The sequence below is a fragment of the Mauremys mutica genome, chromosome 4 (genome assembly GCF_020497125.1).
Source record: "Mauremys mutica isolate MM-2020 ecotype Southern chromosome 4, ASM2049712v1, whole genome shotgun sequence".
Lineage (NCBI taxonomy): Eukaryota > Metazoa > Chordata > Testudines > Geoemydidae > Mauremys > Mauremys mutica.
In genome coordinates, this window is record NC_059075.1 from 157,908,469 (window position 1) to 157,978,098 (window position 69,630).

Here is a 69,630-nt window from a genome sequence, read left to right on the forward strand (position 1 = left end):
CTTTAAGGCACAAGACCTTCAAACTCGCCTGAATCTTGCTCAGCCCAGTAAGCATCAGCTTTGAATCGCTGGGTGACCTTTCAGAACAGCTGCTGCTATTAGCATGTCAGGCAAGTTACCGTGACATTTACCTGTGTTTGGCTGACAGAGCGGCCTGGCTTTGGATCTTCTTTCCTCATCGCCCAAGGTCACTTTCTGTTTGTCCACGCACAGGGCTTGCTTCCAGAGAGCTGCAGGCATCACCTCTTGCTGGGGCAGGCCACTCGGCTGCTCACAGCCTTCGGCTGATGAAGGTGAGTTGAATCCACACATTCAGGTACGTTTGCTGCTGTCCTTGTGAGCAATAAACTGGCTGTACTGTTACGCGTCTGCAGTGCTGTAGTGCCCAGCACATGGGGATTGCTGTTGCCGGTTACAAGCCTGTTCTACCTACGTGGCTGCACAACCGTATCCCACGGTGGCGTAGCTTCGGCCTTTCCAAGCCTAACTTCCTTGCGCTGCAGGAGTCTCCGAGTGAGGGAGAAGAGATCACATATGCAGAGCTGAGTATCCAGCCACGGACGCCGAGGAGAGCGACGAGGGTAAATTCCCGAATGACGGCAGAAGAGATCACATACACCGATCGCCGCATCCAGCCGCCGACACAGAGCAGCGCGACAAGGGCAAGTTCCCCAGCAAGGTCTCCCTCCGACACGGTATACGCTGCGGTTAGCAAGGGCAGAGCAGACAGCTTTCTGTATTGAGCCAAGGGGATATTTCCTTAGGGCAGCTCCAGCCGAGCTCTGTCTTTCTGGCTTTTAGCCAATGGAGGACCGGAGAGCTGTGTGGTCACTGTCATCTTAGTGCCGAATTCCTACGCTGGTGCTTGTCTGTATCTTTGGCATCTGCTCCGTGTACGTTTGATGACAAGCACCTGGGCAGGAAAACTCGGGGTAAGTAAGTTGCAAAATCCCGTTTGTGCCCAGGCAGTCTGACCTCCTGCCTAGACCAGGCCAGAGACTCTCACCCCGTGAGTCCGGCATCGGGGGGAATTACTCTTCCCCACTACACAAGCGGGGGCTGCACCTAAGTGGTTTAGGTGCACAGGTCCATGCGCGTAAGTCACTTACTGCTTTGAAAAGAGAACGTCCAACCGTGCTTTAGACTCCAGGTGGTGAAGGATCCGCCACATCCCGTGGTGACCCTTCCAAACACGAATCACCTGAAAGGGCCAAAATTTTACACAAGGAAAATTGTCCTGCCAAAAAATACAGTTTTGTCTAAACTGAAAATTTTCTTGGGAAAATCTTGATTCTGCTGAAAAAATGTCAATTTTCCAGCAAGAAATGTCAAAATGCAAATTGTCATTTATGAATCAACATTTGAGAACAAAGTGACACTTTTTGTTTTGGCATAAAATCTCATTTATTTTTGGTTTTAAAAAAGCAAAATGAAAAGTTATGTAAAAAAAGTAAACAAAAATTGTTGCTTAGCTTTGAAATATCGCTTTGAGGTGACAATTGATGATTAGTTTCTGTCAAAAGCGCTGATATTTTTCATGTCAACATTTCTGATTTGAAATTCTGGGGGGCTTTTCATTTCACCCAGTGTTTTGACATTTACATTTTCTGTTCCAACCAAGTGTCCCATGGGCTGAAAAAGTTTCCTGAGCTGCTCTAGCAGTTCCCCTGGCCTGTAAAAACCTTCCCTTTGCTCCTAGTTTGAGCTACTTCTGGTTTTCTTCCTGTTCTGATGGAACCTTGTCATTCGTGTGTAATTGTGAATAAACCCGACATTACCCAGCACAAGGCCTGGCTGATGAGTCTATTCACAGCGTGGCTGGTTCGAGAGACCCTGCTTATCAAGTCCATATTTGCTCTGCCTTCCTGCTGGAAGGTACAGTACCTGACTCAGCGCCTCCTGAAACTCATCAGCTTTGTCTGCCCCAGAGAGCCGACAGCTCGTCCCTCCCTGTGTTGGAGCCCAGACGAATCTCTGCTGAAATGAACCACGATTCCCTAGGGGGAGAGGGGTGAGACCCTAGAGCCGAGCCGATCTGATTAGAGTCCTGTAATTCATTATCCCCGTCCCATTGCCACAGCAGCTTAGCACCGTGGCTGAGTTACCGGAGCAGGTAACTGGTTAGCGGCCCCTCTCCGCTCGGTTACCTTCTTTAATGCCAATCTGCTGACAGGTTTGATGGACAGGCCTGGGTTCTTCTGGATCCCGCCACCCACTCAGCAGGGTGAATCTTCCTTAGTTTCCCCTATGAATTTATTAGGCGCCTCCACCCCCCTCGCTCCTTCCTGGCAGGGTCCGCAGGGCAGCTTGGGAGGAAAACTCTAACCCAGGGTAACCCCCACTGACTTGTCAGATTGTTGGAGACTCCCAACAAATAACACAAACAAACACACTAATTACATTAAACAGGAGACAAATAGAACATACCAGGGTAACACTATTCTTAGGGTCACCGGTGCCCGCGCTGCTAATACCTGTCACGTGATGGAGGTAGGAGATGTAAGATCAGTGTCCCGTCGGTACGTGTACTTTGTTGGGGGGCCCTTGATGACCGATGACCACGAGATCTTCTCTGCCGCGGTTTAGCCGTGTGGCTGACGGGGTTCAGCACAGGCCAAAGGACCCACAAGTGGGAGGAGGTGGTGAATCCCTCCACAGGTGTAATAAGCAGCAGGGTATAAAATCCTCAAACCCACACTCCCTGGCTTGAGGATACCGTTCAGGGGGCAGGGGGTCGGGGTCCCCAAAACAAATTCCCCGACTGACTAACTAAAGGATGGTGCCCTCACAAACTCCAGGAACGATCCTCAGGTTCAGAGCTGACTCTGGACCCCTCGGTCACTGCAGAGGGGCTGGTCTCTGCTGGCCGGGATCCTCCTCAGGCAGGAGTCAGGCTGCGTCGGTCCCAGGATTTCCCCTCCCCACAAAGGGGTGCAGGGCTCAAGGTGCAGGTTACACAACTACCCTCACATCCAAACTGCCCCCGCGTCCAGACACACCCCCAGCAGGCAGCAGCCCTGGACTAGCAGCCACAGCAGAGCTGACCACGCGGTGACTGGTCTCTCCTAGGGAGCTGAGAGCAAACCCAGCCTGGCTGGGGAGTTTCCCAGCAAAACTCTACAAACGGGGAGTCACCAGTGGAGAGGGAAAGGCCCAGCTGAGGGATCTTTCTGTCCGGTCCCTAGAGGCCAGTTCTCAGGGGGAACCTGCCTGCAGGCCTGGGACTCCCCAGCTCCCCACACAGCCAGTCCTGCCCTGGCCCTGGCTTCTCCCCTCTCCTGAACTCCCCTGTTGGCTCCCCCCCCCACCAGGGACAGTGCCTCTCCCTGAGCTGCCAGCAGACAGAGCCCCAGGGAATCTCCTTGGGGGTTACTCCGGCTTTCTGCTCTTTGGCTGAAATCTACACACAGACCCCGTTCCTGAGTGGTGATCTGCGTTTAAGGCTTGGTTAGGGTCTATCTGCATGAACGCCATACGCCCGGCTATCGAGCTAGCTCTGCTCAGTAGGGACGTCACCGGGGCGGGCATATGGAACATAAATGAAATATATTTAAAAATCAGCTCACTCTAGCCTGGGGCCCCGAACACTAACACGGAGAGCCAGAAGACAATGTTCCACTGAACATTTTTCCTACTGGAAAATCTGGTTTTGTCAGCATTGAATTTTTTCATGGGAAACGTTAATTTCAACAAACCATTTCGATTTTCCCAAGTGCCATTTCACTAAGAAACTGCCCCTGTAATGTTGGATTGAGAAGGTTTTATTTCACACAGACATTTCAGCTTCAGACGTCCCAGTCACTCGAAACGTCCGTTCCAAACAAAAGGGCCTAGTTTGAATCACCAGTTCACAACCAAACGTTTCATTTCAACATTTCCAAATCGCAATTGTTCAGAGATGTTTGTTTCATGACACTGTCTGAGAGTGTGACTTTTATCCCGATTTGGGGTGAAAACAAATGTTGAAATAGCCACAGGATGGAAATTCCCTTTTCTGACCATCTCTACTGCAAATACTTTACTAATAATCGTGTAGTGATTGTGTGTCACTGCTGGGCCCGGTTACGGATCTTTGGGTGCCTTAGCTGGGCACTGACATACCTGAACAGATTTTGATTTCCTTTGTGTATGACTTTAAACTCTGAATTTCCTGAGTTTATATTGCTTGGTTTGGGACAATTACAACAACCCGGCAAGATTTGTTTATACTTCAGTTACTAAGCCAGGCTAGTACAGAGTCTCAGCCTTAGCTCCAGATTAACAGGACTTTTTATCTTGGGAACGATGCAGTACTTTCCTTACTTTGCATGTTTTTCTTGGTGGCTTTTATAAGAACCAGGCATGGCACTGAATTGACCAGCCAGGCATGGCACTGAATTGCTAGTTGAAATCAAATGTATTCGTTTGATGCCCTGTTAAAAATACAGACTTTATTATAGAATTTACAAAAAATAAAATCTGGACAAAGCGCATGTAAAATTCAGAGTCACCGAAGAGCCGTTCACTGCTGTGGCTGCGATATCTCCCCACGACGCAGAAGCAGAAGCAGTGCGACATGGCAGGAGAGTGGCAGGAAGTCGCTGGCCCTGATGTGAATGCGAACGTTGCAGAGGGCACAGAGGAGATCAATGACGTGAGTGCCGCACTGACTGTCGGCAGAGGAGCAAGAACGAAGAGGTGAGGCTTCCCCCCCTCCCTAGCCGAAGGCAGCCGAGCCACAAGGGGCAGCAGGATAGTCACACAGCCTCTCCCTGCCCCCGGTAAAGGATTCTGGAGCAGTGAGAAGCTCGTGACAAGAGGGGTGTGCAAAGGAGAGCTCTTTGCTGCTGGCACGAAGGGGGTGGGGGGGCAGGAGCTGAGCTGGAAGATGCTCTGATTTCCGCACACGATCTGCTGCCACCCAGGCATGTTCCCAGCTGGCCGCCGTGCAGGAGTTTGCTCTGGTTGCTCTCCTCAGTCTGGTCTGTGTAATTGTTTCTCCAGCTTCATTCGGGGGTCCCTGTAACGCAGTGAGAATTCACGCTCAAAAATATGGCAGCGTATCGCTCTCAAGAGCACGCCCCAGGCCGCACTGCTGCCTGTCTGGAGTTACGCGGATCATATCACCTGCCGGAGGTGTGACTGGACTGGAAGCGCAGGGAGATGCCCCGAACTGGAACACTTTGGGTGGCTGCTTCACAACGGCAGCTGCATTATGGGTTTAGTTCCTGCCTCTCACCTCCCCTCCTCCTGTGCAGGCAAAGCACAACAGCAGCCGTGAGAACAATCCCTGCTCCCAGCACCAGTAGCCGGATGGTCCAGTGATGCTCCGGCAGCTCCCTGTGCTCGGAGCTGATCTGGGTCCTGTTCCCCCAAGCAGAGAAACCTGCAGGAGGAAAGGGGAAACCCACGCTCAGCGTTTGGTGGTGTCACCGTCTCTGGGGGGAAGAGCAGCTGACGGCCAGACATCGCTCACGTGACCCGAGGTATAGAAGGTGGTTTTACAGCGAGCTCAGATGCAGAGACAGCACGTCCCCGATCACACACAGCGCTTACCGATACGCAGCATTCTCCATCTCCAAGTGCTACTCAGCTAACTACGCTCGTTCTGGGCCGAGTGACCTCCAAGTCGCAGCCAGCGCCTCCTGCGACCCCCGTCACGGCCCTTCTTGCTAAAGGCTTCAAAGCAGAGCTAGTTGGCAAATGGGGGTGCTGCTTTCCACAGAGCATTTCCATGAGAATAGAAAACAATTCAACTTTGCACTTTTGTCCAGAAATCCAACGTTTTGGACAATATTTGGATATTTTCTGTGGAAAACGCTTTTAAAACAATGTCATTCAGTTGGGAATCCAATTTCCCCTCACAACACAGCTCTGAAGGTTTTTCCAACCAACCCTTGTTTAAAACATGCCCCCTTCCCCTGTGTTTCTGGCTTCTTTGCTGTTTGTTGCTCTGCATGTTTGACCTGGGCTTTCGGTCCCTCCCGTCTCTGAGCGCATCTCGTGACATCGGAAATGTCTATGGCAACAGGACAGACTGTCACAAGCACAGGACAACCACCTCCTAGTGCCATGAGTGACAATCCCACCGAGCTGCGGTTGCTGCTTGCTCTCAGCTGTCTCCTCACTCCGTGGAGCCTGCCCCTCCCCCTACATCTGAGCACCCCACAACTTTCCTGTGTTTATCCGCAGGGCCCCCTGCAAAGCAGGCTGGTGCTATTATCCCCTTGGGCAGCTGGAGACCTCAGGCGCGGGGAGGTGAAGTGACTTGACCCCAGTCACATGGGCAGTCTGTGGCACAGCTGGGGATTGAACTGGAGTCTCCAGTGTGCTTGGCTAGTGCCCTACCCACCTCCCTGGACAACGCCTGCCAATCGAGGCCTGATGTGCGCTAGGATCACAGGCCTGGAAAAGGCAGCTGGGGTCAGGTAGGCGCCGATTCAGCAAAGCACTTAGACGTGCTTAACTTTCGCACCTGCTTGACCTGAGCGGGACGTAGGCACAGGCCTGGGGGCCAGCCTGGGATGAAATGTGTTACTGACGCGCCCCTGGGCACAATCGATTTAACCAATTAACGTCCTGACATGGATGTGACCCTTTGGTGCGATGCCCTTACCCCCATCTGAGAGCACCTGAGATGGGTTTGGCTTAAGTTTGTTCTTTACCGACGTTCGCTGACCCGATTTCCGAGTGTCCACGGAAGGGGCTCCCCGACTTACCTACATGTCAGTAATAAAGTTGGGGTTTGATCTGAAAGAGCAGTTCCTAGTGCACCCAGCTCCTCTGGGCCCCGCCGATGGTCGCTTAAACCCCCACCAGCTGGCTGCATTAGCTCTCATTCCCCTCTTCCCGGCAGATCCTGCTGTGCGCTGCGCCCAGAGGTGCTGACCCCGCCGTACCTGTCACCGTCAGGCGGGTCCCGTTCCCCTCTAGGAGGCAGGGCTGGGCCGAGGGGAAGACGACGAAGAGGCACAGGTACAGGGCCGAGTCGTTGTGCTGCAGGGTGTGGATGTGCAGGGTGCTGGCAGAGACGTTCTCCAGCCACGCCGTCTCCACCCGCCCTCGCAGCTCCGCCACCTCGGAGAGCTTCCCGGTGCCCGTCAGGCCATCCCCTCTGTGCCCCCTGTGCCAGGTGATGAGGACGCTGCTGGGTCTGGGGTGTCCCGGGGGCAGCGCCAGGGTGCAGTTCATCTCTACAGAGTCTCCAGCTTCCTTCACCGCCCGCGGGGGCTGCTGCAGCACGGAGAACTCACCGATCCGCTTCAGGCACCCATCTGCAGGGAGGAGAGAAAGAGAGAATTCACCCCCTCCTGCCCTGCAATGTATGCGACCACAGAGCCGTAACTAGGTATTTTTGTGCCCGAGGCAAGAATATAAAATTGCACCTCCCCCAGGGCCGGCTCTTTGGCAGCGATTCGGTGGCGGGTCCCTCAGTCCCCCTCGGAGGGACGGGCCTGCCGCCGAATTGCCGCTGAAGAATGAATGAAGGGGCGGTGGTGAGGCCTGTGATTTTGGGGAGTCAACTCATGATTTTTGACTGCTTGGGCTGGTAATGCTGCTTCCAAGATGATCTTTGGTTCCAGTCCAGTTCCAATCCAGAGAAGGACTCACAGGTTAAGAGAGGAGGAAGGTGCTGGATATCAGCAGTGGCCACTAGGGATCAGCCTGTGTCCTGAGAATGCTGGGAGTTCAGGTCTGCAGGGCAGGATCAGGGGTGGCAGGTTTGTAGACATTTTGGTGATGCCCAGAACCCGCCTCCTCCCAAACTCCACCCACCCACCCGCTCAAGGCTCTGGGAGGGAGTTTGGGTGGGGGAGGGAGGAGGTCTGGGGTGCAGGCCCTGGACTGGGGCAGGGGATTGGGGTGCAGGGTGCAGGCTCTGGGAGGGAGTTTGGAGATAGGAGGGGGTGCGGAGGGAGGGGGTGCAGGGGTGAGGGCTGTGGCTGCAGATGAGGGGTTTGGGTTTGGAGTGTGGGAGGGGAGTAGGGCGAGAGTAGGGGTGAGGGCTCTGGGGCTGGGATGAGGTGTTTGGGGTGCTGGAGGGGCTCAGGGCTCGGGCAGAGGGTTGAGGATGCGGTGGGGGGTGAAAGCTCTGGCTGGGGGTGTGAGCTCTGGGGTGGGGAGGGCTGGGGATGAGTTTGGGGTGCAGGCAGGCTGCTCCAGGACAGGGGCCAGAGAGGAGGACTCCCCCCAGCCCTTTCCCTGCCAGCAGCAGCAAGCTCTGGGAGAGGAGCCCCCCTTCCTGCCCCCCCCAGCAGCACACTCACCCCCACCACTGTCACTGCATGTGCTCCTTGGGCCCCCTCTCAGGTCCAGGAATCTCCCTCCCCTCCCCCGTGGTGGGTGCCGGGGGGTGCTGCATGCACCTCCTCCCCTGCTGCTGCCCCTGACTGTAGCCTCACTGGGGGTGGGGGATGGGGCTGCCTCCTTGCCCAGCCTGGGGCAGGAGCGGTGACTGCGGGGGGTGGGGAGGCGGGGCCCCGCTGTGCTGCTGGAGGGTCCCATTGGAAAAGGGAAGGGTCTGAGGGGGAAGGGCAGCAGAGCCAGTCTGCCCTGGCAGTGAGATGGGGGCACTAGGACCCTCCGGCAGCAGTTGCTGCAGGGAGGCAGCATGGAGGGGGGAGAAGCAAGTTGGGGCCGGGGGGGGGGGACACTCGGGGGAGGCACGGGGGGGGCGGCAGGGGGGGCAGCGGCGGGGGGGGGGTGTCACCCCTGGGTTATAGATATCTCTGTGCCTGCCAGCGGCTTTTCTTTTTCTTTCCTTTTTCTCCGCCACTTTCTGCGCCCTCGGCTTTGTGTGCCCGAGGCAAGTGCCTCCCTCGCCTCGCCCTTGTGACGGCGCTGCCCGAGCATCCTCACCGCACGGATCCATTGGGACGCAGCAGTTCAAGCCGGAAGCCACTGGATGGTCTAATGGGACACTGCTCCCTCCCATCCTAAAATCCTGTATTTCTCACCACTGCGGCAGCTTCCAGCTGGGAAAGGACCTCAGCTCTCGTCTCTACAGCTGAGCCCAGGGTTCTGAGAGGCCTGACAGCCATGACGTCCCCTGGGTTGCATTGCATCAGCCCAGTAGCTAGCTGAAGAATAGAGCCTGTCTTGTAGGATAATCTTGCCTGCAGCACACAGTGAACCTGTGGAACTCCTTGCCTGAGGAGGTTGTGAAGGCTGGGACTATAACAATGTTTAAAAGGGGACTGGATAAATTCATGGTGGCTAAGTCCATAAATGGCTATTAGCCAGGATGGGTAAGAATGGTGTCCCTAGCCTCTGTTCGTCAGAGGATGGAGATGGATGGCAGGAGAGAGATCACTTGATCATTGCCTGTTAGGTTCACTCCCTCTGGGACACCTGGCATTGGCCACTGTCGGTAGACAGGATACTGGGCTAGATGGACCTTTGGTCTGACCCGGTGCGGCCGTTCTTATGTTCTTATTTATTAGCAATCATCGTAGCAGGACAGTTCTTGGCCCCTGTGATGCCCTTGCTCTGCTGGAGAAGTGTGTGACACTACTCCCCATATTCGTCATGATATGGCTTTAATATAATTATGATGCATCTTGTGCAAAATACGCCACGTGAGGTGTGAGTGGGAAAGTGATGGTTGGCTGACTGTGATTATCCTATTTGTGTGCGTGTATCATTTTTGAATCTGGAGTTATGAGTATTGACTATGGATCTGTACTTCAAATGTGCTTGCTCCTGGGTCACACCTGCAAGGCAGTTTCCATCCCGTCTAGCCAGCACGGTGTGAAGGGGCCACCCAAGCTGAATGGCCCATCAGCAAAGACAGTGGGCCATGGGAGAAGCTTATCCTCACCTGCTAAGTTTTCCTGTGGACACTTCAGCCAAAATATGGGTAATGGCTGCCATGACTCATCGAAGCAGGCAAGGGCATGTGACTAGATCATGTGACATTGGACTCCATTTTGGTGCTTGTATTTGGTGCTGGTGGCTTTGTTTGGGACAAGGAAGTTCTTTCCCTCCACACGGAAGAAGCTATAAAAAGGGGAAGTGACATCATCACTGGGCCTCACCTGAGAACACCTGAGGAACACAGACTGAACCGGGGAAGGGGGTCCCAGGCAGGACAGAATTCCCGCCTGTGTATGTGAAAGCCGTATCCTGCTTGTGCTAGCTCACTGGGTGAGACACTGCTTGATTCAAATCCTGTCTAGTTTATAAGGCTTAGATTGCATGTTGTTTTATTTCGTAGGTAATCTGCTTTGATCTGTACGCTCACTACTTATAACCGCTCCAGATCTCTCTGGCTGTAGTTAATAAAGCTGCTTGATATCTTTTACCTAAACCAGTGTGTTTTGCTAGAAGTGGAAAGGGGAATCTGGGGGGAATCTGCTTGGGGAATCTGCTCAGGAACAAAAACTGGTGCATGGTCCTCTCCACTTGGAGTGGGGGCGGACTGAGTAACAAACCTAGACTGGTCAGGCTTTCGACCAGGGCAAGGCGGGACAGCTCTGGGGCCGTAGGCTGTGGAGCTGGGGGAAGCTGGCTGGAATCTCTCTAGTGTTTTAGTTCATGAGTGGCTGAGGAGAAACCTTCATGTAACTGCAGCTGGGTGTGTCCCTACCTGTGGAAAGGTTTGTGTGAGTGCAGGACCAGGGGCCGTCTGCAGCTTGTCACAGCCGTACAGTGTGAGAGGGCCCAGACCGGTGTGCCAGAGGCACCCCAGTTCCAGGGTGCACCCCAGGGAAGTCCATCTCAAAGTGCACTTTAAACAGTATTTACATTGCAGTAAAGGGCAGAATCATGAGAAATACAAACCAAGCAAGGGAATATTCTTAAGCGTTTGGCGCCAGCGCCGTGGCCAGTCTCATAGTAGTGAAATAAACAGAGTCTGCACTGGCTGGATCAGCGGGACTCGGAACTTCCAGTGTACAGAACATACATGCATCTAGCATAAAGACCCAGCCTCCCCCGCCCCACCACGAATGTCCAATCCAAGGTCCAGTGGCTAGAAGACAAGATGCAATGACTGGAAGTTGACACTAGGCGAACTCAGAGCGGAAATACGACGTGCATTTTTAACAGTGATGGTAATTAACCACTGGCACTATATTCTCCAGCACTGGCAATTTTTAAATCAAGACTGGACGTCTCCCTAAGAGATCTGCTCTAGGAGTGACTGGCCTGGGTTATGCAGAGGGGTCAGACTAGGTGATCACACTGTTCCCGTCTGGCCGTGGAGTCTATGAATTCTCCATAGCAAAGGAAGTGCCACATTTAATAAGAGATGTTGGAGCAGGCTGCATGCACGCTGTGCCCTGACCTGCAAGAAGGCTTTTTCCGAAAGTCACCCGCTGTCACTCCAGCACTGCCACAATCTAACGCCTCAGTCAGGGGCCGTTGTTTTGTTCTGGGCTTGTGCAGCGCCTGGCACAGCGGGGTCTTGACCCAGGCACTGCGGCAATACAGAGAATGTGTAATAAGAGCATAGCCTGGCTCTCGGCGCTTTTACCAGCCTGTTGTCTAGACCCTCGTGGTAGGTTTCCTAAAACTTGCTGGTGTAGGCGTGGTCCCAAGGCATCGCTTAGACAGCTGTTTGCACAGATGTCAAGGCCAGCAGGGCCCTTGTGCCCGTCCAGCCCCATGGACTCTCACCCCACAATTCCTGCATCCAGAACAGAGCGACCAGAGAGTGGAGCTTTCAGAGCGAGATGCCCCATTGAGATTTACAGCCTCCAAGGGATGGAGAACCAGGGCGCTCCACTGGGATTGTGGCTATTTAACACCAAAGAGCCTTTTCCAAAGGTTTCTTTTCTTATTTCTAGTGCTGGGGGAGCCTTTCCAAAGACCGTAGGGCATGCAGGCAGACGAGTCCCACTGAAAGCGTACGTGGTACAAAGAGTGGGCGTATCCACAGCTCAGGGTAGGAAGGCAACCCTGACTTAACGCTGAGCTGGAAATTCTTGCTAGGGCAACGAGACCTACTAAAACCTGCCTTGTTATTAACAAGAATCTGAACAAAGAGCCAGAAAAATGCCGTGAAGAAACAAACGTGACACTAGGAAGCTGTTCTGGAAATGTCAGACGTTCTCCAATGTGCTGATACGTCGCTACTACCCCCTCTCCGTTTGTCCACGGGGCCGGAATGAGTTCAGAGCTATGTACGGTTTTACCATTGCACTATAAATGCTCAGACGCAGAGAATAGCGAGTGCTCTAGCTGATCCCTAAGCACTGTGGCAGGACCGATTTCAGCCATGGTTTATCCACAGCCTGCAGTCTCTTTACGGATGAGACTTTATTGTCTTCCCCAACTGCTGCTCCTGTCACTCAAAACTCTTCTCACAGAAAGTTTCTCTTAAGATTTTAGAGGAGGTTTCCCAGCTGCTGCTGCATGGTCTGTCCTTACTGACCAAGGAGAGTGATTGCTCCCTGAGTCCTCCTTGTAACACACCAAACCTAATGGAAACTCGTTCCTCCGTCTTTTCAACGGGGGAAAACGAACTGAGCCTGGCTCACAACACGATGGACAGAAGAAACATCTAAGGAGCACAAGTTTGGAGTGGGTGGGAGACGAGAAATCAGCAGCATCTTCCAGGGGGACACAAAGTGTGGCGCTGTCATTCCCTAGTTCATTCTCAGGTCTGTTTATTGGCTACACCAATGGAGAGACAGTAAAACACGCACAAGCCCTCTACGCTGTCACCCATAGGTAAGAAAAGGCACATCAGGGAGCAACCTGCCTGCGCAAAGAGATGAAGTGGATAGTCTGAGTTTTTTAAAGTTAACTTATAAACTTTAAATTAATGCTTCTTGTTCAGTGATTAAATACTTTCCATCTTTCCATCTCTGTGCGGGAAAAAATGATCAGTTTATATGGTTCTTTTCACAGCCACTGAAAGCAGCAGCGAACAAATCCTGTGTCTTGTATTGGCGCCCTTACTGCAGTGCCTGGCATAAATATACACATTAGGGATAAAAATGCTGACCAAGTCCTGGCGTACGAATAAACGGCTCTTACTTACCGCTCTCCTGGGAGCTGACTGACACTGCGAGCAGGAGGATGGAGAAACACCGCAGGGGTTGCATCTCAGCACGCCTGGCTGCGGGAGTGTGCTGTGAGATCTCTCTCAGGATGTGCTGGTTGTAGGAGGATGGGGCTGTCTGTTTTGATCGAAGGGAGGAGCCATAGAAACCAGCCCAGCCCAGCCCTGGGCTCCGCACATTAGGTCCATCTAACCTGCAGCTTCACCGTGGTGAGGCCGATGCTGGAATGCTGCGTCCAGTTCTGGGGTCCTGCTGAACAACTGGAGAGAGTGCAGAGAAGAACCACACGCGTTATGTGAGGGCTGGAGAAAATGCCTGCGGGCAGAGACTGAAAGAGCTCCAGCTGTTTACTTTATCAAAGAGCCTAGGAGGTGACTTGATTGCAATGTGTAAGCGCTGCCAAGGGGAGAAAATACCAGGTACTAAAGGGCTCTTCGCTCTAGCAGAGAGAGCCAGAACACGAGCCAATGCTGGAGCAGGGCAGACAAACTCACAGGAGAAAACCGGTGCCAATGGTGATTAACCACTGAACAAACTTCCCAGGGCAGCGCTGGACTCGCCATCTCTTGGATGACTCTGTGAAAGATGCTTCCATCGAACACACGTTATTTGGCTCCGTACAAGGGGAACAGGGTGGGATTCTCCAGGCCTGTGTTAGACACAACAGAGAGTTTGAATAAACCCCCTGACAGAGCGCAGCAGCTTCTCCATGTGCTCAAAAGCCAGATTTAAGGAGCTCACCGCTGACATCAGAGACAAACCACTGAGCAAAGGGGCTTTCCCAGACAGAGAAGTTTGAGTGCACTAACGCCGGCTCCCAGGCCCGCCCGCTCAGAAGTGAAGGGCTGAGTTTGTTACTGAACTGCCGGCTCAGCACCAGCAGCTGAACTTCATTCGAAAAAATGTAGCACTTGGATTATCCCCCTGGACACGATGAGTCTGAACAATGAACTAAAATGATGCTGTCACGGACTCACAGGTCGTGCCCACTCTTGGCCTGTGCAGTCCCTGGGGGAACCCCCTTCAGTGCGACAGCCCTTCTCAGGGGTCCCCTCTCCCGGGGTCAGGCCCCTCCACCTCCTGGAGCTGCACCTCTCTGAGCCTGAGCACGTCTGTCTCTGCCGTGGGCCCCCTCTGGCTGGAGCCGGCTGGTCAGGTCACCGGGGTCCTCTCCCCGCAGCCCATTGTCCCCCACTGGCCAGAACCGGCTGCGACTCCTGAGCTGGGTCCTTGGGTTGCCAGTCGCTGGGGTCTCCATTGCATAAACTTAGGTTTAAACAGAGACTGGGAATGGTTGGGTCATTACACTAATTGAATCTATTTCCCTATGTTAAGTTCTCCGCACACCTTCTATGGGTCATCTCAATCATCACTTCAAAAGTTTTTTTTCTCCTGCTGATGATAGCTCATCTCAATTGATTAGACTCTTCCTGTTGGTCTGGCTACTTCCACCTTTTCATGTCCTCTGTATGTATAAATATCTCCTGTCTGTGTGTTCCATTCTATGCATCCGATGAAGTGGGCTGTAGCTCACGAAAGCTTATCCTGAAATAAATTTGTTAGTCTCTAAGGTGCCACAAGTACTCCTGTTCTTTAGTCAAATTAGTGCTGGTTGGAAAACAGCTGTCGGTACAGAGGCAGCACCCCTCTGATCTCAGCATGCTGGGCCGGGGTCAGCTGATCAGAGAGGGGAATCGCCTCCAGGGGGGAACCAGCCTTTGTCCCTGGGAACAGATCCACTAGAGGGTCATCCCCCGGCTCCTCCCAGTGCCCACACACGGCCAACACCATATTCCCCCGGTCATAGTATGGCTTCATCATATTCACATGGTACACCCGGCGGTGATGAGCCCGGTTCGACAGCTCCACCACATAGTTTACCTCATTTAGTTGCTGGACAACCTTGAAGGGCCCTTCCCAGGCGGCCTGGAGTTTGTTTTTCCTCACGGGGATGAGAACCATCACTTGGTCCCCGGTGGCGAAGGCGCGGGCCCGTGCCGTGCGGTCGTACCAGACCTTCTGCTTCCTCTGGGCTCGGGCCAGATTCTCTCTGGCCAGGCCCATGAGCTCGGTAAGTCTTTCCCGGAAGGTCAGGACATACTCCACCACCGACTCTCCATCGGGAGCGGCCTTCCCCTCCCATTCGTCTCTCAGCAGGTCCAGGGGCCCCCTTACCCACCTCCCATATAACAGTTCGAAAGGCGAAAACCCAGTAGACTCCTGGGGTACCTCCCTGTACACAAACAGCAGGTGAGGTAAGTACTTGTCCCAGTCCTGTGGGTGCTGGTGCATAAATGTTTTTAGCATCATCTTTAGCGTCCCGTTGAACCTCTCCACCAGCCCGTTGGTCTGGGGGTGGTACGCTGAGGCCCAGCTGGGTCGGACCCCACATTTCTCCCACAGGGACTGGAGCAGGGTCGACATGAAGTTGGACCCTTGGTCTGTCAAGACTTCCATGGGAAACCCCACTGTGACGTTATTGATATAATCTGGGACCATATAGAACACGGTTGCAACCAAAGTCCTGTAGTGGCACCAAATCTTGTATAAAAGGGGTCATATAAGGTGCCTAAGACCAGGTTATGGGTTGCTGGTTATGATTATGCTGTCTGTATGTGTTATCATTTTTGTAGTTGAAGTTATGAGTATTGGCTCTTTACTGTCTGTATTTCAAATTTGTGCTGTGCTTTGGGGAGACACCCCAGACAAGTTGGTGTTAGCTCTGCCTAGCCTGCTTGGTGGCCCATTAAGGACCATCAGCTACACAACTGACCCATTGAGAGAAGGCAGATACGCCTTGTGACTCAGCAAAGTGCAGGGACTTGCCCATGTGACTCCAGACTCCATGTTGCTGTAATTTTCCACACTAAGAACAAAGAGGTTCTTACACCTAGAAGAGCCTATAAAAGGCTGATGCCTCATCTCCATCCTGTCTTCAATCCTGCTTCTTACCTCTGGAGGGACTTTGCTACAAACTGAAGCTCTACACAAAGGACTGAATGACCCATCCCAGCGGGGGATGTTCCAGAGACTTGATTTGAACCTGCAGTTTATGCCATCACTGCTGCAAGCCTGAACTAAGAACTTTGTCATTACTGTAGGTAATTGATTCCATTTAACAAATTCTAGCTCTCATCTGTATCTTTTTCCTTTTGTGAATAAACCTTTAGATTTTAGATTCTAAAGGATTGGCAACAGCGTGATTTGTGGGTAAGATCTGATGTGTATATTGACCTGGGTCTGGGGCATGATTCTTTGGGAATGAGAGAACCTTTTTTCTTTTATTGTGGTGTTGGTTTTCATAACCATTCATCCCCATGATGAGTGGCACTGGTTGTGATACTGGGAAATGGGAGTGTCTAAGGGAATTGCTTGTGTGACTTGTGGTTAGCCAGTGGGGTGAGACCAAAGTCCTCTCTATCTGGCTGGTTTGGTGTCTTAGTAATAAAGGACCCCAGCCTTGGGCTGTAACTACCCTGCTTCAAGAAATTTGTTCTGAAGTGGCACCTCAGTTGGGTCCCACCAAGACCAGCATCATTACACCCACCCGGCTGAAAATGGTCAGCAGCGCATCTGCCACGGTGTCTGCTTTGATAGAGGACAAGGCCACTGCCTCGGGGTAGCGAGTGGCGAAATCTACCACCACCAGGATGTATTTCTTCCCTGACCGGGTCACCTTGCTGAGAGGTCCCGCTATGTCCATGGCCACCTTCTGGAAGGTTCTTCTATGATGGGCAAAGGCCTCAGAGCTGCTTTCCCCTTGTCCCGGGCCTTCCCCACCCGCTGGCAGGGGTCACAGGATTGGCAGTACTGTCGGACATGGGTAAAGACCCCAGGCCAGTAAAAGTTCTGTGGCAGCCTCTGCCTGGTGCACTGGATTTGTTACCCGAAATTGGGCCAGCTAGTGAGCTTAGGGAGGACTAATGACCCACTAGAGTTTGGCAGAAAGCAGCAGGTTTATTATATTGATAGCTAAGCTCAAAAGTGGTGGTGGGAGGGGGTGTCACACTCGCATACTCACACTCCCAGGACAAGCACGGCCCTGGAGATGTCAGGATCCTTTCAGGTAAGTGTCCCACAGCGCCGCGATGGAGGGTGCGATGAAGGTATGTCTTCCCGAGGCGCGATGGAATGCAGTGCGGCGAACCACTGGCCAGGCGGTCCGGGCAAAGGGCCTTCACGGGAGGTACAAGCTTGTGAGTGCACTGCCGAGCACAGGGCCCCTTCCCCTTTTAAGGTTCTGCACCTCATGGCCTGCGACTAGAGATGACTTGGCTGCGTCTGGCTGGTCACACTCCACCTTGGGCAGTGTCCATGCTCTGGGTGTGTGAGTGCTGCCTAATTAGAGTTCCAGACCATGGGCGCCAACTTATATGGGCTCTTGGAGCTAAAGCCCCAGGAATATTCTTAATCAGGGGCTCTGCTCCACCAATATTTGGAGCTAGATTTTTCCCCCTCCCCGGAGCTTCCCTGCCTGAATGTAAAGAGAGCGCACAGCGCGTCTCTCTCTCCTTTGCTGCTGCTGCCGCAGCCTAAGGGCTGCAGCATTAGCATAAGAGGAATGTGCTAACTACTGCTGAAGCACTCAGGAGGGGGAGGGGAGTGGCGGGGGCCTCCCCTCTCCTGCCCCTACCTGGAGGAGACACAAACGGGCCAGGAGACAGACATCACTCACCTTAGCAGCTGCTGGGGCTTCCGTGAGTGTTTGACCCTATGATTTTTTTATTATGTTTGAGTGATTGACCCTATGATTCCCCCCCTGCCCCAGCCCCAGTCCCAGCCCCCCAGTGAGGCACAGCAGGCTGCACAGGGGAGGCAGGAAGCCACATGTGAAGGCAATGCCCCCTCCCCCAGCACCCACCAACCCACCCGCCACAGGAGGGATGGGAGAGGGAGGCTTCCTAGACCTGAGCAGCTGGGGCTTGGGTGAATTTTATGACACCCTGCTCCCCCGCCCCATAGCCAGCCACCACCCTGCCAACCCCACTTCTGCCCCATGCTGGGCAAGGGGCAGCCCCATCCCCCATCCACAGTGAAGTTATGGTGAGGGGCAGCAACATGGAAGGCCACCTGTGCCCCCCCCCCAGTGCCCATCATAGGGGAGGGGAGTGGGCTTTCTGGACCTGAGAGGGGTTCTAGGAGCATGTGCAGAGTGTGTGTGCTGTGGGGGGCAGGAGGGGACCCTCCCCTGGAGCTTGCTCCTGCCAGTGGTGGTGATGGGGAGTCCTCTCTGGCCCTAGCCCTGGGGCAGCCTGTCTGCACCCCAAGTTCCTCATCCTCAGCCCTGCCTCACCCCAAAGCCTGCACCCCCAGCACCGAGCACGCTCCTGCACTGTGAACCCCTCATCCCCAACCCCACCCCAGAACCCTCACCTGAGGGGAAAAACATGCAACTTAAATTTGGTGGTCAGTTTGGAGTATCATTGTATTTAGCACAATATTTGATTATTTTACACCCTTCAAAGTATGTAACTGGTCGTATACAGGTGTTTTCTCTGAATACTGTCTGTGTGCCTCAGTTTCCCCAATGCATTTCTTAAGGCTCTAGATGGTGGGATAAGGGGGTGTGATTGTTGTAAAGCCCTAGAGGGCCAGTGTGATGCCATCTGCACAGAGAATGGCCGACACCCTGTCTCCAGGCAACTGATGGCCTGGGCCACTCTCCTGCAAAGTGCCAACTGAAGGTGTTGGAGAACAAAGAGATCAGGTGGCCTCCTAATGCTTGGAAAAGAGACAAAGGCCAGAGGAGGGAGTGTCAGTGCCTGTGCAGACTTCCGGGAAGCGCATGGTGTGGAAGGGGATGCTGGGATGCTTTGGAACAACTCCATACAAAGCCAGTCAGGACTCTGGGGGAGCCTCCTCTCTGAGCAGACTGTCTCCAGGGCAAGAAGCTTGCACCTTCCTGGGTCTGACCTCGGAGCATTCAGCCCTTCCACACTGTGCACTTTCCGCAGCGAGTCTGCCCAGGCAGGTCCTGGGGCAACCAGAGGTCCCTGCACCCCAACTCCGCAGTCAGATGTGACTCTCAGCCAGACAGTAAAACAGAAGGTTTATTAGATGACAGGGATACAGTCTAAAACAGAGCTTGTAAGTACAGAAAACAGGACCCCTCAGTCAGGTCCATCTTGGGGGGTGGGGAGCCCAGACCCAAGTTCTGGGCCTCTCCCCATTTCCCCAGCCAGCTCCAAACTGACACTCCCTCATCTGGCCTTTGTGTCTCTTCCGGACAAGGAGGCCACCTGATCTCTTTGTCCCCAACACCGTCAGTTGGCACTTTGCAGGGGAAACTGAGGCACCCACAGAGTATTCAGAGAAAATATTAAGAACATTCCCACTTGGTCACAACAGGTGCAACAAAATTTAATACCGTATATTGAAGCAGGCAAGTGCTGCTTCTGACTTTCCACTTTTAATTGACCCTTGTAATCTTGTGGTGCTGACGCATTGTAGCTTCATTTTATATCAGCTTACAGGGTGAGAACGCGGGGGGCGGGGGGCACCATTTTGGGCCCCACCAAAAATTATACGAACCTGCCGCCTATGTCCCAGACATCTTGTCTATCTAGGAGCTCTTCTGATCTTCCAGCTGTTCAGCCAGCCCCTTCATCCCACCAGCATTCTGGGGGAGAGGGCGGGGGGGGGGGAAGCCACTTCACAGGCATTCAGAGAGGGAGAGGAGACAAGCGGGGGAAGGGGGGGGGCGGAGTGTAACAGACCTTTTGAGCATACAGATTATACAGACCATACAGATCACTGCTGCTCCTACAACAGGCTCCCGGGTGCCCTGAGGGGGGAATGTCATGGGCCCGGCACAGCAGCTGGCGGCGATACTTCCGGGGAACCACCAGCTGCCTCCTGATCCCCCCGACTCCATCTTCCCTGGGGGAGCCCATTCTCGGTACAGGAGCCCCTTCTCCCACAGGAACCTTTTCCGGCCACCTCGTCCCATGGTCTGTCCCCCCCCCGAGGCTGGCCAGGTCCCCTATCCTCCGCAGGGAGGGGTCTTCCCGCACCGCGGCCTGGTACTCAGCCGCTGGGGCAGGGATGGAGACCTGCTCTCTCCCGCTGGCTGGGTCTGAAGCCACAGCCCCCTTGAGCCTTGTCCCTGGGCACGGGCCTCCCCCGCCCCCAGGGTAGGGTTCTGTGCCTCCGGTGAGGTACCCTCCCTGATGGCAGGGTGTAGTGCCCCTCGCTGGCTCTGGCTACGGGTCCCAAGTAGGGTGTTCTGGGAGTTGCTTGGCCAGTTCTCCATGTCCCCTCCATTAACACCTCAGTGGGTAAATGGTGGTGCACCCTCACATCCTTGGGGCCCTCCTTGGCCCCCCACTTCAGGTGTACCCTCGCCACAGGCACCTTGAATGGGGTCCCGCCCACGCCCATCAGGGTCAGGTGGGTGTTGGGCATCACCTGATCTGGAGCTACCACCTCGGGCCGGGCCAGTGTTACCTCTGCACCCATGTCCCAGTACCCAGTGACCTTCCTCCCATCCACCTCCAGCATTCATCACCACCTGTGGGAAATGGGCATGTTTCTGTGAGTGCATACATGAAAAAGTGATCAGCAGGCAAAGGGTGTATACAAAATACCTATAGTCTAAAGGTTACAAGGTAGTTTCACTTTCACATTTTATCAGTAATTAACTATAAGGGCATAAGGAAATAAAGTGTTTAAATACAAAGCAGTTCTCCGTGTGTGGAACTAGATCTGCTGCTCTATCCCCCCAGGACCCCGCAGTCTGTAGGTAAGTCACTCGTTTCACCTTTTGGACCATGGAAGAGATGTGGAGATGGAAATTCAAGATGAGTAGGGGGCCCAAATGAAAATGGGAGACCGTCTGGGGCTGGCCCGAGCCCTCTCCTCACCCCCAGCATGGGGCTGGCCCGAACCACTCACCAAAGCCCCCACCCTGCCTGTGGGGCTGCCCAAACCCCCTTCCCTGTGCAGGGCTGGCCTGAGCCACTCCCCCGAGCCCTGCCTGCTCCCCGCGTGAGGCTGTCGCTGCTCACTTGGGCTCTGCCTGAGCCCTGCTTCCCCCCGTGTGGGGCTGGCATCGCTGCTCGTCCCCCTCACGTTCCTCCACTCCGCACCCCACTTTTCTGACAAGAGTGGGCATTTGTCCCATTTGCTCTTCCCAACTGATCGCATCGGCCGGAGCAAACGGGACAAATGCTCAGAACGGCCAGAACAGGGCTTAGAAAAGGGACTGTCCCTGCCAAAGCGGGACGTACGGTCACCCTAAAGGTGAGAACAGTTTCAGGGTTACTTTGAGCTACTTTGCTGGCTGAGTCTCAGAGATGGTTCGTTTGTTTCTCTCTGTTCAGTAACTTCTGGTGTTTTACTGACATAAACCCGCTCTCCTCTGTTCCGAAACCCCGTGTACAAGCAGTACGGTGGGTGGTTGAGTATTCAGGGTTCAGAAATGCCAGTGTTAATGTTACCTGCTCTGCCTTACGTCTGTCCCCTTGTGTATGTGCACTGCCACAATACAGGGCCTGGCTCCTCTGACTTGCCCTGCTGTAGCCGTATTTCCTCTCCAGTCCTTCCTGATCCAGGACTGAAAGTGTCTGGACCTGAGAGTTAAGCATGTGACCCTAATGGGGAGCACGGGGCTCCCCACAGCGGGATACAAGGTCCGTGGAACTGAGCAGGCTGCAAACAGTATTATAGAAAAGGGAGCTGAGCCAGTGGTTCTCAGCCAGGGGGACGTGTACCCTGGGGTACGCAGAGGTCTTCCAGGGGGCACAGCAACTCATCTAGATATTTACCTAGTTTTACTACAAGAGACATAAAAAGCACTAGTGAAGTCGGTACAAACTCAAATTTCATACAGACAATGATTTGTTTAGATGACTCTGTGTACGATACAATATTTCTATTCCAATGGATTTATTTTAGAATGATATGGTAAAAATGAGAACGTCAGCAACTGTTTGGTAACCGTGTCTGTGACACTTTTGTATTTTCATGTCCGATTTTGTAAGCAAGTAATTAAGTGAAGTGAAACTTGGGGTACACGACCAAACAGCCTCCTGAAAGGGGGACAGTCGTCTGGAAAGGCTGAGAGCCACTGAGCTGAGCAACCTGAACAGTAACAGGTGTGGTTACAAATATCAACTGTGAATTGTATTTAAGGGTTGTTTGTCCCCTTCTTCCAGGTCAGGAGTGAAGATGTTAAATAAGAAGAGATCCTGAACCCTGCAGCTCCGGCTAGACAGTCCCCCTCCGTGTTTAGTCATTGATCCTTATCCTGTTTTGAAGGCTGGTGAGTTTTCTAGGCAATATTTGCCACAGCTGCTGACTAGCTGTTCTCGTAAGTAATGACCTCTCCTCTGCACCAGTGGGTGAACATACACCGTAACTGCAGGACATAAAACGTCTTATCTAAACCAGGCGAGTAATTATCCTTTGCACTTTGCTCTGTACTTACCAGACAGCTACAGCTTCATGTGGTTTTAAAATGATTTAATAACAGTAAAATAGAAGTTGGATTGTAATGATATACTGTATCCGTGCTCCATAAAAAATAATGCGAATAAAATCTATTATATTACAAACTGTGGATGTAGCTTACTGCTGTATGGTGTTGAGACCTCTGGAGACAGATAATGCAGCCCAAGCTAGCAAGCGTGGCCGCTCTTTCTCTGATAGGGAGATAGTCCCATCTGCTTTAGACTTTGGCCCTGGCACCTAAAATAGGCTAATTTCCCCGTAACTAGAAGAAGAACAAAACGGGTTTCTTTAAGCTCATTGGCCGCTGAGTGTGCGGAAATTGGTGCTGCATCCAGAGACAAGACAGCCCAAGGCAGCCCAGAGGCAGCGGGACAGAAGTGCACCAGCAGGCGGGAATGGTGGTGCTGGGAGATGAGCCGGAGGCTGAAGAGGGGAGGTGGGTGGGAAGCAAAGGGGAATTGATGGGGGAAGCAGCATCTCACTGGCGTGGAGCAATTGGGGGCCAGGTGCTTGTCTGGGGGAGAAGGGGAATGGAAGGACCTGGGCATGAAGTATTGTAGATAACACTTAGCCCTGCCTCAGTGCAGGGGGCTGGACCATACGTCCAGTCGAGGTCCCTTCTGGGCCTACGTTGCTACAACCCTATGGATTTCCTCCTCTTCAGTTGCCCAGTGTAACTGGCTGAGGGCAGCAGACCAGTTCTTGTCCCCAGTGCTGTAAGGGTTAACGTGTCTATAAGCCGACTCGCTCTCTTTTAGGAATACAGCAAGGGCTCCCGGCACCCTGTGCCCTCCTCCAGCGATGCTACGAGTGCTCTGGTTTCCTGTGCTCCTGGGGTGTGTCACTGCAGGATCGGGTGAGTCGCAAACCAGGAGCCCAGGGGGCCGTGCTATGTGACAGAGCGATACTGGCAGGGACATAAAACCAAACCCACGCCTGTGTGTGGAGTCGATAACACCACATTCTCCTTCTCCCAGAGCCGAGTGACAAATCAAACATCCACTCCAGAGCGGGGCAGGACGTCACGCTCAGCTGCAGGTTCAAGCTGTCCTCAGACTTTGTGCTGAACAGACTCCGCATCCACTGGCACGTCTTCCGAGACGAGGAGGGCTCTGTGGTGCACAGCTACTACGATGGGGCCGACAGGCTGCAGGACCAGGAGGTGGAGTTCAAGGGTCGGACGAAGCTCTTTCTCCAAGAGCTCAGCAAGGGGGTGGCCTCCCTGAACCTCACCCAGGTGCGGCCGTCGGACAGCGGGGAATACAGGTGCATCATCGTGAACAGCCAGGATGTGGTCATTGGGAGCATCATCCTCCATGTGTCAGGTAAACGGACCGTGCGCTGCCCAGCGAGTGCAGCAAAACTAGAGGTGGGTTAGCTAGGTCTGCAGGGAGCTCCGGGCTCCATTTGTGAGAGGAGCGTGACTCTGCAGAAAGAGCTACCGTCGCCCGTTCTCCAAGGCAGCGAGACTCCTGAGAACAAGCACGGCACCACTGACTGCTCCTCAGCAGCTGGTGGGGTGAGCTGCTCCGCTGTGCTGTCTGGGTGCAATGCAAGCAGCAGGCCAGGCTTGGAGGTTTGAGGAGGCCCTGTGCTCTCTTGGCTGCGCAAGGGTCCGTGCCCACAAAGGCTAACCAGAGACCTTGCTTTTCAGCGCCATACGGACCCCCCCAGATCACACTCCTTTCCTGGGAGGAGGGCGAGATGACCCTGCAGTGCAAGTCCCGGGGGGGCTATCCTGAGGCTGAAATAACATGGCACGATGGGAACGGAAACCAGCTGAACCAGTCGGAGCCGACAGAACTTCGTCGGAGCAGTGAGGGCGTGTTCGAGGTGCAGAGCCGCCTGGCAGTGACCGGCCCTGAGGACAGCGCCTTCTGCTGCTCTCTGATCCACGCCCCCTTTAATCAGAACCTGAGGGTCTGTGAGAGAGTTACAGGTAACAGTGACAAGCCTCGGCCAGCGCTGGGTGCACCCTCCCTGATACACGGGGTAGACAGAGCACCGCAGACATGCAGCCACCTCTGGGGTGGAAGGCGGTAGCTGTTCTGCAGCACACAGCAAGGCAGGGAAGGGGTTCATTTGGGCACAGGATCAAACTTTGGCTTGTCTGAAAGTTGCCAGACAATTTAACCTCGGCCCACAGCAAACGGCACCTTGGGGGTTGCAGGCTGCGTCTGGAAGGAAAAACCAGGATGCAGTGAGCTCCTGGGACTCCGTTTTCCTCTGTGATGGGCTGAGCTGATGCTGCCAGGAATCAAGGCTGGTTTGCTGTGAGAAGAGGCATTTTTACACTTTGACACCGTACGGAGCCATTCCCTTTCCCATGGGTGTCAGGGAATCCAGGCTAATTCTGGTGAGTGACAGAGTCCTCTCTGCCCCGGTAGTCTCCCCACCTGTCGCTGTCTGAGGCCACGTCTGTGCTACGGGGACCGGAGGCATCGCCAGGGCTCTGGAGCTGTGTCAGAATAACCCTGTTGAGCAGATGCAGCCTGTGCTGATGGCAGGGAGTTTTCTGTCGCTGGAGGAGCTCCACCTCCCCGGGCGACGGTAGCCAGGTTGAGGGATGCATTCTTCCATCAGCCTCGCGGCATCTACACTGGGGCCTAGGCCGGCATAACGGCAGCGCTCAGGTCTGTGCATTTTCACACCCCTGAGTGCCGAAGCTGCATTGACTAAATCTGAAGTGTAGGCCAGGCCTGAATGACTATCCAGTGGCAGGAGATCCAGCCCTCAAAGTCTTTCCAGTACCATTGTGAAATGATCCCATATGCCCAGTATTTGATCACAGCCCTCCACAGCTTACCTTTAACCTCTCCAAATGCAGCCTTGATGAGGGAGAACGAGACTGAGGCGGAGAGCTCTGGCCGCAGCATCGCTTGGATTTTTGCCATCGCAGGCGCGGTAGTAACGGTTGTGGTAGGTGTTGGAGTCTATATGTACCGGAGGAGAAGACGGAGCGCTCAGAAAGGTAACAGCATTGGAGAACTAATCCATGCTACGTGTTTCTTCTTCTTCCCAGGGGATCCATTTGTCTGGATAATGAACCATTGAGTAGGCAGCCCAGTGATGAGCAGCTGGGGCACCCAAATGCTGCCTTCCACGTAAACTTAGGAGCAACATCACCCACCCAGGAGATATTTGTGAGGGTTGGAATTAATAAAGTGTCTACAAAGTGGGGAGGGCGAGAGGATTCAGACTAATGGATCTGCTATTAGACAAATTTACCAATAAGGACAAAGTCTGAGCCATCCATCAGTCTGGAAAGGGAACACTAGGAATTAGCGAGCAGGGAAGCCACCTGCTCTTTTCCAGAAGTTACTCAGGCCTTGGCTACACTTACAAATTTGCAGCGCTGCAGCAGGGTGTGAAAACACACCCTCTCCAGCGCTGCAAATTGCGGCGCTGCAAAGCGCCAGTGTGGTCAAAGCCCCAGCGCTGGGAGCGCGGCTCCCAGCGCTGTCCGTTATTCCCCACAGGGAGGTGGAGTACGGACAGCGCTGGGAGAGCTCTCCCCCAGTGCTGGGGCTTTGACTACACTTAGCGCTTCAAAGTGCTGCCGCGGCAGCGCTACCATGGCAGCGCTTTGAAGTGCTAAGTGTAGCCACAGTCTCAGAGGCTTCCCACTGCAGCCAGATGAACCCACTGGGGAACAAATCCCTTAATGAGTCCATCCAAGAGGAGGTGCAGGCAGGTTTCGATACCTCATACTTCTAGGATAGTCAGTCAGATAATTTCCCTGAAACAGTCACTTCATGGTCTGCTATCAGATGCTACCTGTAGGAAATATTGTAACCGACAGTCTGCAGTTAGAACAGGCAAACACAAGTGATGAGCTATGAAGCATTCTTTGTATGAAGGATGTAACACAGTCTGACTGTACCATGCAGTAATGGGTTACCATGTTCTGGCTCAGGGTTATGCTTTTAATTTCAGATACTCCTGTAAGCTACAGTGCAGAAAACAAAGTTCACCTACAGACAGACTGCAATGGTAAATACCCCACAGCTGAATTCTCTGACTCCTTCTTCACATGAAGGATGCAATAGTGCATGTAACACGCTGTGCGGCAATGGGTCACCACACTCTGGCTCAGATTTGTGTTCTTGGTTTCAGCTGCACGTGAACAGCACGGTGAAGAGAAGGATGCCCTTCTGGAGTGTGAGCATGGAGGTAAATATTTGACACTGAATTCTGAGACTCGTTCTTTACACGAAAGATGCAACAGAGCAGGTAACGCGTGGTACGGTAACAGGTCACCACACTCTGGCTCAGGGTTATGTTCTTGGTTTCAGCTCCACGGGAACACTACAGTGAAGAGGACGAGGTTTCTCTGGAGCATGAGGCTGAAGGTAAGCGCCCCAGAGCTGGATTCTACACAGGTCTGTGACTGGGACAAGCCTCAAGCTGCCCAGTGAGCTGCCTGCTGTCCCTGTTTGAACCTTTATCTGATCGTATCCTGTGAGCGGAAACGTTCAGTACCCACGTGTGCAATGAACGATAGAGGGGAGACTGGGCAATCTCTCTCAACAACAGGACAGAGGAAAAGGGTACCAGAGTACCTTCCTCTGAAATGACGAGGAGTCTTGTGGCACCTTACAGACTAACAAATTTATTTGGGCATAAGCTTTCGTGGGCTAAACCCACTTCATCAGATGCATGGAGTAGAAAATACAGTAGGCAGGCATAAATACACAGCACAAGAAAAGATGGGAGTTGCCTTACCAAGTAGGGGGTCAATGATTCAGTCAGGACACAGGCAGATGAACACCATTGTGTACCCCTTCAAATTCAACCAACTGTGCTTTTGTTAAGCCAGGGGTATCCCATTCCCAACAGTTGACAAGAAGGTGTGAATGTTAACAGAGTAAAAATTACTTTTTGTAGTGCTAATGAGGCCAATTGCATCAGGGTGGATGGCCCATACTCAACAGTTGATGGGAGATTACTTCTTGTAGTGACCCAGCCACTCCCAGTCTTTATTCAGGCCTAATTTGATGGTGTCTAGTTTGCAAATTAATTCCAGTTCTGCATTTTCTGATTGGAGTCTGTTTTTGAAGTTTTTTGTTGAAGAATGGCCACTTTTAAGCCTGTACATTGGTAAATTAGGCTCATTCTCAGGCTCAGGTTGGCCTCCCCCGTGTTAACACTAGTCACAAAGGTGATTTTTTTTCACTCCTCAATAAAGCTTTTTAACTTGAAATTATTTACACTGACATGTATCCACCATCCTGCTCCCCGTTGTTTTCTCTGGGCTTGACAACCCCCCCCCCAACACACACGTTCGTTTGAAATGAGGGGAATAAAGCATTAAGTGTTATCTGTTCATATCTGATCCGTTCAGATAAAGAGGTTGCTTCTCTGTCCAGTCACATACCGGTGCTGAGCTACACAACCCTTGTGGAAGATGTGTGTGTAGGAGGGTGTCAGATGCCCTCTTGTGGCATGTCCTCACATTCATCCCAAACCACGGTGTTACGGTTTGGTTTATGCAACCCCCAGCCAGGGGCGGCTCTAGACATTTTGCCACCCCAAGCACGGAGAGTCCGCTGGTCCTGCAGCTTTGGCGGACCTCCTGCAGGCACGCCTGTGGGAGGTCCACCAAAGCCGCGGGACCAGCGGACCCTCCACAGGCAAGCTGCTGAAGGGAGCCTGCCTGCCGCCCTCGCGGCTACTGGCAGAGCGCCCCCCGCAGCTTGCCGCCCCAAACACGTGCTTGGTGCGCTGGGGCCTGGAGCTGCCCCTGCCCCCAGCACCACATGGGCACTGGTGCCAAGGTCTAAAGCAAGGCCGTCCTTAGGCATATGCAGCATACACGGTTGCGTAGGGCACCCCCAAATTTGGGGCATCCCTGGGTCTTACTGTTCACCCAACCCGCCTCCTCCTATCCCTGTTCTGATCCTTCCCGCAGGCTCCCACTGCTGGCTGCTGCAGCCTGGTGAGTCTTCCTCTAGAGGGGATCTAATACTTAAAAGTGAAAAAGTCTCCAGCCTGCCAGACCTATTAGCTCAACACTGAAACTGTTCAAGAGCCAGTCAAGGGGTAATGAAGCCATTTAACAGCATCTGCCAACCCCCAGGTATATAAAATCATAGCATATCAGGGCTGGATGCACAATCTGAGTATTCACATTTAGCCTTAAATGCTGGGATCTTCAGACATATAGTTTCTAAAATAAATCCTCCAAAGGACCACCCGTATCTAAAATACACGTTTTAGTTTTAATGACTGTCGTACAAAAAACTTGCTTCCAAAGTCTCCCTGTCCTTTTGATCCATCTTTTTTTCTCCCTCCTCCCCTGGAAGAGAGCCCTTAAAGGGACAACACCCCTTTCCTTCCAGATAGCTGGACAAAGAACTTCCCTTTCTTTACTTCTATTTGATGAACTAGTTTTAAGAGAACCCACTAGCAAAATCGGTACCTTAGTAAGATATAAAATCCTTTGTGATGCCTAAAATCTTTGGAAACATATTTTTTAAAGTTGGTGAAACTTCATAGACGTGTATTGTTATGGAGATCACACAGTAAATTAGTGTCCCTTTCTCTGAAAGCAATGAAGGTTGTTATGAACACACTAAACCTCTGTGACTGATTAATTTAAAATGTCTCTGTTTCAGTGAGTTAAATATGTAGCAATTTGGACTGGTTACTTTACGAAGGCTTAAGAGTATATTTACAATATAAAATCAGCTTAGAAATACGGATGATGAAAATGTAAACCAGAGAAGAGCTGCATCATGTATTTCATAATATTGAATGCTGTATTCAGCAGGATTGCCGACTCGCCCTTACTACAAAGTTTTGCAAATAAATCTCCGCCAAACTTCAGGGCATATAAAAAAACCTGTGACTGACATTTTTTACTCCCAAGTTTAGTGCTTTTAATTAGGTACCTTCTGCATGTCCAGTTTTCACCTTCTGGCATGCAATGGAAAACATGTTCCATTTTCTTTAGAAAGAAATTGCAGAATGTTTTTTTCAAATGTCATTTGCTTCATCTGGGTTCAGGGATTTGGCTGAAAGGGGGTGATCAGGGAGGGAGAGGGAAGAGGGGGGGAGACAGTGGGGGGGCTGGGCAGAGTGTGGGCGGGGCCTGGGGCAGAGCAGGGGTGGAGTATGGGAAAGGCCACAGGTGAGCTGGGGAGCTGGCCTCCCCAAGTGGCAACTTCACCCACTGCCCATGACAGCAGGTATGAGCGGGTCGGCTCCTGCACACCCACCACGCGCTGCAGTGTCCTTAGGCAGGGCTGTATTCACAGAGCCGAATGTGCTGGCGCTGTGCATTCTGCGTGAGGGAGAGGGTACGGGGGTCTCTGCGGGGAAATGTGACTCTCTGCCGCTGTGAGATAGGCTGGGTGGCTCGGTATCCTTGCTGCCTTGTCCCTCTCCCCCACCAGGCTGTGAGCCTGGGCTGCCATCGGGCATATGGGCACCAGTTTAATAATATTGCGTAGGACCCCAATAAATCCTAAGGACAGCCCTGGTCCAAAGACAGGGTCAGTGAGCTCAGGGGTCCTCGCTTGGTGCTGGTGGTGTGGCAGCAAGGCACGGTGCCAGCTGGGGGGTTGGGGCCAGAAGAGCAGCTGGGGGTGGTGATATTGGCAGGTGATGCAGGAAATGCAGCAGCAGGAGGTGGTGCTGGTTTAGGGAGGGAGACAAACCAAGGTCTCCGTCCACCCCGAGCTGGTGCTGATGGCACCAGCTCTTTGCCCAGCACTAGATGGGATGTGAGGCTTAGCCGGTGAGGTGAGCCTGGAGCCAGCGCTGACAGGCCTGCTGAGTCCGGGGTGTGAAAGCTTTGCACACTGCAGAGTGAGCGGGGGAAGGAGCCTCCCCTGAGCAGAGGATGCAGTGGCTCTGCACGTCCAGCTCTGGGTGGCTGGCTGGTCACAATGCACAGCTCTGTGGGGTTCCTGGCCCAGCCTGGCTCTGGTGCCAGGGCAAACCCAGAAGGCTCAGAAATCGATAATGTGTGTGTGGCTGAGTCCTAGGTGCATCCTAACGTATAACCATTAACAACTGTAACACTACCAGCATGCAAAGATTTTTGGGGATAACATGGACAGAGTAGTGGGTCTCTTCAGTTCTGGGGTGATGGAGCTGAAACTGATTTGGTTGGGGGATGCACTCGCTTAGACAGCCTTGGGCCCTGAGTGTCTGACTGGCCCCCCTCAATGGACATGGCTTTGAAGAGGACCCCACAGCGAAGAAGAGCTATCAAATCTTATTGTCTGAACTCCTCCCAGTTCCGTTACCCTTCCTGTAGCCAGGCCAGGTCACCCTTTTGCTCTGCCTGGCGTGAGGCAGGTTACACAGTGGAGCACTCAAAATTAGGGAATACCAAACTGTCAGTTGCCTGAGCAACCTGCATTCTGCTCTGGGCTTCCACTCTGTGCATGATGGAATGAGGCAGGGGGCCTGTGGAAAACAGTCTGTGGTCCTGTAATTAAAGGCTGTATCACAATACATACACGGGGCTGGGTGAAAGTTACATGGGCTCGACTTTGCAACCCAAGTAGCATTTTTAATGAGGTTTGTAAATTAATTGTGCAGACTGTATGTGCCGTACGGGCTACATGACATTGTTATATTTGGATCAAGTTGTATAAAATAATGAATGCTACAAAGGTCAGTCAGGGGCTCCTACTTGCCCTTTGTAATAATACAAGGGGATTGCCTCATAGGGCAGAATGAGGTGTCTGAAAGATCAGGTGGAGGTTGGAGAAGTATTTTACAGAGAGGCAGAAATGGAACAAGGCCAAGGGGAGGACATGAAAGTTTTGGATTAAACGAGAACTGGGGACAGGAGGGGGATCATTCTCAGGAATGAAGTTGCTGTAAAGGGAAGAAATGAATTTCCATAGAGGAGATTAGCAGATTCCTTTGATTCAGTGGGAGCTAGAAATGAGAGGAGGAGGAGGAAACATGGACGTTACATTGTCACACTGAGAGCCAGGATCATCAGTAGCTTTGGCAGAAGCCGGAACAGAGCTGAGTGTACTGAGAGAAATACCCGGATGGAGAGAGGGGCACACAAACATCACCAAACGTGTCTGTTTGTTTTTTGCAGGAAAAGGGAAATTGCTCCAGGACTTCCTAGTGCACCTGGGACTGGAGAGACACCAAAGCACAAAGCTCGAGCTGAACGACATCCTGGCAATTAACCCGGAGACATTAAAAGAGAGCAACCCTCGGACGTTAGGGGAGATCCCGTGGCATTTCCTCAGGAAGGTCATGGCTCTGAACGGGCTGGCCAGACGCACAAGGCTGGTACCCTCTGCCCCAGGTGAGCATGGGATCAGCAAGCATGAGGAGGAACCCTTTGCCATTATTCCTCCTAGAAGCCCAGCCCCCAGCATGTGTGTGAACCCCCTGGATGTGCTCTGCGCCGTTCTGTGCTGCTCAGACACGTTCCTGCGGCAGGAGATCCTGCTGAAGATGTCCATGTGCCAATTCGCCCTCCCGCTGCTGCTGCCTGCCCTGGACACCCCCACGTGCACGCTCCTGCTGTGGGCCATGCGGGACATCGTGAGGAACTGGAGGCCGCTCTCCCTGCGAGAGAGCCGGGGGTTCAGGGAGGAGAACCTGGTGCTCACGTCAGTGCCAACCTTTTCCTTCGTGAGGCTGGGGAGATGCAGCTTGTCCAAGTCCAAAATCCTTAACAAGGTCCTCAGCCCCCCCCAGCAGCAGCACGATTTCTTCATCCATCGGGACATGGAGTCTGGGAACGTCCCTCGGGACATCGCAGAGGGGTTGGTAGAGATCTCCTGGTATTTCCCCGGGGGGAGGGAGAGTTCGGATCCTTTCCAGGAGCCCATTGCGGTTATTAACCTGCGAGGAGACATTGAGTCCCACCGGCTGCAGTTCAGCTTCCTGGCAGAGGTCTCCTCAGCTGTGTTCATATTCGCTGAACACATCAGTGAGAGAAAATACGAACTCCTATCATCACTGCAGGACTCAAGGACAAAATTCTACCTCATACTCAACCCCAGAAGTACTATAACCAGTAAAACACAGGGATTCCTCAATGAACTGGCCCCGCTGCTCAAGCTGACCCAGTCCCACGTGCTTGTGAAGGATAACACTGCGAACGATTCAGACTTTGTGACAAGGCTGCAGGACACCTTAGCACACCTGATGAAGCAGCCCCTGAGAGCAGTGAGTGTAGAGGACATGGCTGTGACAGCGCGTGAACTAGGAATCCAGGTAGACGAGAACTGCGAGGAATGTGCGGAAGCGAGAAAGAGAGCAGACGAAATCACTGGGGAAATAGGGGACGTTGTCGAGTACAAGGGCAGAGCACTGACGCTCCAAGGGGTCCCATGTAAATGCCTGGCTGAAGTCGAAAGAGAACTCTGTCAATTGAAGCAGCAAGGGAAAACCCCCACAGAGATCTATAAATCTCAGATGAGGCAGCAATTGCTGGCGTTACGGACCCAGCAGCATGGGTGTGATCTCACGGGCGGGATGGGGACATTTAAGGCATCACTAGAACAGCTGTCTCCAGTGGAAACACACTACTTCCTGAAATGGATGAAATTCAGACTGGATCACATTGCTAGGGCGAATCTTTCCAAACTGCGGGCTGAATATAAGGAGACATACAGGACACCAGGCCATAGCCCCGAGCAGCTAGCAAAGCTAGATGAATTAATTGCAGCCAGTTCCTTAGGGGTGGAGCATTTCATGCGGGAGTTGGGGCAGTTTTATGAGGCTGAACTGTCAGTGTGTAAGGACAGCGAAATAGCCCAAAGCCAACGGCGATTTGCCCATCTCCCAGGCATAGCCGCTGACCTGATGCTGAGCGGATTTGCTCTAGAGATCATCAACGGAGACGCATCCCATGTCCCGCTGCAGTGGGTGACAGGTGTTCTCACCGAGCTACATGCCAAGCTGGGGGGAAGGTCCAGATTGCTGGTTCTGTCAGTGCTGGGCGTGCAGAGCACCGGCAAATCCACCCTGCTGAACTCCATGTTCGGCCTGCAGCTGGCAGTGAGCAGTGGCCGATGTACGCGAGGAGCCTTCATGATGCTCATTAAAGTTGCAGAGAAGTTTCAGCAGGAGCTTGGCTGCGACTTTATCCTGGTGATAGATGCAGAAGGCTTGAGAGCCCCTCAGCTGGCCAAACTGGAGGACAGCTATGAACATGACAATGAGTTGGCCACACTGGTGATTGGGTTAAGCGACATAACGATCGTTAACATGGCCATGGAGAACACCAGCGAAATGAAGGACATTCTGCAAATCGTGGTCCACGCCTTTCTCAGGATGAAGGAAATCGGGCACAAACCCAACTGCCAGTTTGTGCATCAGAACGTGAGTGACGTGTCTGCCCACGAACAAAACATGAGGGACAGGAATCATTTCCTGGAACATCTCAATGAAATGACCAAAGCTGCAGCGAGGATGGAAAAATTAAACAGGGATCTGACTTTTTCTGATATTATGAAGTATGATCCGGAAACACACAACTGGTACATCCCTGGGCTGTGGCAGGGAGTCCCGCCCATGGCTCCAGTGAGCCTGGGGTACAGTGAGAGTGTTTCTGAGCTGAAGAAATACTTGCTTGACTTTATGAGAAGCTGGACACCTAACAGAAACCCCAGGGACATCCCCCAGTTCACCAAGTGGGTGAAGAATCTGTGGAACGCTGTGAAACACGAGAACTTCATCTTCAGCTTCAGAAACAGCCTGGTAGCCGAGGCCTATAACCAGCTGTGTCTGAGGTATTTGGAGTGGGAGTGGAAGCTCCGCAAGGAGATGCATCTCTGGGTATGTGACAAAGAAACTGCAATTCAGAACCAGCCACCCCATGAACTACCTGATGCTGGGAACTTAAAACAGGAGGCACAGGAAAAAGTGCAGAAAGGGGAGGAGAAGATTGTGAAGTGTTTACAGAGATACTTTGAAAGTGGCGCTAGAAACCAACACCTGATAGAAAAGTACAGAGAAGATTTTATCAGAAGCACAAAGAGCCTGACGACAGAACTTGAACATTACTCAGCCAGCAAGTGTGAAGATGCGATTCTTATTACAAAAATCAGGCATAAGATAGACAATATCCAGGCTGAGTACATGAGAATGACGGAAAAGAAAGTCATCAGCCTTCTGGAAGATTGCAAGAGGAGAAAACTCAAACTGGACAAGAAGGAACTGGAAGTAGAATTTGAAACGATGTGGAAGGAAGCAGTGTCTGAGTTAAAGCTCATTAGTTTAAGGAAACGCCAAGTTTCCCAAGATCTAGAGTTCCAGCTGAGAAAGGACCTAGAGAATCGAGGGAGCACAGTCAGGCAGAAACTTCAGGAGGCAGGAAATTTGTGCAGTTACAGGATTAAATCTTTCAGATTTAACAATGAGTATTTGGATTTAACGTGTTTCAGGGACATGAGAGAATCGTTCACACAGGAATACCGGCACAAAGCAGAGGAACTTGCTCATTCTTTAATGGACAAGTGCCAGCGTTATATCGAAGAGAAGGTGAGTTCCAAAGTGGACTATGATGAGACCTACGGCAGAGAACTGCTGCAGATGATCAACGAGCGGCTTCAGCAGGAGGATGTGCCAAACCTTCACACTAACGCTTGCTTTGAAGTTGATCTGAAACTTCATATTTTGGGGGAGGCGGCCTGCGCATTCCAGGAGATGCATGAAAACTTTATCAAAGAAAATGATCCCCAGGAACGGCTGGAGAAACTGAAACCTCAGTATTTGTCCACGTTTATAAACCATTACCTGGAAAAGGATCCCTGCCAGCAGAGAGCCAGGGATTTCTGTGAGCTCTGTCTCAAACCTGCCCTGGCAGAACATGTTAACAAAAGACTGGGAATCAGGATAGTAGATGACCTTTCCAAAAGTGAGAAGTCTAACAGTTACCGCAGCCGGGCCTCCTTCCAGTTCTCTGTGCTGCAGAAGCTGCTGGACAAGATGGACTTTGACAACTACAAGAAATACATTAATGACTATGAAAGTTTTGTCCAAGCAGTGATATGGAGAGACATTTCAGATCACTATGGAAACAGAGAAAGTATTGACGCTCTCGAAGCAGAGATCCTTTCTGCCATCATCAAGAAAGTCAGAGGAGCTCTAGAGATGGCAACCGATGGGGGAACTAGCACAGTCTCTGACTTTGTAGCAAAGGTTTGCAGCCTGTTACAGAAAGACCTCGTCCTCCCCAGAGACAGTTTGGAAACGATCCTCTTCCAATTTACAGCCAGTGCTGATACCAGCCAGTTTTCTGCTGACATTCAGGACTCTCTCTCTGAGCTGGAGCAGAACCTGGCATCACAATTTAAAGCTGTGAACATAGAGGAGAAACTCTCCAAGCTCCAGGTGAAGCCCCAGGATGATCTGTTCAAGAGAGTGTTTGGCTGTGGGAAGCAGTGTCCATTCTGCGGAGTCCCCTGTGAAGCAGAAAGCCCAGCTCATACGGAGCACTTTGCACCAGTACATCGGCCCCGGGGACTGAGGCGACGCAGGGATCACATCACAAAAATACTTGACTATTCGTTATGCTCCTCTGATGTGGTCTCTAATGCTTTCTTTAGCAATTCAGATACAAATAGGAAACTGGTTCCCTTCAGAGATTACCGCCAGCATTACCCAGACTGGCTCATTCAACCAGACCCCAGCAGTGAGGCTTCCGATTACTGGAAGTTTGTTTTTACAGAGTTCTGGGACCAGTTTGCCAGACAGTATGATACTAAACCAGCCCATCTCCCTAAAGACTGGGGCAAAATAACCAAGGAGCAGGCCCTGGAGAGCATAAAGGCAGTGTATAACATGCAATAATGCAGTACAGACACTTCTTTCAGAGCCATCCGCCACTCAGCATTATCCGTGGAAATGTGGTGGAGAATATTCAGCCAATCTCATCAGCCTGCCTAACCTATCCCACAGCTCCTTACCTTTAACACCCGGGGAATCCTCCTTCTTGGACCACGGTATGGAAAGGCGGCCTGGGCCATTAACCCTTTGGGTGGGTATTTTGCAATTCAAAGGAATCTTGGAATGGTCGGCAGACAGAGGGATGGTTTAACCCAAAGTCCCCCTCTCTGGGTGCAGTTCCTGTGTAGCATCTTCTTTCTCTAGGGAGTTTCTCCCTGCGTGTTCCACACCAATGACCCCTCATGGTGAGCCTAAGTCCCCTTCAGAAAACAGTTCCTTGGGCCTTGTCTTCACTGAGAAAACAGGTGTGTTTTCAACTCATGTTAAACTACCTCATGTTTAAAACAAAGCAGTCAGAGTCTTACCTGTTCTAGCTAAGTTCCTCCCTAAGGCTATTATACACCACAGACTAGGGGTGTGAGTCACCTGCTTGTGTACACATATTTGCACTAGTTCTCATCACACTAATGCACGTATAAATGGCTGTGTAGCTGCAGTAGTACAGGTTTAGCCATGCTAAGTATGTACCCGCCAGTTTCAGGAGGGTTTGTACTCAACAGGGAAATGGTGCCCCTAATTCGTAGTGTAGACATAATCTAGGATTGACTCCTACCAGCTCACATGTTAAAATACGAATTGCCCTGTGTGACAAAGTGAGACTTTCTGTGATATTTTTATGATTTCTATGTGCCCCTCAGTACTTTGGATTGTTTCCCATTGTGACCCAGGGACCCCTGGCTGCCAGAGGAATTTACAGGGATCCCTTGGGTCTGATGTCTACATAATATTGCAGCAAAAGGTAGCGTGTGAGATGTCTACCAACAGCCAGTAACATGCTGTTGTCATAATCATTGCGAGATGTACGTAAGGATATTATTAAAAAAGTTATGTATCTCTACCGAAAACAAGGTTCTTAAGGTATGCACGGTGACAGGTCACCAGAAGGTGAGAAACAAGTTCTGTTCCAGCAGATGGGGAGACACCTTTCTCCCCGGCTGACCATTGTGGGTTGTGTGTTTTACAATGTGAGGCTATTTGCATACAGAGCCACCAGGTAACCAACACTGCAAAGTCGTCAAGAGATCACAAGCTCCACAGGAAGGAACGCACAGCAGTTTATGACAAGAGCAAGGAATAAGCTGGTATAGCAGGAGAATAGAAGGAGACACACGGTGTCCTTCACCTGGGGACAAGCAATCAGTGTGCTTGTCTGATGAACAGAAAGTCACGGCCGTTAAATGCTGGGAGAAAGACTTTGGATGAGCTGACCTCTATGGAGCAGGAGGGTGTCCTGTTAGTTAAGTCTAGACTCCAGGAGACGTATCATGATTTTGTTTTACATGTAACCAATTGTTAACACTACTTCTGCCTACTTGCTGTTATGTGAATCTCTGCTTTGTGTTAAATACACTTAGATACGTTTATAGTGAAATCAAGTCCAAGTGTTGTGTGTTAAGCTGAGCGGCGGTCTGAGGTGTAACTGGTAAACTGAGGTGGCTTGCATCCGAAGAAGTGGGTATTCACCCACGAAAGCTCATGCTGCAAAACGTCTGTTAGTCTATAAGGTGCCACAGGATTCTTTGCTGCTTCTGGTAAACTGAGTGTGCTGTTCCTTCTGTCGCCTGAGGTTGGTGGAGTCGCAGAACCGACCCCTGGCAGGCACAGACAAGTCTCCCTCACGCTAAGAGCAGATGAGACTGAGGTGCCTCCCAACCCTGGGTACCCCTGTAAGCATCACCCCCATTGGTTGCAGGCAGGTTAAATACTCTCTTGGGACAGAGCAGAGGACATGAGATGATGTGTCACGTAACTCTCTGGGGTGGAATGAATGGGTCGTTAAAGGACTGGCTGAAACCGACCCAGATGAATGGTGTCCCCCTAAAGACAATGGAATCCCCAAGGACAGGACAGCTGACACCTGTCCATGGGAATCTCCTGTGGGTGGAACATGTGATCTCAGCGTGGGTCAGGAGGAGGCTGTGGTAAGAGGTGGCTTTTGGGGCAGGCTCAGCTGGCACCTTGGACTGACAAAGGAGAAAGGCAGGCCCAGCCATGGATTCCACGGCAGCGTGCTGGGTGGAGAGCTGGCTTGGCCAGAACGGACAATGCCTTAACCTTCATTTCTCGGTGCTAGCCTAGGGACTTCCTACGCTGGGCTCCAGCTGACTAATAAACCCGATTCTGTTTGAAAAGGCTGCTGGGTGTCCCTGCAAATACCTGCTGAGGCGCATTGGTCCCTGGAGACTGTAAGAGCGTCTCAGCTGGACTCACAGGACAGAGCTGACAGTCTGAAACAGGAGTGCTGGAGCCCAGAGGCTCAGGCTATGTCTATATATAAAACGCTCCTGTTTCAGACTCTCAGGTAGCACTGTCTACACTGGGACTTGGTTTGGCTTAACTATGTTGCTCAGGGGTGTGGATTTTTCATGCCCTGGATTGACGTAGCTGGATCAATCTAACTTTCCAGTGTAGACCAGCCCTCTGTCTCAGAGGTGCTGAGGCTGCCTGGCCACTTACTGAAGAGTGGGACCTCTTTTTGCAGTGATGACATATCCACTGGTTTTCAAAGGTGTGAGCTAACGTGTGCCACATTGCCGTGTCTACACTAGGCTGTTAACATGTGTTATGTAAGGGCTTGTCTACACAAGGAAATGTACCAGTATAATTATACCACTATAACTCCTGGTGTGGGCACTCTAATTTGTGGTTTAGATTGCCTTTTGGCAGTTTAGCTTAATGTTCTTGGGAGTGATTTAAGCTAAACCACAAAAAAGGTGCTCTGAATCCCAGGAGTTATACCCTTATCACTATTGCAGTATAGTTTTGCCACTAAATTTTCTCATGTGGACAAGTTCTTGGACACCTTCCAAATCCTGGCTTGGTCTACCCTTAAAATTTAGATTGACCTAGCTATGTCACTCAGGGTGTGAAAAGTGAGTCCTTAAGTTGACCTAACCCTGGCGTAGATGCGACTGCATTATCAGAAGAATTCTTCCATCGAGCTAGCTCCTGCCTCAGAGACAGGGCCGGCTCCAGGCACCAGCGCGCCAAGCGCGCGCTTGGGGCAGCATCCTGAGTAGGGCGGCAGATGGCCCCGGTGGACCTCCCGCAGGCATGCCTGCGGGAGGTCCACCGGAGCCACTGACCCGCAACCGCCAAAGCGCCGCCCCCCCACAGCAAATCCTAGAGCCGCCCTGCCGCCAGCCGCGGCTGGGAATCAGAGCCCTCTGATTCCCGGCCGCCTGGGATTTAAAAGGCTCTGTGCTGCCTGCCGCGGCGGGCAGCTCAGAGCCTTCTGATTCCCAGCGGCGGCTGGGATTTAAAGGGCTCTGGGTTCCCCGCGGCAGCGGGGAGCCCAGAGCCCTTTAAACGCGCCTGCCGCCCTAAGGGCACACGGACTGCCCCCCCCCCCCAGCCCAGGGCGGCAATTCAGCAGTCTGCTTGGGGCGGCAAAAACTGTAGAGCCGGCCCTGCTCAGAGAGGTTGTCACGGACTCACAGGTTGTGCCCTCTCTTGGCCCTGCACATCCCCTCTGCATGCAAACAAGGAAAACCAGAGAAAACCCCCCACTTCATCACAGATTAACTACACTGATGGGAAAACTCCTACCATCACTGGTAGACTAGACTAGACAAGGCCTTAAACTGAAGTAAGACTCTTCACACCAGGGTTTGCGCCATTCAGTTAAATCAGTTTGTTTAACTACCCCATTTAATTAAAGTGGTGCAAGTCTGTGGGTAGACATGGTCTGCAGCCATATGCTATAGCAGCCATGAGACCCTCATGGGGTTGATAGGTAGCAGCTTTTCCAGCTGACCTGAAAAAGGGGGTGTCTCCCACTGGCCGAGCTGGTACAGTAGGAGCTGTACTAATGTTGTTTGTTTATTTGTATGGTCTGCACAGCACCTAGCACACTTTGGGGCATTAATTCATAATAAACATGGTCCCAGCTGGGAAAAGCCCTTTGCATACTGCCGCGCCAGGGAGTGCACTGGTTTTAGTATGAATTATAATCATTATGATTTATTTGATTTCATGATGTTCAGAGATGTGGATTATTGTGATTATTAAAAAGAAGAGAGAAAATACAATGACTGTTTGCCAGTCTACCTCCTTCACCTCATTCAAATCCATAAAAAAGATGAAAAAAAGTTGTTCTCCCTGGCCACAGGGGGCAGGACGAGAGGCAATGGGTTCAAACTACAGCAGAGCAGATTGAAATGAAATCTCAGGAAAAACTCCCTAACTGTAAGAACAGCAGGACAGTGGAACAGACGCCTCGGGAGGTCATGGAGGCTGTTGTGCTGGAGGGTTTCAAAAGGAGGCTGGATGGTTTTTAGACACAACAAATCCTGCATCTTGGCAGGGGTTAGACTAGATGTCCCTTGTGGTCCCTTCTCACCCCATGGTTCTATGATTCTGTGAAATCCCTCCTCAAATTCACTTTTGCAGCCAGCCAATCCCAGGAGAAGTGAAGAGGGAGGGAGGGAGGGATAATTTAAAACAAATACTGAGGTAATTGACCTGCCAAGCTTTGCTGAGCAACCGCCTCATCTTCTTATTTTCACCCTCCTCCTTCCTCTCCCCTCACTGGGCCTGTCCTGCTGGGCACAGGACGAGGCTCTGTCTGACAGAAGCTATTTACCTGTTTCCTGAGCACCCAGCGTATTTCTGGGCACACAAAAATAACAGCTAAGAGAATATTCGGATAATGTTGTTTTCCAGCTTATACTTTTCCCTTACAGGGATTTTCCTTTACACCCAAAACCAACAGAAGCCCTGGCAGGTAAAAGCATCAATGCCCCTCTGTTGCAGTTAGTGCAGAAAACAACACGGCCATTCACAGGGTACCACAACCCGCGTGAGTCGCACACTCAGACACTGACGGTGACGTGAAACTGCTGCCGTTTGGGGAAGCTGTCTGAGCACTGGCAGGTGCCATGAGCTCCCCAGACATCTCTTGCACTGGGGTAGCACCGCAGAGTTCCCTGGGCCTTTGCTACAGCTGCTCTGTGTATTGTGCTGAGCCTGGCCCACATTTTCAAGAGTGGTCACTGAGCCATTTCTGGTTGCGCAACCCGAGACACGCCGGGGCTGGTTTCCAGGGGTGCGAAGCATCCGCAGCTCCAGTTACAGTCAGCTGCTGCTGGGAGCGGGGCACTTTCAAAAAGCTGACTTTATTCTGGTAGCTACACTGCTCTTTTCAGAGCCTGGCCCTGCTTGTCTCGTCCTGGACACCCCAACATGAAGGCACCTCAATCCTGCATCACGCTTCGTGTGCAGCCATGGCCGCCTGGGCTGAGGTGGGGTATCTTGGCGCCATGTGAGACACCCCAGCCCAGCCTTTCCAGTGTCACCTCAGGCAGCCGTTCTCCGGGGCCAGACGTGTGGCTGCTTGGCCCGGCTGGAAGGGGAGTCGGGGGGAACCCTGGCTCCAGCGAAGCCACCGGCTGCCGTGGGGCCAGGATCCCAGACTGGCTTGGGCCATCCAGCACTTCCCCCAACATGACCCCTGGCCTCACGGCCCCGGGATCAAACCAGGCCAGGCCGGGTGTGGGCCTGGGTCCCTCTGCCCGGCCTAGTGCTGAGTCCTCCGGCCGTATGCCCTGTGGGGCCGGCTAGGTCCCCGGCCGGTTTGTTCTCCTCGTCCCACTGTGACCCATCCCCATTCACTGATACTGATCCCCCCTGCCCATGTTAGCCATTGACCCTATGGTTTGCAAACACCTCCCAGCCCTGTCCCTGCCCCAGAGCCAGAGCCGGCTCCAGACCCCAGCGCACCAAGCAGGCACGTGGGCGGCATTGTCGGGGCAGGGCGGCATTTGGCTCGGGCAGACCTGCCGCAGTCATGCCTGCGGAGGGTCCCCTCTTCCCGCGGCTCCGCTCGAGCTCCCGCAGGCATGACTGCGGCGGGCGCGCTGGTCCCGTGGCTTGGACGGAGCTCCGGCAGGCATGCCTGCGGATGCTCCACCGGAGCCGCGAACCAGCGCACCCGCCGCAGACGCTTCTGCCCTGGCCGCGGGACCGGGGAAGGGTGGCGAAGCGCGCCGCCCTGCTTGGGGCGCTGTAATTTATAGAGCCGCCCCTGCCCAGAGCTCCCCCAGCCCGGGGGCTTCCCTGCTGGCAGGTGCCCAAGGAGCTGTGGGCGGGGAGGGGGTCAGTCACAGCCTGACTTGGCCACGGGGGGCCCAAGGGGGCGGGAGGGCAACAGGGCACACGGCCTGGGGGGTGAGGGCTGGGAGGACTCACCAGTTCGCAATTTTTCTTTTTTAAAATGAAAACAGAGACATTGTAGTTAGTGAAATAAAATAAATTCCTACTAGTTTACTGTCACAGAGTCCCCGGGCGCTGCTCTGGAACTGCTCCCCACCAAGCCAGGCAGGACTCTGGGAGCCTCCTCTCCCTCGGAGCAGCCTGTCTGCAGGGCAAGAAGCTCCCACGGCTTCACCTCCTGGGTCTCTCCTTGGAGCATTCAGCATCCTCTGCCCCTCCGTGCGCTTCCCACAGCGAGTCCACCCCGGCGGGGTCCTGGGGGGGCCACAGGGTCCTGCCCCCCCACTACGCAGTCAGACGTGACTCTCAGCCAACCAGTGACACAGAGGTTTATTCGATGACAGGAACAGGGTCTAAAACAGAGCTTGTAGGTACAGAGAACAGGACCCCTTGGCCGGGTCCATTCTGGGACTGTGTGTGTGTGTGTGTGTGACGTTATTGATATAATCTGGGACCATATAGAACATGATTGCAACCAAGGTCCTGTAGTGGCACCAAATCTTGTATAAAGGGGGTCATATAAGATGTCTAAGACCAGGTTATGGGTTGCTGGTTATTATTATGCTGTCTGTGTGTGTGTATCATATTGTAGTTGAAGTTATGAGTATTGGCTCTTTACTGTCTGTATTTCAAATTTGTGCTGTGCTTCTGGGTGACACCCCAGACAAGTTGGTGTTAGCTCTGCCTAGCCTGCTTGATGGCCCATTAAGGACCATCAGCTACACAACTGACCCATTGAGAGAAGGCAGATACGCCTTGTGACTCAGCAAAGTGCAGGGACTGGCCCATGTGACTCCAGACTCATAAGAACATAAGAACGGCTGTACCGGGTCAGACCAAAGGTCCATCTAGCCCAGTATCTGTCTACCGACAGTGGCCAATGCCAGGTGCCCCAGAGGGAGTGAACCTAACAGGCAATGATCAAGTGATCTCTCTCCTGCCATCCATCTCCATCCTCTGACGAACAGAGGCTAGGGACACCATTCCTTACCCAGCCTGGCTAATAGCCATTAATGGACTTAGCCACCATGAGTTTATCCAGTTCTCTTTTAAACATTGTTATAGTCCTAGCCTTCACAACCTCCTCAGGTAAGGAGTTCCACAAGTTGACTGTGCGCTGCGTGAAGAAGAACTTCCTTTTATTTGTTTTAAACCTGCTGCCTATTAATTTCATTTGGTGACCCCTAGTTCTTGTATTATGGGAATAAGTAAATAACTTTTCCTTATCCACTTTCTCAACATCACTCATGATTTTATATACCTCTATCATGTCCCCCCTTAGTCTCCTCTTTTCCAAGCTGAAGAGTCCTAGCCTCTTTAATCTTTCCTCATACGGGACCCTCTCTAAAACCCTAATCATTTTAGTTGCCCTTTTCTGAACCTTTTCTAGTGCTAGAATATCCTTTTTGAGGTGAGGAGACCACATCTGTACACAGTATTTGAGATGTGGGCATACCATGGATTTATATAAGGGCAATAATATATTCTCTGTCTTATTCTCTGTCCCCTTTTTAATGATTCCTAACATCCTGTTTGCTTTTTTGACCGCCTCTGCACACTGCATGGACATCTTCAGAGAACTATCCACGATGACTCCAAGATCTTTTTCCTGACTCGTTGTAGCTAAATTAGCCCCCATCATGTTGTATGTATAGTTGGGGTTATTTTTTCCAATGTGCAGTACTTTACATTTATCCACATTAAATATCATTTGCCATTTTGTTGCTGAATCACTTAGTTTTGTGAGATCTTTTTGAAGTTCTTCACAATCTTCTTTGGTCTTAACTATCTTGAGCAGTTTAGTATCATCTGCAAACTTTGCCACCTCACTGTTTACCCCTTTCTCCAGATCATTTATGAATAAATTGAATAGGATTGGTCCTAGGACTGACCCTTGGGGAACACCACTAGTTACCCCTCTCCATTCTGAGAATTTACCATTAATTCCTACCCTTTGTTCCCTGTCCTTTAACCAGTTCTCAATCCATGAAAGGACCTTCCCTTTTATCCCATGACAGCTTAATTTACGTAAGAGCCTTTGGTGAGGGACCTTGTCAAAGGCTTTCTGGAAATCTAAGTACACTATGTCCACCGGATCCCCCTTGTCCACATGTTTGTTGACCCCTTCAAAGAACTCTAATAGATTAGTAAGACACGATTTCCCTTTACAGAAACCATGTTGACTATTGCTCAACAGTTTATGTTTTTCTATGTGTCTGACAATTTTATTCTTAACTATTGTTTCAACTAATTTGCCCGGTACCGACATTAGACTTACTGGTCTGTAATTGCCGGGATCACCTCTAGAGCCCTTTTTAAATATTGGCGTTACATTAGCTAACTTCCAGTCATTGGGTACCGAAGCCGATTTAAAGGACTGGTTACAAACCTTAGTTAATAGTTCCGCGACTTCACATTTGAGTTCTTTCAGAACTCTTCGGTGAATGCCATCTGGTCCCGGTGACTTGTTAATGTTGAGTTTATCAATTAATTCCAAAACCTCCTCTAGTGACACTTCAATCTGTGACAGTTCCTCAGATTTGTCACCTACAAAAGCCAGCTCAGGTTTGGGAATCTCCCTAACATCCTCAGCCGTGAAGACTGAAGCAAAGAATCCATTTAGTTTCTCCGCAATGACTTTATCGTCTTTAAGCGCTCCTTTTGTATCTCGAGCATCCAGGGGCCCCACTGGTTGTTTAGCAGCTTCCTGCTTCTGATGTACTTAAAAAACATTTTGTTATTACCTTTGGAGTTTTTGGCTAGCCGTTCTTCAAACTCCTCTTTGGCTTTTCTTATTACACTCTTGCACTTAAGTTGGCAATGTTTGTGCTCCTTTCTATTTGCCTCACTAGGATTTGGCTTCCACTTTTCAAAGGAAGTCTTTTTATCTCTCACTGCTTCTTTTACATGGTTGTTAAGCCACGGTGGCTCTTTTTTAGTTCTTTTACTGTTTTTCTTAATTTGGGGTATACATTGAAGTTGGGCCTCTATTATGGTGTCTTTAAAAAGGGCCCATGCAACTTGCAGGGATTTCATATTAGTCACTGTACCTTTTAACTTTTGTTTAACTAACCCCCTCATTTTTGTATAGTTCCCCCTTTTGAAATTAAAGGCCACAGTGTTGGACTGTTGAGATGTTCTTCCCATCACAGGGATGTTGAATGCTATTGTATTATGGTCACTATTTCCAAGCGGTCCTGCTATAGTTACCTCTTGGACCAGCTCCTGCGCTCCACTCAGGATTAAATCTAGAGTTGCCTCTCCCCTTGTGGGTTCCCGTACTAGCTGCTCCATGAAGCAGTCATTTACAGTATCGAGAAATTTTATCTCTGCATTTCGTCCTGAAGTGAAATGTTCCCAGTCAATATGGGGATAATTGAAATCCCCCACTATTATTGGGTTCTTAATTTTGATAGCCTCTCTAATTTCCCTTAGCATTTCATCATCACTATTACTGTCCTGGTCAGGTTGTTGATGATAGATTCCTAATGTTATATTTTTACTAGAGCATGAAATTTCTATCCATAGAGACTCTATGGAACATGTGGATTTGCTTAAGATTTTTACTTCATTTGAATCTACACTTTCTTTCACATATAGTGCCACTCCTTCCCCTGCACGACCTGTTCTGTCCTTCCAATATATTTTGTACCCTGGAATGATTGTCCCCCATTGATTGCTCTCAGTCCACCAGGTTTCTGTGTTGCCTGTTATATCAATATCCTCCTTTATCACAAGGCACTCTAGTCCACCCATCTTATTATTTAGACTTCTGGCATTTGTGTACAAGCACTTTAAAAACTTGCCCCTGTTTATTAGCCTGCCCTTTTCTGATGTGCCAGATTCTTTTTTATGTGACTGTTTATCATCTGATCCGGCCCTTACATTATCCTCTTCCGTCCTCTGCTTCTGACTATAACCTGGAGATTCTCTATCATCAGACTCTCCCCTAAGAGAAGTCTGTGTCTGATCCACACGCTCCTCTGCAGCAGTCGGCTTTCCCCCATCTCCTAGTTTAAAAACTGCTCTACAACCTTTTTAATGTTTAGTGCCAGCAGTCTGGTTCCACTTTGGTTTAGGTGGAGCCCATCTCTCCTGTATAGGCTCCTCCCATCCCAGAAGTTTCCCCAGTTCCTAATGAACGTGAACCCCTCCTCTCTACACCATCGTCTCATCCACGCATTGAGACTCAGAAGCTCTGCCTGCCTACCTGGCCCTGCGCGTGGAACTGGGAGCATTTCTGAGAATGCCACCATAGAGGTCCTGGATTTCAGTGTCTTCCCTAGCAGCCTAAATTTGGCTTCCAGGACATCTCTCCTACCCTTCCCTGTCATTGGTACCTACATGTACCACGACCACCGGCTCCTCCCCAGCACTACACATAAGTCTGTCTAGATGCCTCGAGAGATCCGCAACCTTCGCACCAGGCAGGCAAGTCACTATACAGTTCTCCCGGTCATCACAAACCCAGCTATCTACATTTCTAATAATCGAATCTCCCATTACTAACACCTGCCTTTTCCTAGAAACTGGAGTTCCCTCCCCCGGAGAGGCAACCTCAGTGCGAGAGGTAACCCCAGCACCATCTGGAAGGAGGGTCCCAACTACGGGAAGGTTTCCCTCTGCTCCCATTGACTGCTCTGTTTCCCTGGGCCGTTCTTCCTCCTCAACAGCACAGGAGCTGTCTAAGCGGAGGTGGGACAATTCTACAGTGTCCCGGAAAGCCTCATCAACATACCTCTCTGCCTATCTCAGCTCCTCCAGTTCCGCCACCCTGGCCTCCAAAGCCCGTACATGGTCTCTGAGGGTCAGGAGCTCCTTGCACCGACTGCACACATACGCCACCCGCCCACAGGGCAGGTAATCATACATGCAACACTCAGCGCAATAAACTGGATAGCCCCCACTCTGCTGCTGGGCTTCTGCCTGCATTGTCTCCTAGTTAATGGAAGGGTGGTTTACAGAAAGGGGTTTTGAAATGTGGTTTGGTTTATAGGTTTTAGGGGGACTACAGGGACGGGGTTAGGGCTGGCGAGGGACTCCCACTCCCTTGTCACTCCCCTTCCAAACTCCCTTGAGAAACTCCCTGTTAGCAGCCCCTGGTCGCTTGTGCGCGGCTTTATAAAGCCCTGGCCTGAGTGAATGCCCCGCCCACTGATTAAGGCTCAGCCAATTACCAGAGGCTTCGAGCTTTCAAACCTGCCTCCAACTGCCAGCCAGAACACACGGTCCCTCAAACAACCAAACAACCAAACAGACTGACAAACACAAGTTCAGCACACAGCAAGTAACCCCCAAACACAAACAAACACACACTACAGACAGTCACTTACCCCACAGATGCTGTATTAGCTCCTCCTTCACCTGGAGAACTCCCTTGCGAAACTCCCTCCATTTTGCTGTAATTTTCCACAGTGAGGACAAAGAGATTCTTACACCTGGAAAAGCCTATATAAGGCTGATGCCTCATCTCCATCTTGTCTTCAATCCTGCTTCTGACCTCTGGAGGGACTTTGCTACAAACTGAAGCTCTGAACAAAGGAGTGAATGACCCATCCCAGCGGGGGATGTACTCCAGAGACTTGATTTGAACCTGCAGTTTACTCCATCATTGCTACAAGCCTGAACTAAGAACTTTGCCATCACTGTATGTAATTGATTCCATTCAACCAATTCTAGCTTTCGTCTCTATCTTTATCACTTTATGAATAAACCTTTAGATTTTAGATTCTAAAGGACTGGCACCAGCGTGATTTGTGGGTAAGATCTGATGTGTATATTGACCTGGGTCTGGGGCTTGGTCCTTTGGGATCAAGAGAACCTTTTTCTTTTATTGGGGTGTTGGTTTTCATAACCATTCATCCCCAGTGATGAGCTGCCAAAATCTTAACAACCGGTTCCCTATAAAAAGTTCTGATTTAAGGGGGGGGGGTGCGGGGGAGGGGCCAGGGAGAGATCCTCGTGGGGCCAGGGGCCCCTGCAGGTCCTGGGCCAATTGCCCCACTTGCCCCCTCCCCTCCCTTCTGGCCAGCCCTGGAGCTTGCAGCAGGCCCCCCCCCACCTTGCTGGGCCATTCAAAAAGTGGCAGCAGGATGACTCCAGAGGTCAGCTGAGCTGCCCATCTAGTTCCGGCGGCTGGCCACGCTGCAGCTGGGGGGAAGCAGGGGAAGGGCCGGGGGAGCCTCAGCCTCCCCAGCTGGGAATCCTGGGAGCAACAGGATGGTCCGGCCCGAGGACTGGAGTTCTTTGCCCACGTCCTGGCTCTTTAACAACCGGTTCTCCACGGAGGTCTAATTTTAGCAACCGGTTCTTGAGAACCTGTGGGAACCTGCTCCAGCTCACCACTGTTCATCCCCAGGACGGGTGGCACTGGTGGTGATACTGGGAAACTGGAGTGTCTAAGGAAATTGCTTGTGTGACTTGTGGTTAGCCAGAGGGGTGAGACCAAAGTCCTCTTTGTCTGGCTGGTTTGGTGCTTTAGAGGTGGAGAAACCCCAGCCTAGGGCTGTGACGGCCCTGTTTGAGCAATTGGTCCTGAACTGGCACCTCAGTTGGGTCCCGCCAGAACTGCATCATTACAGGGGGGCAGCGAGGCAGACACCCATGTCTGCACTCACTTCCTGTCCCCAGCCAGTTCCAAACTGAACCCCCCTCCTCCTCTGGGATTTGTCTCTTTCCCGGGCCAGGAGGTCACCTGATCTCTTTGTTCACCTTTAGCTATTCCCTTGCAGGGGGGAAGGGCCCCAGCCATTTGTTGCCAGGATGCAGAGTGTCGGCCATTTATGCACACTGGAAACTTAAGAAATGCATTGGGAAAACTGAGGCACCCACACCGTATTCAGAGGAAACATTAAGAACATTCCCACTTCGACAAATCTCTCCCCCCTTCGAGACCGAACTGAGCCAGGTCCAGCCAGTGACCTGGGGAAGTTCGAACCCACCAACGTTCCCAGGACGCCCCAGCATCTCTCCCATTCCTTGGGGTGAGTTACACCAGGACAGTCCAGTCTCGCGCCCTCCCTTAGGTCGGGGGTGCTCGATGGCACTCGCAGGCCGCATGTAGGAAGGTTTATGCAGCCCGAACCCTTTTGCCACCCAATACCCCTGGGGTTCAAACTGGGATTGGGTCTTTTCCCAGCGCTCCAGTTTGGAGGGCTGCAATTCGGGCTCTCTTGGTTAAGAGCCCCCAGCTTGACCTTGGCCACCCTCTGACCAGGTGTCTCTGTCCCCAGCTGCTCGGCATCAGACCCTTGCATGTGACACCGCCACATCGGAGGAGCGTGGTCAGTTTACACAGTAAAGCGCTGCCCAAATAGATCCAGCTGCAGCTTTCCAAGGGCCGGCACCATGGCCAGGCATTTCTTCTCTGAGGCCGCAGAGTTCTGCTCCTGGGGCAGCAGTTCCTTGCTCAGGTACCCGATGGGGTGTCTCCCACCCTCAGCACTGGCTTGCATCAGCACCATGCCGAGCCCTGCGTCTGAGGCATCAGTGAACACTGCAAAGGGCTTGGCAAAGTCTGGGTTTGCCAGATTTACCGGGCCCTGGATTAGAGCCTCCTTCAGAATACAGAGAGCCCTGCTTGGTCCAGACCACCTCGTCTGGCTTCACCCTCTCACATAGCTCAGGGGTGAGGGTAGCTAGGGGGCTAACATGGGGTACCAACCTCCGGTGGCCTCCTGCCATCCTGATAAAGGCCTGGACTTGTTTCTTGGTCTGGGGAATGGGCCAATCTCTGATCATCTCCACCTTGCACTTCTCGGCTTTTACCATCAGTCCTGCCTCCTTGAGGCAGCCCAGCCCCTTCTTCACTTGGGACACCTATTCCTCCCAGGTCTGGCTAAAGAGACACATGTCATCGTACGCCAGGGCCAGGTTCTCCATCCCCCTCAGCTTGTCTAGACTCTCCCCAGGCCTAGGCATGGGGTTGGCATCAGACACTGCGATGGCTTTAAGCTTCTGATGGTCCCCACAGAACCAGATCATCCTGTCTCCCTTGGGGACCAGCCCCACGGGTGAGGCCCATGGGCTGTTGAACAGCTGGATCCCATCTAAAGCCAGCAGGTCCTTGACCTCTCTCCAGGTTCTGGGCTGCTTCCCCAGTGACTCTGAACGGGGAACACCTGATGGGGAGATTGGCTCCCACCTCAGGGGAGAGATTCCCCAAGGGGTCTTCCCCCTTCTCCTCCCAATCCTCCCCTTCCAGGTCCAGGGGTCCCCTCACTCTGCTCCCATCCAGCAGCTCGAGAGGGAAGAACCCTGTGGATTCCTGGGGCACCCCCAGCTGCCTCCTGATCCCCCTCAGTTCCACTTCCCCTTGGGGAGCCCATTCCCGGTACAGGAATCGCTTCTCCCGCAGGACTCTGTCCCTGCAGCCTTCCCCAAGGGGGTTTGCAGCGCTGGGGCCAGCAAGTTCCCTCAGTTTCTCCAAGGAGGGATCCCTCCGCAGCTCGGTCTGGGATTCAGCGGCTGGGACAGGGAGTGGGACCTGCTCCCTCTCGCTGGCTGGGCCTGGGGTCACAGCCCCCCTGAGCCCTGTCCCTGGTAGCTCCCTCCCTGCTGTGGAATCACTTCCCAGCAGCACGTCTGGACCAGGCAAACCTGGTTGGCAGCCGCCCTGCCCTGCCTGGGGGTCCCCCCACTCAGCTGGGGTCCAAGCTCCCCCCATGCTCAGCGCTGCCCTGGCTGTCCCCGTGGGGGCAGGCAGCGAGCTCCCTGCTCTGGTCACAGCATCAGAGCCAGCGTGAGCCCCCTCTCCGGTGTGCAGGGGGTGGGGAGCATCTCTCCCTCCCGCTCAGCCCCAGGGGGCTGGTTACAGGCAGGCAGGTATCCTGAGCCCTGCAGCCCCTCCCCCCTGCCAGCCGGATCATTTGCATTTTCACTGACCATTTCCATCCCAGCCAATTGGTTCCCTGGATTTGAATTCAAACCCTCGGCCATTACCGGAACAGGGCCTGGACATAGGCGGCAGGTTTGTATAATTTTTGGTGGTGCCCAAAATGGTGGTGCCCCCCCCCCCCGCCCTGTAAGCTGATATAAAATGAAGCTACAACGCGTCAGCACCACAAGATTACAAGGGTCAATTAAAAGTGGAAAGTCAGAAGCAGCACTTGCCTGCTTCAATATACAGTATTATATTTTGTTGCATCTGTTGTGATGAAGTGGGAATGTTCTTAATATTTTCTCTGAATACTGTGTGGGTGCCTCAGTTTCCCCTGCAAGATGCCAACTGAAGGTGTTGGGGACAAAGAGATCAGGTGGCCTCCCTGTCCGGAAGAGACACAGAGGCCAGAGGAGGGAGTGTCAGTTTGGAGCTGGCTGGGGAAATGGGGAGAGACCCAGAACTTGGTTCTGGGCTCCCCACCCCCCAAGATGGACCTGACAGAGGGGTTCTGTTTTCTGTACCAACAAGCTCTGTTTAAACTGTGTTCCCATCATGTAATAAACCTTCTGTTTTACTGTCTGGCTGAGAGTCACATCTGACTGTGGAGTTGGGGTGCAGGGACCTCTGGCTACCCCAGGACCTGCCTGGGCAGACTCGCTGCGGAAAGTGCACAGTGTGGAAGGGCTGAATGCTCCGAGGTCAGACCCAGGGAGGTGTAAGCTTCTTGCCTTGGACAGGGGCGGCTCTAGGCACCAGCAAAACAAGCTGGTGCCTAGGGCGGCAAAATCTAGGGGGCGTCCCCTGCGGCCGGAGGGGGCGGCAGGCTGGGCCGGCGAACCTGCCGCAGTCATGCCTGCGGGAGGTCCACCGGAGCCCCGGGACGACTGGAGCTGCCGCAGTCATGCCTGCGGAGGGGGCACTCGGCCCGCGGCTCCAGTGGACCTCCCGCAGGCATGACTGCGGACGGGTCGCTGGTCCCGCGGCTCGGCTGCACCTCCCGCAGGCATGACTGCGGCAGCTCAACCGGAGCCGCCGGACCAGCGAACCGCCCGCAGCTGCGGGAGGTCCAGCTGAGCCATGCGACCAGCGGACCCTCCGCAATCATGCCCGCGGGAGGTCCGCTGCTCCCGCGGCTCGGGGGCGCCTCCCGCACATGACTGCTTGGGGCGGCCAAAAAGGTAGAGCCGCCCCTGGCCTTGGAGACAGTATGCTCAGACAGGAGGCTCCCCCAGAGTCCTGACTGGCTTTGTATGGAGTTGTTCCAAAGCATCCCAGCATCCCCTTCCACACCATGCGCTTCCCAGAAGTCTGCACAGGCACTGACACTCCCTCCTCTGGCCTTTGTCTCTTTTCCAGGAATTAGGAGGCCACCCGATCTCTCTGTTCTCCAACACCTTCAGTTGGCACCTTGCAGGGGAAACTGATTTGGGAGAAATGAAGTAAAAGCTGCCCAAACCGAGCTTGAGCACTCCTGAATCCTGAGGTGTTCAAATCTGGAAGGCAGGTGCTGGGGGTGGGAGAGGGCTGTGGGCTCCATGGGGGAGCATGGCAGCAACTGTCTGGAGCTGCATGGAGCCAGATACGCTGGTCTGAGTGGCACAGTAAGCGGTTTGGGGGTTGGAGAAGAGGTAGGGAGTTCCGGGGGCAGTCAAGGGACAAGGAGCAGGGGGGGGGGTTGAATGGGGCATGTTGTGTATTTGGTTGTCATGGTTTTTGTTGCTATGGCAACTGAGTTAGATTATTATGGGTTAGCTCAGCCAGCTTCAGCCGGCTGAGTGAGTTCTCTGAGTCTGTAAATAAAATGGTGGTTTTGTTAGCTGTCTGCTGTCTGGCCTCAAGTGATTTCTTCCTAAACCGGCTGCCCCCAAGGATATAACAGGGCAGAGGTTCGGAGGGGCAGTCAGGGGACAGGCAGCAATTGGATAGGCATGGGAGTCCAGGAGGTTTATCAGGGGACAGGTAGGAGGGTCCTGGGGGGAAGTTGGGTGGGGTCTCAGGAGGGGGCAGTTGGGGACAAGGAGAAGGGAGGCTTAGATAGGGGCTGAGGTCCCAAGGGGCAGTTAGGGGCAGGGGTCTCAGGAGGGGGTAATCAGGGGACAAGGACCAGTGGTGCTTAAATAGGGGGTGGGGGTTCTGGGGGGCAGTTGGGGCAGGGGTCTCGGGAGGGGGCAATCAGCTGCCAGAGGCTGGGATTCAAAGGGCTCTGGGCTCCCCGCCACAGCGGGCAGCGCAGAGCCCTCTGACTCCCGGCCGCGGCTCGGATTTAAAAGGCTCTGGGCTCCGGGCGGCTGCCGGCAGCCCAGAGCAGGGGAGAAACCTAGCTCCAAATATTGCTGGAGCAGAGCCCCTGACTGTGAATATTCCTGGGGCTAAAGCCCCAGGAGCCCATATAAGTTGGCGCCCATGGGCCTGGATCCTGTCCCAGAGAGACACAGTCACCCCCCAACAGGGCCTCCCAGCCGATATCCTGGAGAACCTCAATGACCAGCCAGCCCGACCCCTCCTGGGGCTGCACAGGGATCCGGGCCATAGGCAGGGCGAGGGGCTTCACCCCGGGGACCTTCACCCAGGTCCCACAGCCCCTCAGCATCTGCGGCTGCACCACCCCAGTTCTCTCTGTCCCAGGGTCTCGCCACCCCAGGCGTGTTTCCCCACTGACCCCGGGCAGCCCCCTATGCCTCCCCGCTCCACCATCGCCAGTCCAGGCTGCTGCTGCTTCTCCTGCAGCTTTTCCTCGGGCTCTTGCTCTCTCTCATGGCCTCTCACTCTCTCGGGCTCTGCTCCAGTCCCATCCGTCTCCGATCCCCTGATGGGGAACCCGATCGTGAAGACCCTCGTCTGGTTGGGGACCAGACTCTCGGGGATGCCTGGCTGCTGCTCCAGCTGCTCCCAGATCCTCCTGTAGCCCCATCTGGGTCAGGAATCTGCTCCTCAGAGCGGTTCTCCTCCTCCAACTGCACGATTAACTGAGCCTTGGTGAACTTCCCCATGCGTAACCCTCTCTGTGCACAGGATCACAATGTCCTTCTCAAGGAGATGGTGACAGGCCATCACTGCACCATTCCCAAGTGGCTCTGGACTCACAGGCCTGTGTGCTCTTGGCTCCCCCGTGGCTTCCAGGAAGAACCCCTGGTGTGCCAGCCCTTCTCATGTCACCACCTCTTTGCCAGGGTCGAGCTGCAGACTCCTCCGCCCCTGGGACTGCTCCTGCAATCCCCCGGGGAACCCTGCTACTGCAAAAATCCTTCTCGCTCCCAGGGTCGAGCGGCCAGCGCCTCCACCCCTGAGACTGCTCCCTGCCGTCCTCAGGGGGACCCCGTTCCTCCAACAGTCCTTCTCGCTGGTCACACACTCCCAGAGGTTAACCACCCCCTGAAACCGTCCCTCTCTGAGTCTTCAGCATGCCTGGTCCTCATTATCCCCCCTTTGTTTTACTGCTCCCCAGTCACTTAGTGCAAGCAGTGCCATTCACGGGGTGCAGTACATCCCACTACTGCCACCAGTTGTCACAGACTCCCCAGGCGATGCTCAGGAACTGCTCCCCACAAAGCCAGGCAGGACTCTGGGGAGCCTCCTCTCCCTCGGAGCAGCCTGTCTGCAGGGCAAGAAGCTCCCACGGCTTCACCTCCTGGGTCTCTCCTTGGAGCATTCAGCCTCCCCTGCCCCTCCGTGCGCTTCCCACAGCGAGTCCGCCCAGGCGGGGTCCTGGGGGGCCACAGGGTCCTGCCCCCCCACTTCGCAGTCAGACGTGACTCTCAGCCAGCCGGGGACACAGAGGTTTATTCGATGACAGGAACAGGGTCTAACACAGAGCTTGTAGGTACAGAGAACTGGATCCCTCAGCCGGGTCCATTCTGGGGCCCAGCAAGCCAGACCCCCACGTCTGCCCTCACTCCTCGTCCCCAGCCAGCTCCAGACTGACCCCCCCAGCCCCTCCTCTCTGGCCTTTGTCTCTTTCCCAGGCCAGGAGGTCACCTGACCTCTTTGTTCTCCCCGACCTTTAGCACCCCCTTGCAGGGAGGGAGGGGCCCCAGCCATTAGTTGCCAGGAGACAGAGTGTCGGCCATTTATGCACTGGAGACTTAAGAACTGCATAGGGGAAACTGAGGCACCCACACAGTATTCAGAGGAAACATTAAGAACATTCCCACTTCGTCACATGTACCCATTTAATTAAAAAAAAATCAAAATTACAAACAATTGGGTTCAACTGTACACTGTAATGGAAAACATTACTCTCTTCTGGTGCACCCAGTTTCTCAGAAATTAAAAGAATTTATATGAACTGAATTTTTTTGGTTTATGTACTTGCGTAATCTTTTAATAATTCAGTGAAACCTAAATTTTTTGCAATGGTACTTTCAATTGAAATTAATGCGAGTCCTGACATACGATTTTGAGACATGGTGGTCCTCAAATAATTTTTTAGTCATTTCAGTTTTGAGAAACTGCGCTCACCAGAAGCCACTGATACTGGTAATGTTAAAAGAAGCAGGGTTTTAAGGTAAATACATGATTCCTTCACTATTACCCATGCACACATCTCACAAAGATTCTCACTATTGACAAATTACCAGCCTTGTGTAGATCCCGTCCACGTTCCTCTTTGTGGGTAAGTGCCCCGCAAGACACATGTGGGGTGCAGTGAGTTTGTCAGGACTGTGGTGACAGCTGTTTGTGAAGATCAGGGGGCTCTTTGCCAAGGGGGGCTGGTGTCACAGTGACCTTGGGGTGGCTGACAGTAGGGGGCAGGGCACTGAGGCTGGTGGGGCAGGCGGTGCCGGGATGGGGCAGGGGCAGGTACTTGTCAGTCTCCAACGCTCGGGCCACACCAGGGCCAGCAGCCTCTTCACCTCAGAGTCTCTCCTGCTTGCTTGGGGGCCGCTCCTCCTCTTGGGCTCCCTGGCCGCCGCCCTGGCCACCTGGGATGATGCGGGCGAGTGTTGCCGCCGCGGAGCAACGCAAGGGGCCGGGCTCAGCTGGGGCCCCACACCTGCCTGCCGAGAGCAGCAGGAACCGGGCGCTGCTTGGGGGGAGCTGGGCAGCCCGAGCCCAGGGCAGCAGCAGCCTCTGCGGCAGCAGGGGCAGGTGGGGAGCGTAGCCTGCCATGGGGCAGGGGAGGCCGCGATGCTGTTGCTGTTTCCCGGCCCTGCTGCGTGGTGCAGAAGGAGGCTTCCTGCTCATTGCTGCAACGCCAGGCCAGGAGTGAACCCAGCCAGTGCCCCCTGCTCCCCTGCCCAGCTCACCCCGGCGGCCTCCACTTCCCCTGCTCAGCCCTGTGCAGGGCAGGTGGCAGAGGTGGGAACGTGTAATATCCCTGTTGCTGACTTAGCCTGTTCATGGTTATTACATGTGCTCAGGGGCGGTTCTAGGGATTTTGCCGCCCCAAGCATGGCAGGCAGGCTGCGTTCAGCGGCTTGCCTGCAGGAGGTCCACTGGTCCCACAGCTTCGGCAGACCTCCCGCAGCCGTGCCTGTGGAAGGTCCAGAAGCCGCAGGACCAGTGGACCCTCTGCAGGCAAGCCGCCGAAGGCAACCTGCCTGCTGCCCTCGCGGCGCCGGCAGAGCACCCCCAGCGACTTGCCGCCCGAAGCACGCGCTTGGTGTGTTGGGGCCTGAGCCGCCCCTGCATGTGCTGACTGATAACTTACCCGTGTATCGTTTTTTTGATGTGTTGGGATTGCCGTGCATGCTGGGGGTGGATGTGAGTGGAACATTTCTGCGGTGGTGAACACACACACGCTCGCGTGCGCATACATACACACAACAGGGCAGCACAAAGGGGAAGATGGATGCTCAGGGGTGGGGCAGAGTCAGGGGCCAGGATCCATGATGATGCTCAGGGACTGACAGGCAAAGGACCAGCACGAGGTGATCTGAGCAGGAGGATCTGTCAGGCGCAGGCTGTAGGGAAAGGGCTCTAGGGCAGGGGGAACCAGACCCCTCTCCCCTCCCCTCCCCATGGCCCCATTTCTCTGGGTGCTCAGCTCCTCTGGCCTTCCCCTCCCCGCTCCCTTCCATCAGCTCCGCTGTACCCCCTCTTAGAGCTGCACAGCTCCCCTCTACCACAGCCCGGCCCAACCTCCTCACCCCTCCTGCTGCCTCTCCATCGTCCTCATGGCCGCTCTCCCACCCCACTCCCTGCAGCTGCCTCGCCCACTTCTCTGTGCAAACATGAGGCTCAAAATTTATTTTTATTTGAAAACTCTGCACTGAGATTCTCTTGTGTTCTCATGACTCCGGGAGCTGAGGCTTTAAAGAAAACCCCTGAGCACTGTGAGAGCTGGGTGCTCCAGCACACAGGGTCTTTCTCTTTAGATGCTAGAAACCGGACTGTCTAATCCCTTTCGCAGGTGTTTATGTACCTCCTGCCATCCCACGATATCTGAGCTCTGTCTGCGCTCCTTGCTGGTCCTTCATAGCTCAGCTGCATGAAAACCAAACAGGCTATAAAACATATCATGGATGTATTTTAGAGCTGGCTGGGATGGATTTTGTCCGTCCTTCCCCCTGGGAAATATGTCAGGTTTCCATCAAAACCCCACCCCACATCCCAAAAAAACAACTTTTGGTTTGTCAACAAACAAAATTAATATTTTCATCAAGAAATCGGAGTGTTTTAATTTGTGATAAAACCTCATTTGTTGACCCAACGCTCCCCTTTCACTGCTGACGTTCCCCTTATTGCGCAGTACGCTCTCTGAATATTGGCTCAGAGCAGAGCGTTCTGACCGCCTTGCAGCCAGGACTCCTGGGTTCTCGCCCAGCTCACCCATTGGCAGGAAGGTAAATCCGTTCCTCTCTGTTGACCACATGAGTTTCTACCCAGCACAGTGCAGGGGATTCCTTTGGCCTTCCCTTCCCTACCCCCCTGGCAGAAGGGGTATTTGTAGCTGCCCACAAAACACAGCGCACCCTCCCAAAACCAGAGACTCCCCGCATGCACTTCTGCCCCGGGGAGAGGGGTAGTCACGCCGCTCAGCGCATGACTGGATGGTGCCCAGATACCATGGCGATGGGCACGGTACACAAACCTGAACAGAGCAGATTCTCCCACGGCCGGTCACTGCAGCGTCAGCCCGGGAGTAGCCCAGGGGCCAGTGGTTTTTGTCTCCCTGACATCTAGCCCTCCCCTGTGTCCTGTCCCTTCCTACCCCCACCCCCCGCGGTGATGGGGAATATGAAGGCCGAGGGGGGATCTCGCTGGGGCAATTGGGCTAGGAAGCACAGAAAGGCCATTGCTGACCCAGGCCTCTCTGCTTAATCTGACAGCCCGGATGGAAAGGCCCCCCCATGGTGGGGCCGGGAACAGGGCACTGCAAGGAGTGGGGCAGGGGAACGGGGCAGGACCAGTGGCAGATGGGGTGACTCTGCAGGGTGCCCTGTGGGAATGCTGCCTGCGATGGACCCAGATGCCCACGGGGTGGGGGCGCCCCTACTGCATGGCAGAGCATCAGTCCCTGGTGTCCCTTGGCCAAGCACTAACGCTGCCCACAGCACTGGGGCCAGACCCAAGCTCCTGGGGGCAGGGGCCTGTCCTGTGTCTGGGCAGCGCCCGGCACCACGGGGCCCTGCTCCACGACTGGGGCTCTCAGGTGCTCTGGGGACACAGAGAGTCAATAACAACCAGGGACCAAGCGCTGAATGCGAATGAAACCAGCATCCGCCCCATCTGCTCGTTCCCTGGCTCTGCCTCCTTCCTCAGTGCACGGGGGGGGGGGGCCCAGTGCCCAACGCACAGGTCCCCATGGGTCACAACCGCGCTGGCGGCTCCTATCCCTGTGCAGAGCAGCCACCTGCAGAGACCTCCCCGCAGGGACGTTGCTCTGCCCTGACCAGGTACAGAATCGGGTTGTGATGGAGTAGGGACTGTGTGAGTGGTTGATAGGTGAGAGCCAGGTATTCAGCTGTAACATGAGCCTGGCCTGGGGGAGGGGAGGTCGTCACATCTGGCTGGGGCTAGACAAAGGGAAGGGTAGAGTGGAGTCAGTTTCGGTTTAGGAGCTGGGTGGTGGGTTTACAGGGGAACCCATGCTGGATTCCAGACACCCTGAACCCCCAGAAGGGCCAGATTGAGGGGTCCTGGCGCTGAACACGAGCTCTGCTGTATCCTGTGTTCCTGTTATCCAATAAACCTTCGGTTTTACTGGCTGGCTGAGAGTCGCTGTGAGTCCCAGGAAGAGGGGTGCAGGGCCGGGCTCCCCCACACTCCGTGACAACTGGTGGTAGCGGTGGGATCGGCGGCACCCCGGGGACGGCGCTTCCTGCAGTAAGTGACTGGGGAGCAGTAAAACGAAGGGGCGATTAACCCCTGGGAGAGTGTGGCCAGAGAGCAGGACTTTGCAGTAACAGGGTCCCCCGGGGGATCACAGCGAGCGATCCCAGGGGCGGAGGAGGCTGCCGCTCGACCCTGGCAGAGAGGTGAGACCTCCCCTCCCCCAGGCCAGGTTCATGTTACAGCTGAATACCTGGCTCTCACCTACCAACCACACAAACAGTCCCTACGCCATCACACGGGTGCAGGCTAGAGGTGGGAATGGGGCGGCACAAAGCTCGTCTGAGCCCAGAGAGAGGCAGGCAGCCAGTGGATCAGAGGGGGGATTCCTCTGTCACGGAGTGTGGGGGGAGTCGGGGCCCTGCACCCCTGGCTCCCTGCCGATTCACCAGGACTCTCAACCAGCCAGGAAAGCAGAAGGTTTATTTGGACGCCAGGAACACAGTCCAGGACAGGGTCTTGCAGGCACAGACAGCAGGACCCCCTTTAGTTAGGTCCATCTGGGGCCCCCAGGGAGGCCACAGCCCCATTGGGAAGCCCAAGCCCCGTCGGGGCTCCCCTCCATTCCCCAGCCAGCTCCAAACTGAAACTCCCTCCAGCCTCTCACTCAGCCTCCCCCCGGCTCCTCCCCCAGCCTTTGTGTCCTTTGTTCAGCTTCCCCGGCAGGGGTGTCACCTGGCCTCCAACCCCTTCCTGGGGTCTCATGTTACCTGCTCAGTGACTCTCCTTCCAGCCAGTCTCCCCTCCCACAATGCAGATCGTCCTCCTAGGCCAACACCCCCCCTCAGCACTCACAGCCCCCAGTAAGAACGGTTCCAGCTCCTCACACCCACAGAGCAGGGTTTGATGTCAGAGTGGCAACCTGGCCTAAGGCTGAGTGACACGCCCCCCACAGCGGTGATTTCCCTACACCCCCCCTGAATTTTCCCAACACCCCCCCCAGTTTTGTGAGCTAGTTACATTCCAATTTAGTGACTGTTTGGAAATCTGAATTTAAACTGAAACATTAATACACACTTTAAAAGCTTATACAGTGTATGATAAAATATGTGTATCTGAAAAAGTATAATAGATTTGAAAAGTATGAACATAGACTAGCTTCCTTGCTTCCTTATACAGCTGTTTTTTATGATGTCAGTGCATTCATTTCGGTGATGTTGGCCAACCTAATAATTTCAAATGATGATTTGTAAGCAAAGTTGTGTATCAGCTCTCAGGGGCAGGGACAGAGGCAAAGAGAGAAGGGACTTACCTTTCTGTCAGTGGCAGAGCTAGGAGAGAACCCAGGAGTCCTGGCTTCCAGCCCCCCTGTTCTAACCCACTAGACCCCACTCCCTCCTGGAGAAGCCTCTGTAGGGCAAGATCAGTAACTGGCCAAAAGATTCTAGGAAACTTGTGTCAGAGAAAAAAAAATTGACCACTGGCCTGTCAATCCCACAGCCCCATCTCACACACCCCACCAGCACTGCAGGCTCCTGCCCACTCCTGCCGGTGATGTGTTCAGTCTGACACTCACTCTCTGAGTGCTGGGTTTGTGCTCACAGGTTTCAGCTGTCAGGGGCAGGCAGGTGCTGCCCACATGCAGCCCAAAATAGTTACTTCTCTTTATTCTCCCTGCCTGGGGGGGACAAATGCTGGCCCTCATGGTTCCCACCAGCCTGCTCTGCAAACTGGGGCAGAGGGCCTGCCTCTGAGCTTGGCTCATTGCGGGATACACATGCTCAACTGCTCTAGAAATGATGAATTTGACCCAGAATTAACAGGTTGGAAGCATTGGCCTGAGGCTCCTCCCACCACACCCTGGGGCTGATCCTGCCAAGAAAGGGTTAAGTGAGCTCTGCTGACTCACTGAGGCTGGTGGCTCATTATCCACTGGCATATAAAAGAGGTGGGAGTGGCTTCCTGGAGGGAGAGGACCTGGTATGTGAGCTGAGCAGCCTGGAGGGAGGAGCCCTAGGTGCAGCCCAGCCTGGGGAAATTTGCGCTGGACTCTGCTGTCCCCTTATAATTAGTTATTATTTGCACTGCAGTAGTACCCAGGGGTCCTAGGCCTGCACCAAGCCACCCCTGTACTAGGTGCTGTCAAACACAACAAAAAGACAGTCCCTGGCCTAAAGAGCTCACAACCTATCGGTAATTTGTTTATTAATAATAATAATAATAAACCCTACTCTGCAAAAGGTAGTAGGAGGGGAAGTTTGGGCTCTACATAGTGCGTGAGTTGTGTTTGCAAAGCATGCTGGGAAAAAGATTTGTTCACACAGTAATAATAGCATCTCTGAGCATTTTACACTGCTGAGCTCTGACAATGCCCCAGTGTGGTGCTGGGGGGCGCTGTGCTGCTGGAGGTACATCTTGACGATCTCCTGGGTCTTGTTCAGAGCTCTGTCTCCCTTTTCTCCATCCTTCCCACCTTGTTAATTTACTATTAAGGCTGCAAAGCTAAGAGCCAGATAGTTCCAATAGGCAGGGTTTTGACCTGGTCCTGGGGATGCACTTAGCTTCCATCTGCACAGCACGTTTTCCCAGTGTTTTTGAAACTCAAGATGATTAACAATCCTCATTAATCATCATTTCTGCTCTAAACCCCTTTGCAGCATTGCTGTGCACTTCTTAGTCATCTGCCTCACCCGGCTCCAAGGTGGCTGCATCTCAGCACCGGGCGAGGGATCCCTGTATAAAGAGTCCCCATGTCCCACCCCAGAGGTGGGAGAAGTAGATGGGGATTAGCACAACACAGTAGAATCCTTGGAGATGATGGAAAGGTGTGATGGACTGTAAACGGGCCGACTCACCGCCGCAGCGCCTCCTGCTGGTTTTCCTGGGGAATTGGCTCTTTTCAGTGCAGAGCGCCCTCTGCAGGCCGGTGATCCCCCTTTTTACTATTGGCGCCGTGTCCCTCTCTGGACCCGGTGCCCCTTTTACTATAATTGGGTCTCCCCCTCCCAGGGGAACCCCCACCCTACTATCCCCACTTTGCCTCAGTAGTGGCCACTGACAGTCATGGTCTAGCCCCACACCCTGGGGCAGACTGCAGTATCAGCCCATTCATCACAGGCAATAGGGGTTTGGACCTGCTGCTTCGTCCTACCCCTGGGCTGCCCTCTGCAACTCCCAGTACCTTTGGCCCTTTGCTAGGCCGCAGCCTGGGGGTTTCCAGGCTGGAGCTTCCCTAGCCCCTCAGCCTGTCCCCCAGCCCTAGGGTGACCAGATGTCCCGATTTTATAGGGACAGTCCCGATTTTTGGATCTTTTTCTTATATAGGCTCCTATTACCCCCCATCTCCTGTCCTGATTTTTCACATTTGCTGTCTGGTCACCCTACCCAGCCCTGCTTCACTCAGGTATCTAGTCTCAAGCCCTAAGCAGCCAGGCCCATCCCTCTCTGAAGGCTGAGAGAGACTGTCTGGGCTCTGGCTTCCCTGCTACTTATAAGCCCCAGGGCTTCAGTTTGGGGTGTGGCCCCAGCTGCAGCCACTTTCCCAATCAGCCCAGCTCTGTCAGGCCACTTTTAACCCCTTAAAACCCCGGAGCAGGGTCCACCCTGCTACATGGACACACTAAAAACCAGTCTGGGTGTTGCTCTAATGGCTCCGCCCAGGGGACTGTATAGACCGCCCCGAAGCTGCTGCCTCTGCATAGCTGAGAGGATAGCAGGAGGGATTCACAGCGGCACCTGCTGAGATGCGGTTCCTTGTGTGTGTGTCCCTGCTACAGCTCATGCTCCCAGGCAGTTCCCTGGACAGCAGTAAGTAAATGGGGGTTTTCATTCCCACCATTTCGTTCTCTTGCCCATCTCACTGTGTTTTATCTCTGGACCGCAAGCCCATTTCAACAGGACACTTCTGCATCTGCTATGGGGACCCTCCTTTTCCTATTGTTGGAAAATCATAGTGCTAATGAAGCCTTTCCGTATTAGGCCTGAGTAAACCAAAGTTATGTCATGCTTGTCCAAACTGTGTTGGAAAGCTTACAGAACTCATTAGATTGAAGGCCGTGTATCTACCTAAGTCAGCTATTTCGCTTATCAGTTTTGTTTGACTCCCCAAGTATATGTTGGCTCCCCAAGATTATGCAGCTGTGTTCCCATGTATGTCTTCAAGATATTTAGTACAAAGGGTCAACAGATGTACCTTGTTTCCCCTTCAGAATGACAAATGTATCCTCAACAGCTGTATGTCTCTTGTAGCCCCCACAAAATGATATATGTATCCTGCGTACCCAATTATCCCCTAACAGATACATGTACAGGTTCTACAGGTCAACCAAATGACGTAGACAAACGCAGGCTAAGTTGTTTGTTACTGGGTAAAAAGGTAGGCCCATCTGGCCATGTAAGGTGTGTCTCTCTCTTTGGCACGAGCCGAGATGAGAGCACCCGCTCAGCTGACCGATCAATAAAGATAATGGTACTCGTCTTCCTGTCTCCGTGCCTCCTTGGTGTAATTCGGTAAGCTCCGGGGGGAAAACGAGCCCTTTTGGCTAACAAATTGGCGACTCCGCCGGGACTTCTCTCCCTGTAGGGGGCGTTGACCGGCGGCCGAGGACGGCTCAGGAGAGTGGCCACCTTGAGCTGTTGGTTTGCTCGAGCTCCGAGCCGCCGCAATCGGCCGGGACGGCTACGCCCCCTCCATAGAGAACTCCAGCCGACACGGAAGCAAGACAGTACCAGAAGAGGGGAGTCCACCTGCCGGACGCGGCCACTCCGGGCGCGGTAAGTGCGTTTACCTCCTGGGTTTGAGGATTAACGCCCCCAAAGTGAGGGTTGGGACTTTGGGCCCCTAATGGTAAAAGACTGTGGGTAAAAGCTTTCTGGTTAAGGTACCTAGGTTCAGACACGGCTAATGAATAATTCCATTTACTCCACGAGTCTGTGGGCCGTGCTGAACAATTACTGGGAGCAGCCCCAGGGCTGGCTTTTCTTTTTGGTAGGGGTACTTTTGTTCCTTGTTCTATTGGTATGCTGGAAGCCGAAACTGTGATAACCGGGACTAGGAGTGTGTGAACCCATCTTCTCTCCCCCCCCCCCTTCCTTTCTGTGTGGGCTACTGACAGTCTGATCATCTCACTGGATGCAATCAGAGTAAGCGGTGCCGTCTCCCAGAGACTAGCCGACGCTCTTTGCTGAAGGGAGGTGTAGGAAAGTCGTGGTCATTTTTGTTAGTCTCTCCTGTGTGAGTGCCCTGTAGGGAAAGATCCTTTGTTTATGAGCTGCTAGCACGAACAGGGCACCCTCTGTGTGTGTGTGTGTGTGTGTAAGTGGAAAATGGGTAAGGGACAGTCTAAACATTCCACCTCACCCCGTAAGGGTACCCCAGCATAGTACATGTACGTACATTATGGTTCTAAAACCTGCAGGTATTTAAAGAATTGGAATCTTCACACGCGTGAAGATCCATCTAAACAATGTCCATTAAAAGGTATTTTCAATCTAAATAAGATCATATATCTCAGAGGAGCTTTTAATCGTCAAAGAAAAGCCTCTGACACAGTGTGAGCAATTTGTCTAGGTACGGGTTAATTTGAAATGCAGCTTGGCAGAGAGATAGAAAGTTGCTTTGTGATCAAGGTCAAGAATCAGCACAGACTATGCTAAGTATAAAAAAAAAACCTGCTTTCAGCCCCAGCTGGTTGTGGAAAAATAGAGACAGGCAAACCAAAGGCAGTACAAGTTACAGAATTGAAACTGCATTTGCAAAGCTTAACTGTTCAGTGAGATCCAACAGTCTAACTTTGTGACGGATGCCGGAGTTGGTGTGGCTTGGTGACACTGGAGAAGCCACAGGTAGCTGACCTGGACTAGAATCTCTGAAAGAGACACCGCAGGAGATTCCAGGGTGTAAAAAAAACAGCCCTCCCAAGAGCGGAAGCATGTTGGAAATTCTGAACAAACTGTATACAGGATAATTTCCCGTCCACCTACTCCCCCTTTTCTGAACGTTATATACAGATGTGGCCAGTCTGGACATGTGTGAGTATTAACATGGCTTAAGGCTTGGGGCATTTATATTTTTTCTGAGTGATGTGGGAGCGTTCCCAACACTCTCCATTGTTGTTTTATTATTTGTAATGAAGCTTTAAAATTTGGTTATATGGTGTTTTCTCTCTATCCTCCTCCAACGTCCTGCAGTGTCAGTCTAATCACCTGACATGAGGGATAAATGGGTAACAGGAATTTGTCACAGTTTGGTGAGCAATTAAGAATGGGGGAGCCCTGCAGAATTTACACCATCTATCTGTTTTACCCTTGTTATTTTATGTTTGCTTTGTTTGGTACTGTTGGTGTTATATGTTGAGGATTGCATAATTAAAGGTGTGCCCACTCTCAGCTGCAGTAAGTCTGAGAACTGGAGAAGGGTTTAGCATTCCTCTCTCCACCCTGGTTGACCGGGAAGGGTGGCAGGTGGATCTACCCCCAGTCGTAGCAGGACTGGGCAATAGAGTAGTTGGAGAAAAGCAAAAATGTGTTCTTGATAACTAGAATTGAGCAATTAAGAGCATAGATCATGAACCAGGCAGCAACACAAACCTGCTCCAGGGCAAGTTGCAGGCCTTGAGACAGGACTTCCAGTTAGAAAAGGAAGCCCTGGCTAAGCAAGTACCAGTCCTTCAGGGACTTGTTAAAATTTAACCATTCGTGCTCAGCATATGCCGTAACAGCAGTGTGTTTGCTACAAGAGGAAATTAAATAGTTAAACGCCAGTGGGCCATGCGTTTTGCCCAGGTGGCAAGCCTCATAAGGGAGGATTCGAATAGCCTTGTGAGTAAAAATGTTTACGAGAAGAGACCAGGAAGGGTGGGGGAAAGTTAAAAAGCCCACCCTCCTAGCTAAACTGGTAGTGGAACAAGTTGTGTCCATGAAAGGGACGGTTCAGCGAGAGAGAGAGAGAGAAAGAGGAAAAAAAAAAAAAAAAAGGATCAGGCCCAGGCGGGCAGGCAACAGACAGAGAGCTTGGAGAACAGGTTGGAAACTTTTGAGGGTCTAGTGAAAGGAAGGAGTAAGTAAGTGTAAGTTCAAATAGAAGGATATTTGGAATGGTGATTTAAATTGGTAAGTGGCTGTTGGAAGACAGGCAAGTGATTTAAGGGAAGGGCAAGTGATTTTTAAAGGAGAGTGAAAAATTAAGTCTGTAGTTGCTGGAGGGAATAGTAGTTGAACTTTGTAAAAATGCTAAAGAGAAAAATTCTTGGTGTTTTTTAAAAAATATTCGTAAATAAATTCAGGCAAAGAAATTATTAAATTGCAATCATTTGGCTATGAACAATTTTGTTGAATTAGCTAAAGAATGTATACAGTGCTATGTAAATAAAAATTTATTAGGCTCTAAGGCACTATATAAGTGGTGATGTTTTCTTTCAGTGTTTAAAAGCAGGAGTTAAAAGTAAAAAGCAAGCCAGAAAGCATCTGTATTAATGCAAATTATCTAACTGATAAGGTAGAGGCCACTGAAACCTGGGCTGCCTATAAAACACATATAAGAAAATATGGGGTAATTCCCCTGTTTTGCCTGAAATCAACAAGGGTATTTGTATATTTTAAGCAATGATTGACTGCCCAGAAGGGGTAGACCTCTGTTTTTGTCTTTCAGATAATCAAAGAAAACTAATGCCAGCTAAACAGCATTCAACGTACCATGATTTACTGGCACAGTAAAAATTATGTTTTGTGTTCTATGTTCTGTCTTGTGGTGTTTGTCTCGTGGCCAGAATTGTTGTGTTTAATATTTTAATGGGATGGTCTGATTTGAAATCAAACGGAAGTGTTGGATTGAAATGCAGATACTTGTTTTGTTCAACTTAGAATACAAAGTGTTTGGATACATCAGAAAAATGTGATATACTAGAGTCTAATACATTTCCTTAAATAAGAAAAAGAAACGTCATTGGCTAGATCTTTTAATTGAAAATTGTTTTTAAAATTTGCACACTAACAGTCTTTGGAAGCAAGGACATGAAAAGTTAACCCACTCCCCTTATTGTACAGGGGATCCTTCTGGCTACCTCAGATTTCTAGCCAGAGGGCTGGGGATGGTGGGAAGCTATTGGACTAGAGGTTGTATTGAATGAACTCATCAAAGTGGGTGTGCTTGTCCTGGTTTGTTGTTCCAAAGCTCTGTAATACGGTTATTTTAGTAGAAGGGTATATGTGGCATACATTAAATAATAAGACTAATGTATTGTATAACAGCAATGTGTATGTGTTCATTGTTAACAAAAGTTGTATAAGTACAAAGTAAAAGTTTCCCTTGTAGGTTAAAGAAAAAATAAAAAGCCAAGAAGGGAAAAGGAAAAAGAATGAGTTAACTGAGAAAAACTTTAATTAGCAAGCTCAGTCCAAAAATAATAATAATAATAAAAAAAAAAATGAGACACTGACTCCGTTCAAGGACACTGTTCTTGGCTAACAACCAGAAAAGGGGGGGACTTAAATTTGCCCACGCAGCTATGAAATCTGTAAAATCACTGACAGGCACTAATGAAATGTGTTAGGTTCCTTTTTACACAGGTAAAGAAGCACTTTCCGAAGGATCCTGTGCAACCTTGCCACTCGTTGGAACCAGGAGACTGGGTCTACATAAAGATCCATCAACGGAAGACTGCCTTGGCTCCACGCTGGAAAGGCCCTTTCCAAGTCCTGTTAACCACCAACACTGCTGTGAAGTGCCAAAGACTGACTGCCTGAACCCAGGATTCTCACTGCAAAAAGACCCCTCCACATCGGGAGAATTCTCCTACTGATGATTAGCCTATTTCTCCTTCTAGCTCCACTGTGCCTTCTGGACAGCAGGGAAAAAGGACAAGGTGACGTGCTTGTAACCTCTCCCTTGTCCACTGACAGATTTACTGTGCCTTTGAACTTTTCTAGAAGAAATGCTCACTCCACTGACATTGCCAAAGTCCAGGACTTCCTGACTAAAAAGGACATTGAGAACTGACCCTGGTGAAGAATCAAAGAATTATACACTGGCAGGAAGAAAGTTGTGGAACTCCTGCTGGGGAATGTGGTATTGATTGGATTTTGGGGTTTATTTTACAGGCTGCGCCCTGTGTTTTGGATAAATCCTTCAGTATGTATTGCCCTCCCTAATTGGATTTTAAATGACATTGCCTTTATCCAGTTTTCAGATCACTTTTACATACCCAGATTGCTCACAAGGGGCTGCCATTAGATTAGCACAACAAAAAGCCTAGGTTATTTCCTCTGGAGAAAGGGGAATTGACCAGATCCCTGTGGGCTGGGGCCAATAGTGAAGCAGCCATTTGAAATATTTTTCAAAGCTGAGAACATGATGGGTAATTGGGCCAACTAGAAAAGGCCACTAGCCTTATTTTTGAAGCTCAGCTATCTTAAGTACAGGCTGGAGTTGGTGAGTTACATGTCATTTCCATCTTTAGTTCTATGACCCAGAAGCTACTGACAGAGATGGTGTTGAATATCACTGAGACTGGGAAGGCATTGCAGTGGGATCTAGTATGTTTAGAAATCCAGGATTTCCTGAATGACCAGCTGATGGCCATTTGGAGTGATCTTGAGCACCAGACTTGGCCCACTGCCCTTACACACACATCAGGAACCATCTGATCTGTGGTCATGAAGACATACTTGGACACTTTCTAAGTGGAAGTGTGTACATTTACAGTGCTCCTTCCAAGCATATGGACCGGTTAGGGTGGGTGTGGCTCCCACATACCAAATCCTGCCGGATCCATGGGAAGGATGCATGTGGGACTTCATACCCCCTCATTAATAACCCCAGCTCCCTAGAGCTTAATTGCTTTTTTTTTTGGCCTCAAAGTGTGAGAAAACTCAGCCAAAGGGTTTGGTGAGTATTCTCAAAGGGGGGAGTTGTTGGAAAATCATAGTGCTAATGAAGCCTTT

General features: G+C 52.3%; 4 protein-coding genes and 1 long non-coding RNA gene across 6 annotated transcripts in view; 4 read left to right on the forward strand and 1 right to left on the reverse strand.

The window, feature by feature from the left end:
• Positions 1–1,778, forward strand: part of LOC123368516 — a 4,284-nt gene extending 2,506 nt beyond the window's left edge. Inside the window, exons 3-4 of the mRNA XM_045013366.1 lie at positions 214–293; positions 504–1,778. Coding sequence (XP_044869301.1) covers positions 214–293; positions 504–743 — 320 coding nt within the window. The 3' untranslated portion in view covers positions 744–1,778. The remainder of the gene's footprint in view (positions 1–213; positions 294–503) is intronic.
• A 2,644-nt stretch (positions 1,779–4,422) lies between these two features.
• LOC123368532 lies at positions 4,423–13,067 on the reverse strand. 2 transcript variants are annotated; one of them, XM_045013393.1, is made up of 4 exons: positions 12,968–13,067; positions 6,879–7,253; positions 5,219–5,365; positions 4,423–4,999 (listed from the first exon to the last, which is right to left on the reverse strand). In XM_045013393.1, exons 1-4 carry the CDS (start codon positions 13,029–13,031, stop codon positions 4,986–4,988), a joined length of 600 nt encoding a protein of 199 aa, XP_044869328.1. In that variant the 5' UTR covers positions 13,032–13,067; the 3' UTR covers positions 4,423–4,985. The 2 variants fall into 2 exon arrangements, with proteins under 2 accessions (XP_044869328.1, XP_044869327.1); XM_045013392.1 differs by having other exon boundaries at positions 4,423–5,365.
• A 9,435-nt stretch (positions 13,068–22,502) lies between these two features.
• On the forward strand, positions 22,503–24,002 carry LOC123368543 (V-set domain-containing T-cell activation inhibitor 1-like). The gene is made up of 2 exons (XM_045013407.1): positions 22,503–23,295; positions 23,417–24,002. The coding sequence occupies exons 1-2, from the start codon at positions 23,241–23,243 to the stop codon at positions 23,815–23,817; spliced, it is 456 nt and encodes a 151-aa protein (XP_044869342.1). The 5' UTR covers positions 22,503–23,240; the 3' UTR covers positions 23,818–24,002.
• Positions 24,003–26,373: 2,371 nt separating this feature from the next.
• On the forward strand, positions 26,374–26,850 carry LOC123368553. Its single transcript, XR_006578820.1, has 3 exons — positions 26,374–26,432; positions 26,556–26,612; positions 26,735–26,850. It is a non-coding gene; the product is annotated as an uncharacterized LOC123368553 (long non-coding RNA).
• Positions 26,851–29,555: 2,705 nt separating this feature from the next.
• Positions 29,556–37,700, forward strand: LOC123369174 (up-regulator of cell proliferation-like). Its single transcript, XM_045014534.1, has 2 exons — positions 29,556–29,571; positions 31,510–37,700. The coding sequence occupies exons 1-2, from the start codon at positions 29,556–29,558 to the stop codon at positions 36,225–36,227; spliced, it is 4,734 nt and encodes a 1,577-aa protein (XP_044870469.1). The 3' UTR covers positions 36,228–37,700.
• Positions 37,701–69,630: the final 31,930 nt, after the last annotated feature.

Excerpts from the sequence above, each read along its gene's own strand:
- LOC123368532 (XM_045013392.1), bottom strand. The coding sequence starts at position 13,031 with ATGCAACCCCTGCGGTGTTTCTCCATCCTCCTGCTCGCAGTGTCAGTC. Across the intron at positions 7,254-12,967 it reads AGTCAGCTCCCAGGAGAGCG|ATGGGTGCCTGAAGCGGATC; the intron begins GTAAGTAAGAGC and ends TCCTCCCTGCAG. Across the intron at positions 5,366-6,878 it reads GACCCGCCTGACGGTGACAG|GTTTCTCTGCTTGGGGGAAC; the intron begins GTACGGCGGGGT and ends TTCCTCCTGCAG.
- LOC123368543 (XM_045013407.1), top strand. The coding sequence starts at position 23,241 with ATGCTACGAGTGCTCTGGTTTCCTGTGCTCCTGGGGTGTGTCACTGCA. Across the intron at positions 23,296-23,416 it reads GTGTGTCACTGCAGGATCGG|AGCCGAGTGACAAATCAAAC; the intron begins GTGAGTCGCAAA and ends TCCTTCTCCCAG.